This window comes from Tenrec ecaudatus, chromosome 2 (assembly GCF_050624435.1).
Source record: "Tenrec ecaudatus isolate mTenEca1 chromosome 2, mTenEca1.hap1, whole genome shotgun sequence".
NCBI classification, from domain to species: Eukaryota; Metazoa; Chordata; class Mammalia; order Afrosoricida; family Tenrecidae; genus Tenrec; species Tenrec ecaudatus.
In genome coordinates, this window is record NC_134531.1 from 198,849,552 (window position 1) to 198,921,640 (window position 72,089).

The 72,089-nt window shown below is 37.0% G+C and overlaps 3 protein-coding genes across 3 annotated transcripts; 2 read left to right on the forward strand and 1 right to left on the reverse strand.

Moving 5' to 3' along the window:
• Positions 1 to 702: 702 nt before the first annotated feature.
• LOC142440358 (olfactory receptor 14C36-like) lies at positions 703 to 1,638 on the forward strand. Its single transcript, XM_075542818.1, has one exon. The coding sequence runs from the start codon at positions 703 to 705 to the stop codon at positions 1,636 to 1,638; it is 936 nt and encodes a 311-aa protein (XP_075398933.1).
• Positions 1,639 to 8,738: 7,100 nt separating this feature from the next.
• Positions 8,739 to 9,563, forward strand: LOC142440359 (olfactory receptor 14C36-like). Its single transcript, XM_075542819.1, has one exon. It carries the CDS (start codon positions 8,739 to 8,741, stop codon positions 9,561 to 9,563), a length of 825 nt encoding a protein of 274 aa, XP_075398934.1.
• An 18,508-nt stretch (positions 9,564 to 28,071) lies between these two features.
• Positions 28,072 to 29,007, reverse strand: LOC142440360 (olfactory receptor 14C36-like). Its single transcript, XM_075542820.1, has one exon. The coding sequence runs from the start codon at positions 29,005 to 29,007 to the stop codon at positions 28,072 to 28,074; it is 936 nt and encodes a 311-aa protein (XP_075398935.1).
• Between the last annotated feature and the right edge of the window lie 43,082 nt (positions 29,008 to 72,089).

Here is a 72,089-nt window from a genome sequence, read left to right on the forward strand (position 1 = left end):
AATAAGAATGAAAATTACCCTTTAATATGTAATAAAATATTTTACAAACGTGTAGATAAAGAAAATGAGATGTCTAAATAAAGCCATACTTTCTTAGCATATAACATGAACACACATATAATCAACTGAAGTAGTTTATCAGAAAGAATAATACTTCAGGGGATTTTTCAAATTGAAAAACAAATCTGGGTAATGGAGGTGGAAATGAAAATAAAAATAATAATTTTTCCACAATATGCATAAAATGAAATAAAAAGACTCATAAAAAATTGAGATATGCTGATAAGACTGTCATCTACACTCTCTCTCTGAGTTATATTTTGGTGACCATCTAATTATATACTAAATGTGTCCTAATAATAATGTTTATAAATAGAAATTACATATAATAATGCAAAAGATCTGCTGGACAAACTTTACATCTTTGACTTTCAATATAAAATATACATAAGTGATAGAATAGAAAATCAACTTGAGACAACTTATTTTGCTGCTATCAGAAATTATTTACACCTGGAGAAATACTATACAAGAGAGGGCTAATATGTTGTACTTAGAAATGTCAGATAAGGAAATATAATGGTTAAATGGAGATCTATGAATATAGTCACAATATTTTTTCTCCTTTGATCCTTGTTCTTTTTTTATTTTTTAGGAAATTTCTTAATGTGTCTCTCAAAATTTTAAAGACATTATACTGAAATGCCTAACTCTACCACAGTGACTGAATTTCTGCTTACAGGATTTTCTGATGTGTGGGAGTTCAGAGTCTTGCACACAATGTTATTTTTACTAATGTACTTGGCTACTCTCACAGGGAATCTTCTCATTGTCACAGTAATCACTGTTGATCAAAGACTTCATACACCCATGTATTTCTTTATCCTGAATCTGTCTGTCTGGGACATGTGTTACATTTCTGTGACTGTACCCAAGGCGTGTGTGGTCTTCCTGCTAAACAACAGGGTGATTTCCTTGGTTGGATGTGCAGCTCAAATTTTCCTCGTGTTTTTATGTGCTTCTGCAGAGTTGCTGCTGCTCACCTTCATGGCCCGTGACCGCTACGTGGCCATCTGCCAGCCCCTCCACTACCATGTGATCATGACCCCTCGTGTCTGTGTCCAAATGACGCTGGCCTCTGTGCTCTGTAGTCTGGTCTATGCTGGTGTGCATACTGGGAATACATTCCATTTGTCCTTCTGTCGTTCTAATGTGGTTCCTCAGTTTTTCTGTGATATCCCCTCCCTGCTGAAACTCTCTTGCTCTGACACCTTAACCAATGACATTGTGATTTTTGCCTCTGCAATGATAGTAGGTGGTGGCTCCTTTTCCTTCATCACCAAGTCTTATATTCACATATTTTCTACTGTGCTCAAGTTTCCAACCAGAGGAGAACAAAGAAAGGCCTTTTCCACCTGTATCCCGCACATCCTCATTGTCATAATCTTCCTTGGCTCTGGTGCTGCTGTGCATGTGAAACCAACCTCCAACTCCCCTCAGGTACAGGACATGGTCATTTCTGTGTTCTACTGTATACTTCCTCCTTTCTTGAATCCTGTCATCTACACACTTAGAAACAAGCAGATAAGGGAGGCTATAAGGCGAGTTATAAGAAGAACATTCACTTTTTTCAGGTAAACTATCAGTATCTCAACACATTCCTACTAGGATTGCAGGAGCTGACAATTGTTCAAATTCTTATAATTATGTGCTCACAATGAAATAATAGAGCACACTTGATTTTGGTTTTTGCTATAAAAATGCATATTTCCTGACACATATGACCTCACTGCTACATACTTGTACCTTTTGCTAAGTGTCTATATCCCTATAGTCTCTTTTAAATATAGAGTTCAAGGGAGCCCTGGTTGCTGGGTGTTCACCTGCTAGATCAATAACCAAAAGGTCTGTGTTCTAAATTTTGAGTTACTCAATGAAGGGAATAACTTGGTGATCTGCTCCTGTGAACATCACGGACTTAGACTGCCCCTCTGGGGCCACTGAGACAGCATTAACTTCACGGCCACGGACATCTGCAGAATTTGAAAACAGATAGGCCATATTACCTTTGCCTAACTTCATTATAACATAAGACCTACAATGTAGCATTTGCTATGGGTTACAAGTGCCAAGAGTCCGTTTTGATTTGGACTTCTTGTGAAAATGTGGAAGGTGCCTCAGCATGTTTTCATAGCTGCAAAATTTTCATGTGTGTAAAATTCATTGGAGCAGAAGGCTAGATTTTCCTCCTGTGGAGTTGCTGAGTGGATTCTAACAGCCACTATTGCTTATTTGTTTATTAGCAGTTAAATATCTAGTAATTTGAACCAAAACAACTCCTAAACTTATAATTAAAGTAATACTAAAAACGAACAAAAAGACATCTAAAATCAGACCATATGATAAGAGTTTACAAAGCAGGCATGCTGTTGTAAGAAAAATTAATAGTGAATTTCAATCCGTTCCATAAGTTTCAAAAGATAAATTTAAATTAAATACAATTTTATTAAAAACACGATTGTTATGTGAGGTCAAATATTCTGTTACTCATGTTGTTATTGTCTGGTGCCATCAAATCAACTCCAGCCCATACTAACCCTGTGCACAATGGAATGAAAGACTGCACAGTCCTGTGCTATCTTGACAATAATTCCCATGTGTGATCCCATTGACACAGCCATTGTGTTAATCCCTTGCATTGAGAGCCTTCCTCTTTTCAGCTGCCATTTCACTTCACCAAACATGATGATCTTTGCCAGGGACTGAACTCTCCTGACAAAGTATCCATAGTATGTAAATTGAGGTTCTGCCATCCTTGCTTCTAAGGGACCCTGTGCCTTACTTTTTCCAATAAAGATAGGTTTGTCTTCTAGGAGTCTAAGGAAGATAATAGAAGAATTGCAACATTAGAAATCGTACACCATCTTCAGAATTGTTACTATGTTTCAGCCTATTGTTGCATTCATTGTGTCAATCACCTTCTTAGACTCTTACTCCTTGTACTTTCTTCTGACAATCTACATGATACTCAATAGTCCGCCTAAACCATAATTCAAATGCACTAATTCCTTATTCAAATTCCTTAAGCCTTGTACAGATTATATATACATACTGAAACGTAATACAACCAATATGTAAATGTAGCATTTAACCACTTCCATGTTTAGAAAATGTATAGTTTAATATATCTTAGAAATTATTTAAAATTCCTCTGCCAAAAAATCAAAATTAAGGTACACTTGTATGCATGTGTGTGTGTTTATTTATTCCTCTTTCTAACAATGATTCTGTTGTATATTCTTGAAATGTTACAATGGGAAAATAACAAAAATATATACCTTATATAGATATAAATATAAAGTTTGTTCATGTAAGAAGACCCATGGTTCTTACAACATCATTTAAAATTTGTTAAGGATGTTATCTGGTGAATGGAAATATTGTTTACCATATTGCATCAATCATTTGTAAATCATATCTATATTAAAACTTATTTTTATGGTTGGCACACAATGGATTTTCTTTTTGCAATTTGAAATTAACTGAATTGGGAGCCAACAGAGACTAGTGGGAAGTGTGGTGAATATGTAGAAGACACAGAACATGTTCATGACCCGTGGCATGGGAGGAGAGATGAAGAAGGAAAAAAAGGACCAGGAACAAAGCTGGTGTGCTGAGATACAAAAGGGAAAAGAAAGGAGTGACCACTGTACACTATTGCCTCACCCTCAGGAGAAGCTTAAGACTCTGCACACTCCTAGTTAGCCTGACTCCCGAAGAGTCTGTTTCTGGCCCTACGGTGGTTGCACATATCTCCTCTTTTGTCAGACACACAAACTGAGAAGATGCTCAGGACCTCACTGGAAACTATTACACTTACGAATGTAATGTACGATCTTTGCCTTTCCTATTCCTGTCCATTCTCAAATCTTGTTAGGGGTAGAATCAGATTCTCTTCTTCCTCCTCCTTCTCCCTGGGTTTAAAGAAAGACACAGAGAAAGAAAGCAACTGCCCAAAGAGGCACAGCGGTCAATAGAAGGGGAGGAACTAGAAATGGAATGAGCATAATTATTTTTTAAATGGGGCTCTCAAATTTCTAGGAGGCCACACAGGGATTGTAGCACAAAGAGGGTGGAAGTGAGTGCAATGTATATCCTCTGCCACCCCTGTCCACCTTACTTGAGAGGATAATACAACTCAAGGGACAAGTATGTTGGTCCATGTCTAATAGGAATATAAAAGGAACAGGAGAACAAATCATTAAAACCTAGTTAATATGACCACCAAGTACATATGGAGGGGGAAGAGGCCAAAGTTAGCAGAGTATTCCTCCAGACAAAGACCAAAGTTGGAAGGTGGGATTTACCAGATTTTAACTCCCACTATACAGCTACAGTGTTCAAAATGTGGTCCTGGAAAGACAGATACTAACACTGATAGAAAAACACACACATAAAAATCCATAAATAAAATCATCAGCATATAGACAACTGATCTTCCACAAGGGCACCAAAACCATCGTGTGGGAGGTGGATGCCTCCTTAACAAGCGTTGCTGAAAACAAAGGATAGTGACATAGAGACAAAGGAAATGCAACCCTGACCGCACCCCATGCACAAGACCAAACTTATGGTGGCTCACCACCTAGAAATAAAACCCCCAAATATCAGGATCATCAACAGAAACATCAGGACAAACCTAAGAACCTTGGTGCAGGGAATATATAAGCTAACTGCAATAGGGAAGGGTACACACACACACACAATTGAACCTGAAATCGATAAGGGGGATATATTAAGGATAAAACACCTGTGTGCATCAAAAAACTTCAGCAAGAGAGTAAAAAGGGAACACACAGACTGGGAGAGGAATTTTTAGCATTTACACAACAGACAAAGTGATTAGTACTAAAACCTACAATACCTTCTCAGCATGCAAAAGGATGAAAACCATTAACATCCTGAGGAAATGGGCACAAGGCCTGAACAAAAATTATACTAGGGAGGAGACCCAAATGGCTAATAAGCATATAAGAAAATGCTCCCTATTATGAACCATTAGACAAATGCAAATTAAAACTGTAAGATACCCCCTACAAGCCTGGAGAATAGCCCAGATCACAAAATTAGAGAGCAACAACTGTGGGATGGGATGTGGGGAGATAGGAACTCTCCTGCACTGCTGGTAGTTCAGTAACTATGTACAACTCTGTGGAAAGTAGTCTAGTGATAATGAAAGCAAATGGAAATTGAGTTTCCTCACAATCCAGCAACGCCTCTACTTGACATCTATCTAGTAGCTGTAAGAAATAGTCCAAGGCCAGTTGTCTGCTCTCCAAAGTGTATTGTGGAGCAGTGTGCAATCACAAAGAATTGGAGGCAGTGTAAATTCCCAGTGATGGAGGAGGGGATTAGAAAACGCAGGCACATACACACCGTGGATTAGTACATCAAGTGAAAAGCACTGATGATCCATGGAGCACATGATCTCTTCAGAAGAGCTGGAGAAATGTATGCTGAGAGAAGTTAGCCAATCACAAAGGGAGAAATACAGCCTGCGTCCATGGAGGGAAGTATAATCGGCACAGTAGGTATAAAAGAAAAGGCACCCATCTCACACTATATGGGCTGAAGAGCAGGCAATAGGGCAGGGGACAGACCAACCCCAAGAATGCACATGCCATTCCAACAAAAAGAAGGGGAAATGAGCTGGGGAATGGGGGGGAAGGGGGGAGATAAAGGCATTGAGGGAGCAGGGCACTAATCCACCCAGGGGGACGTTATTGTTAATTTTTGCACAGAAATAGAGGTGGGAGTGCAGACCCCACCACGGCATGGCAAACCTTGAGGGCAACATATCCAAATGGAGCAACAGCAACCGATGAATAGAGATGTCTACAGGGCCCCAATCAAAAGCAAACTGAACCTCTCCCTAGAAGCATGTGCTACAGAGGACGACTCTAAACCTACAGGATGGGAGAGGAGCTGGCCTGCCATGCCCACTTAGAAGCAAACCAAGAAGGAGAAAGAGAAAGTGAGGGCCTAGGCCCCACACTGGCACACCAAGCCCTGAGGACAGAGTCCCTGCACGGAGCTGCTAAGGCACAAAGAGCACTGTCGAGTTGACAGCAGCTGGACACATTACTTCCCCTCACTGGAGCGTACAGCAACAGAGTACAATACTGGGGACACAGGCAGGGAGTGAGTCTGATCTGACCAGCTCCTCTCCAGCCCCCAAGACTCCACCCACAGGCCCCCTCCAGGGGGCAAGCCAAGAAGGAACATAGCAGATCAGCAATGGGAGCAAAGCAAAGACACAAAGTCCCTGAGGAGCCCCCAAAATAGACTTCAGGCTAGAAAGATCAGTCTCAGAACCCCACAAGACCAATGAGGAGAGAATCCTGAAGGTCAGACGGACAGATTTGGAATAATTAATGCCATTTTTGGTAGTTTTATTTTTTCCTTTTTAATCAGTTTTTGTTTTCTTGTTTTATATCTCCCTTATTATTGCTTTGTCTACCTATATAAGATAGGCATGGGAAGCAAGCCTGAGGAGACTGCAGCTGGGCCAACTGTTCTACAGGGACTTGTGGGGAAGAGGAGGCAAGGGAAGGGAGAGGTGAGGAACCAACGCCATAGACAGGGGACAATTAGGAAATTAAAATCGACAACAAGGAGAATGTAGAGACCCTGATGGTGTTGGAGCAACAGCAATTTTGATGAGAGGAAGTACTAAGAACTAGAAGAAAGGTGAGCATGATGGTGGGGCAGGAGGAAGATAAAAGGAAACAGGAAATATTTAGGAAGCAAAGCACTATATAGAGTTGTAAACATAGGTGTGTACATATGTAAATATATTAATTCATAGAAATGGAGGTGTTGGCCTATGCACATATATTTAAATGGCAGTACATTGAGGATGTGGATGGGTTTGGGGGGCCTCTGCTCAAGCCCTCCCTTAATTCAAGAACAATTTATCCTACCAACCCTGATTTCTGTGATGCTCACCCTTCCTACAGGATTGCTTAAGATAAAATGGGTATATAAGAAAAAGTGATGAAGAAATGAGATGGTGCCCCTCTATCAAAAGATATAACCTCTGGGGTCTTAAAGGCTTGAAGTTAACAAGCAGCCATCTATCAGAGACAACATGCCCAAATGGAAGAAGCACACCAGCCTGTGCGATCAATAGGTGTCCAGGATCAAATAACCAGATCACCCACCAGAACACCCCAAACAAAACAAAACAACCATATTATTAAGAATGAGCAGGGCTGGAGCAGAGACCCCAAACCCATCTGTAGAAATAGGACATCCCCTCCCAGAAGGAACACAAGAAAAGGATCAGTCCACCAGGGTGCAGTAAATCACCAGTGAAATACACAATATTCCTCTGGTTCTCTGACACTTCCTCACCCCATTATCATGACCTTGATCTGCCCTTCAGTTCTGGCTAGAGGATAACACAAATCAAAAATATGCACACTGATACAGATGATAGCACACTACACAGAATCCTGGTCAGATAACCCCTCAGAAACAAAAATGTGAGTAACTATACCAGGAAGGGTCACAGGAAGGGGAGGGAGAGGGCAGGAAGGGGGGAACCCATGGCAATGATTGAGACATAAACCCCCACCTACCAGGGGGATGCGCAAGAGAAATGTGGTGAAGGAGAAAATCATTGGTATAAGATATGAAAATAATAATAATTTATAATCTCTCAATGAGTCACAGAATGGGAAGCAAGGAAGGTGGGGAAAAAAAGAGGATCTGATGCCAAGGGCTCAAATAAAAAGTAAATGTTTAGAAAATGATAAGAGCCACCAAAAAATTTCACTTTTAAAAACTGTAGTTTGATGACTTTTGACAAATTACTTGTGTGATTTAACTACATTCACCATTTAGATACACAGCAGTGTATTAACCCCTCCCCATACCAAATTCTCTTGGACTGCACATTAGCTACCAGTTTTTCTTTGACTCTAACCTCTAGTCATCTTTAACATACTCTCTATACAATATGTCATCTTTTGAGATTAGCTTCTTTTACTTAATAAAATATGTTTGGGAAGAAAATCATACATCTTGATTTGTTTGTGTCTTTCCTACTGCTTCTTTGTTTACTCATTTGTTTGTTTGAGATGAAAACAACCATCTATGACATACTAAAAGAATAAGGAAAATAGATTTCAAGCACTCTAGAGAGAAATAGGGCATGATTAAAAACTTACTCATAACAAAAGTGGACAAAATACATTAACACAAAATTTGGACAGTTGCCAAAATATAGAACAGAGATTAAAATACATAGAGTAAATTTAAAATTTAGAAAAGTTTTAGATTTATTTGAAAACCGAGCAAATAGTAGTGAGAGTTTCCCTTTCAACCATTTCCACATTAACAGCTTTCTCTATTATTATTAGCAACTTTCCATTAGGGTGGTACATTTGTTATAATTGATGAACCATTACTGACAAAATAGACCAAAGTAGAAGCTTTTATAGATTGTGCGTTGTTATGAGTGCTCTGTTAAAAGATGTGACCAGCTTCAGTCTACACAGCACTCTTTTGTGGTGTTTTAAAAGTGTTTAAAATTCTACAAACCAAACCAGACTGCTTACTTGATCAATTATCTACTAAGCATACTAACTTCTCGGTTAATAAAGCATATGAAAACTGACTGCTTTAAACCTGTGTGATTTTCTGTTGTGTGGGAGTTTGGAGTCGTGCACACAATGTTATTTTTACTAATGTACTTGGCTACTCTCACAGGAAATCTTCTCATTATCACAGTAATCACTGTTGACCAAAGACTTCATAACCCCATGTATTTCTTTTTCCTGAATCTGTCTGTCTGGGACATGTGTTACATTTCTGTGACTGTACCCAGGGCATGTGTCATCTTCTTGCTAAACAATAGGGTGATTTCCGTGGTTGGATGTCCAGCTCAGATTTTCCTCGTGCAGTTATGTGCTTATGCAGAGTTGCTGCTGCTCACCTTCATGGCCCGTGACCGCTATGTGGCCATCTGCCAGCCCCTCCACTACCATGTGATCATGACCCCTCGTGTCTGTGTCCAAATGACTCTGGCCTCTGTGCTCAGTGGTCTGGTCTATGCAGGTTTGCACACTGGGAACACATTTCATTTGTCCTTCTGTCATTCTAATGTGGTTCCTCAGTTTTTCTGTGATATCCACTCCCTGCTGAAAATCTCCTGCTCTGACACCTCAACCAATGAGATTGTCATTTTTGCCTCTACAATGATAGTGGGTGGTGGCTGCTTTTCCTTCATCACTATGTTTTATATTCACATATTTTCTACTGTGCTCAAGTTTCCAACCAGAGCAGAACGAAGAAAGGCCTTTTCCACCTGTATCCCGCACATCCTCATTGTCATAATCTTCCTCGGCTCTGGTGCTGCTGTCCATGTGAAGCCAACCTCCAACTCCCCTCAGGTACAGGACATGGCCATTTCTGTGTTCTATTGTATAGTTCCTCCTTTCTTGAATCCGGTCATCCACACTTTTAGAAACAATCAGATAAAGGAGGCTGTAACATGAGTTATGAGAAGAACACTCACTTTTTTCAGGAAAACTATCATTGTTTCAACACATTCCTACTAGGATTGTAGGAGCTGACAAGGGTTCAAAGTTGATGTTTTCTTCACTCCTGAACTTTGGTTTGATAATAATTAACAAATCTTGTAAATTATCTGGTTGCTTATATTTTTCCTGCTGGATCAATAACCAAAATGTCTGTATTCTAAATTTTGAATTACCCCATAAAAGGAATAACTTGGTGATCCAATCCTGTGTACATCATGGACTTGGACTGCTCCTCTACGGTGCTGTAAGAAAAATTAATTGTGAATTTCACCCCAATCCATAAGTTTCAAAAGATAAATTTAAATTATAAACAATTTTATTATAAACATGGTTGTTATGTGAGGTCAAATATTCTCTTACTCATGTCGTTATTGTCTGGTGCCATCAAATCAGCTCCAGCCCATACTAACCTTGTGCACAATGGAATGAAAGACTGCACAGTCCTGTGCTATCTTGACAATAATTCCCATGTGTGATCCCATTGACACAGCCACTATGTTGATCCATTGCATTGAGAGCCTTCCTCTTTTCAGCCGCCCTTCCACTTTACCAAACATGATGATCCTCTCCAGGGACTGATCTCTCCTGACAAAATATCCAAAGTATGTAAATTGAGGTTCTGCTACCCTTGTTTTTTGGGACCCTCTGCCTTACTTTTTCCAATAAAGATAGGTTTGTCTTCTAGGAGTCTAAGAAAGAGAGTAGAAGAATTGCAACATTAGAAATCCTACACCATCTTCAGAATTGTTACTATGTTTCAGCCTATTGTTACATTCATTGTGTCAATCACCTTCTTAGACTCTTACTCCTTGTACTTTCTTCTGACAATCTCCATGATACTCAATAGTCCGCCTAAACCATAATTCAAATGCACTAATTCCTTATTCAAATTCCTTAAGCCTTGTACAGATTATATATACATAGTGAAATGTAATACAACCAATATGTAAATGTAGCATTTAACCACTTCCATGTTTAGAAAAAAGAAATTAATTAAAATTCCTCTGCCAAAAAAACAAAATTAAGGTATACTTGTATGCATGTGTGTGTGTGTTTTTATTCCTCTTTCTAACAATGATTCTGTTGTATATTCTTGAAATGTTACAATAGTAAAGTAACAAAATAACATACCGTATATAGATATATATGTAAAGTTTGTTCATATAAGAAGACCCATGGTTCTTACAAGACCCATTAAAATTTGTTAATGATGTTATCTAGTGAATGGAAACATTGTTTACCATAATGCATCAATCATTTGTAAATCATATCTATATTAAATTTCATTTTTATGATTGGCACAGAACTGATTTTCTTTTTGCAATTTGAAATTAACTGAATTGGGAGCCAACAAAGAGACTAGTGGGAAGTGTGGGAATATGTAGAAGACACAGAACATGTTCATTGACGTGACCAGTGGCATGGGAGGAGAGATGAAGAAGGAAAAAAAGGACCAGGAACAAAGCTGGTGTGCTGAGATAGAAAAGGGAAAAGAAAGGGGTGACCACTGTACTCTATTACCTCACCCTCATGAGAAGCTTTAGACTCTGCACACTCCTAGTTAGCCTGCCTCCTGAAGAGTCTGCTTCTGGCCCTATGGTGGTTGCACATATCTCCTCTCCTGTGAGACACACAAACTGAGAAGATGCTCAGGACTTCACTGGAAACCATGACACGTATGAACATAATGTACAATCTTTGCATTTCCTATTCCTGCCCTTTCTCAAATCTTGGTAGGGGTAGAATCAGTTTCTCTTCTTCCTCCTCCTTCTTCCTGGATTTAAAGAAAGACATAGAGAAAGAAAGCAACTGCCCAAAGAGGCACAGCGGTCAATAGAAGGGAAGGAACTAGAAATGGAATGAGCATAGTTATTTTTAAAGGGGGCTCTCATATTCCTAGGAGGCCACACAGGGATTATAGAGAGCACTGGGGTGAAGAGAGTGCAATGTATATCCTCTGCCACCCCTGTCCACCTTATTTGAGAGGGTAATACAACTCAAGGGACAAGTATGTTGGTCCATGTCTAATAGGAATATAAAAGGAACAGTAGAACAAATCATTAAAACCTAGGTAATATGACCACCAAGTACATATGGAGGGGGAAGAGGCCAAAATTAGCAGAGTATTCCTCCAGACAAAGACAAAAGTAAGAAAGTGGGATTTACCAGACTTTTCCCCCCAGTATACAGCTATAGAGGTCAAAACGTGGTACTGGAAAGACAGATACTAACACTGATAGAAAAAAAACACAGAAAGTCTAGAAATAAAATCATCAGCATATAGACAACTGATCTTCCACAAGGGCCCTAAAACCATCAGGTGGGAGGTAGATGCCTCCTTAACAAGCAGTGCTGCAAACAAAGGCTAGTCACATAGAGACAAGTGAAACAAGACCCTGACCTACCCCATGCACAAGATGAACGTGGATTACAGAAGTGAACTAAAACCCCCAAATATCAGGATAATCAAGAAGGAATTAGGACATACCGTAAAACCTTGGCACAGGGAATGCATAAGTTAACTGCAGTAGGGAAGGCTACACACACAAATGAACCTGAAATCGATAAGTGGCATATATTAAGTATAAACCACCTGTGTGCTTCAAAAGACTTCACCAAAAGAATAAAAAGAGAACACAGAGTTAAAGTGTTTCTGTATAAAACAGTCAACTGTACAAAAAGTAAATGAAATCATCTACTTAAGTAATAACAATGAGGAAGGTGAGAAAAAATTAGCCAATAAGAGCAAATACTCACAAGATGTTATTTTATGTGTTGGAGAAATAATCCAGGATTCCAGGTAATGCTGCAGTCTTTTAAGTGAAGACAAAAATGAGTAAGCATATTTCTCCAAATGACTGGGAACCTGACAGGAATCTTTCTGTTTTATAATCAGTGCGTTTGTTTTTCAGATGCATCGAAGACCGTGCGGAGGCTGATGGCACTAGAGAAACCCCTGGGAGTGCATCCCTTGGCATTCAAAGATAGCCAGTTCCCAGGGAGGGATTTCAGAAGGTAATTGGCTTTTCATGGACAGGGAACAGGAATCTAAGTATGAACCCAACCATTATGTATCAAGACATATTAAGATATCTGACTTTTAATAATGATGAAGATTGTGATAATGACTTAAACATGCACAAAAATCTCAGTTCTTCTAATAGTTCGTTTATTCTTAGAGTGAATTTTCGCGGAGTGTAAGTACAGTCTGGGAAGGAAGCGTCTAGGATCCTATTGCTGATTTGATTACACAGTTGTTTCTAATGAGCATTCTGGCATTTCTTCTTCCAATACATATCGGTTTGTCCCTTTACTGTCCTCCTTTCACATGCAGCCGAGTCACTGGAATATACCACGGCTTGGGGCGGGTGCACCGAATGCTGAAAAGATCATCCCTGTTTTCAACACTCGACTAAGGTCTGGTGCAGCGGCTTTAGGCAACGGAAATCCACTTTAGATCTGATTGCTGCTTCCACGTGCATTGATTGTGGATCCAGGTAAGACAATTTTTTTGCCAACTTCAACATTTTCTACATTTATCATGATGATGTTCTTACTGTTGCAGCTGTTAGAGCTTTGTTCATGTTACATAATGAATTTTCATCCATAATGGGAGAAATTAATTGCAAAAATACAAGTTATGGTATAGGTACTTGCACTTAAAATATATAAATACTTCAAAAATTCACAATACAACAAAGTAATCAGTTTAAAATGAGCAATATCTATGGACAGACACTTAAGAAGATATACAAAGGGCATAAAAGTGCATAAAAACATTCTCAATAGCTAATGTTATTAGGATATTGGAACTGAAGACAACATTGAGACAATCTACATAACTAATACAATGAGTAAATGATTATCACTGATAACACCATGATGTCAAGGATACAGAGCACCTGAAGCTGTCATTCTTTTTTGGAGGAAATGAATTATTCATTCATTGGTTTTGTAAAATGTTTGATAGTATAAAGCTAAATATACTTTATCATACATTCTAGAATGCAATCATATCCAGGTATTTAATCAATCATTTTAAGAGCAAGTTACAGCATAAAACATTTCAACAAATATTTATTTAAACTTTATTCATTTTTCATCATCATCATGTACATTTTTCCTTCATAGCTTTATTCAGGTTTGCTCCAAATTAGAAGTAATCATGATATTTTTCAAACGATCAACAGATGAACAAAATTAGGTTTATGTATGGTATACAATTTTATTTCAGAATCATGAAGACTTAATTATGAATTCACAAACAAAAGCACAATAACCTGAATTGCCTATTGCTAAGTGAAAGAAACCAATTTGAAAGGCTACATGTTGTATGATCCTGACTGCAGGACAATCTGGTTAAAAGAAAGAGTAGAAAGAATGAAAATGCAGTGATGTCCCAGGATTTCAGAAGGAGAAGAAAAGGGGTGAATAGTTACTGTAGGAAATGTTTTAGTGCAATGAAAATATTCTTTTTTTGTAATCTGGCTATTGAAATGGTAGATACATGATAGTATGCACTTTCAAAAGCCCTCGATTTAACAATAATTGAACCATGATTTCTGAGTGACTTTAGTTAATAAAAATCTGTCAATAATGGTTCACCAATTATAACACATGTACCACAGTAAAGGCAAGTTGTTAATAACAGAGGAAGCTGTTCATGGGGAAAGGGTTGAAAGGGAAACTCACAATTTACTCAGTTTTTAATAAATCTAAAATCTTCCTAAAATTTAAAGTCACTCTACATAGTTTTGATCTGTATTATATATTTTGGAAAATGCCAAAATTTTGTGGTAATATATATTGTCAGGTTTTGTATTGAGTGGGCTTTTAATCACACCATAATATTTCGATCTAGAGTGCTTATATCTAATTAGATTGTTGTAGGCATGTTTTTATTTTCCATATACATCTTTAAATTATCAATGAATTTGTATTGTTTTTATGGTATTGCTTTTACAAAGCTGATCACCCCCAATATCTATCTCATGATGTGACCACACTGTATTTATGTAATTAAGAATTAATAAGCTAAAATCAAACAAACTAAAAAACACACATATATGGAGGGCTTGATAGAATATTGTTGTAAATTCTATGTTTTGATATTGACTCTTTAAATATGTATATACTATGCTTTAAAAAAAACTCAAAATAATAATAATACCTGCAAACATTTTCCTAATCACTCAGAGTCATATAGTGGTTTTAATGGCTTATAGAAAAGATGAGACAAAGCAAAATTGAAATCTACTTGGAGCCTTTAGTAGCAAATAATTTCATCTCAATTAAACAAACAATAGTCAAATAAGTCAGTAATGAAGTAACAAATGCAAGACCATACAGATCAACATGTGTGATTGTCTTGTTACATGTTATTAAGTGAAAGAAGCTAATCTCAAAGATAACATATTGTATAAGTAGTATGTTAAAGAAAACTAGAGATTGTAATTAAGGAAGAGAATGGCAACAAATGTGCATTACAAGAAAATTTGGGGGGTATAACACTATTGTTTATCTACATTGTGAATGTGGTTAAATCATGCCAGTAGCTTGTAAAACTCATAGAGCTATAAAATTTTGAAGGTGAATTTTTATGTAAATATATTTTAAAAGCAATACATAAAATATCCAGATATATTTCTTTAACAATATCAATTAGTAACATGCTTTGGAATTTCAGTTATTGGAGACTTGTATCTGAGAACAAAATGTTAGAAGGTAAGTTATAGCCATTAGTTCGAATACTAATGCACTCAGAATATTTTGATAGCCAGGCACCATGAGCTATCTTCACCACATTTGTTTATGCACCCACTTTGTCTTCAGTGATCTTGTCAGGAAGCTGAGCATCATGGAATGCCTGGTTTTTAGAACAAAATGATCCTCGTGTTGAAGGAGTATTTGAGTAGAGGCCCAAAGTCTGATTGCTATCTTAATACTTAACATATAAATATATGTATGTAAATCTATTTCTCTCTCGTTCTATATAAATATATCAACTTTCCATCAATGGATGAATGGATTAAAAACTGGTACATACATACAATGCAGTACTATGCATCCCTAAAAAGCAGTGATGAATACATTAAGCACATCACAGCATGGGAAGAATTGGAGGAAATTATGCTAATTGAAATAAGCCAAGCACAAAAGGAAAAGTACAACATGAAGCCACTGAGGTAAGCTTGAAAATGTAAAAGGGACAGAGGGGAAAAGCTACGGCATACATACATGCCTAGGGTGAGGTTCAGGTACTATGGCAGGGCCAGACCCAAACCAGAGATACCCAGGGCAGGGAAATATCAAGAGGGGAAAAGAAAGACACAACAACATGGGTAACGGGGAACTGGGCACTAACCCACCCAAGGGAGACTGTTGTTTATGTCGTCACAGGAGAGAGAGAGAGGGACCAGTCTTTGAACAGTGGGCCAAGATGTGAATGCAACGTACCTGCATGAAGCAGGGAACCAATAGAGAGGTCCCCCTGCCGCCCCCAATCCCAACCTTGTGGACACCCTTGCTCACCCCTGTAGAATTCAATTCAGAGGACAGCACTGAAGCTACAGCTCAGGAAGAGGGTCATGTCTGATCAGAGCACACAGGAGGAAAATCAAGTGGGAAGGTGAGACAATGGAACACATCCTTGCATACCAAGCCCCAGGATGACATTCCTGCTCAGAGCAGACAATGCACAGAGGAGACCAAAGGGCTGCCCAACCAAAACACACAGACATGAATTCCTCAATGACTCATGAGCACTACAAGGGACAACACTGGAGGCACAGTGCAGGGATTTTGCCCAATTTGACCCCACCACGCTGGGGCAAAACACTCAGGTGCATTCAAAACAGCAAAAAGGGAAGCAAAGTAATGAAGTCACTGGAAATACCAAAAGTAGATTTTGGGGCTAGAGCATGGCACCAGATCGTACTTGACAGGAAAAGACTCCTAACGGTCGACAAACAGACCTGGAACTACTTGTTGGCTTTAATTTAGTCGTTGGTTTTTTTTGTTGTTATTGTGGGTTTGTTTTGTTCTGTTATTTTTTACCCTTTGTCTTGCTTTTATGCTTATTGTTGTCTCTGCATGTCTGTCACGATAGGAGGCAGGATACATAGGCCGAGGAGAAAAAAACAGGATGGGCCATTCCAGGGGGACTTGGGAGAGGTGGAGACAGGCAAAAGAAAGTGGGTGTTAACAAACCAGGGACAAGGGAACAACAATGATCTAAAGTTGATGGCAAGGAGGAAATAGGATGCCTGGTAGGGCTTGATCAAGGGCAATGTAACTGAGAGGAAATACTGAAACTCAGATGAAGGTCGAATATGATAGTTGAACAAGAGGAATGTAAAAGAAAATAGGAGAGAAGTAGGAGAAAAAGCCATTCATAGCGGGATAGAAATTAAGTCATCTTAAAGAGCTTCTGACTAGTACTGTATATCCACTATGCAGCTCATCTCTGACTGCCGCTTCAAGGACACATGCTGCAAGTCTCTGAATAATCACCATTCTTATCCCCAAAGCCAATCAGAAGAAAGCTGCAAACGCAGACCTGAAAAGCAGCCGGCTACTTGCTAACTACAGTAAACGGTATTACTGCCTTTGCCCTTTGCCACTTGTCATCCACATTCATGCAGAATTAGGAAGTTTTCCATGAGTAGGCATATTATTTACCCATAGGTTATGTTTGAGAAGCTTCCAGTGCCTGTTACCACGTAGACAGTGTCTAATGAATAACTTGCTGCCGATGAGCAGAAGGCAGCTTAGTTCAGATGTCAGTGCCATGGTACATAGAAGATGCAAAGATCCTGCTAGGACAGAAGTGGATGCATAGAGACAATTCCTGAGGCAACAGTTTATAGGGTAAAGAATGGGGAGTGATGGAGTAGGTGAGGGGATTTGGGGAGCAAATGATAGATGTGGGACGGGACAGAGTATTTTTATATTCATTTTAAGAAAAACGAAGTGATTCATAGCAATTTAACACTATGCTAATTTTTTTGCTACCCTTCTTTATTTATAGGGGCCCGGTGTGCGCTAGGCATGCACAGGGCTGCTAACCACAAGGCAGCACTTAGAAGCCACCAGCCACTCCTCTGGAGAAAGCTGAGCCCTTCTACTCCCTTAAAGATGCACAGCCTGGAACCCCGCAGAGCAGTTCTACTCTGTTTTATAGGGTTGTTATAAGTCAGAATGGACTTTCTAACAGTGATTTCTGTTTTAATTTTTATTTATAAAGTTAGATCAATTGGCACAACACAGCTCATCAGCAGTGTCCTACATCCTGATTTCAAAAACGGTGATTAAACGGTACCTGCTTTGGTTTCAAATGTCACAACCACAGAGTGAGGGTTTTTAGATAATTCTTAACAAAGTGTAAAAGGATCTCAAGTCTGTAATCATCGAGCCGACTTATGTCACCAAATAACTTGCTCACATAAGACAAAATTCAATGTAATGCCAAATGACAGATGCCTCATAATCTATTGCTTACACAATGATCAAAAATAGTCATATTTTATGTTTAAAAGAGGAAAACATTATTTTGTTAATGTAAATTTTAGATATTATTTATTATAAAATCAACAATTTTTCCTATCAGCAGGAATTTATGATTGAGTATATATATTGAAATATTCATATATTATGTCTACACATATATATAATTTATTTTCTATATATTATGTAAGTATGCTGTGTATACATACAAGCACACAGCTCTTATGTTGTCTTGGTTGGCAGTACACTACCAGCTGATTATTCATTTAACAAATGTTTGGTATTTGCATCTATACAAAAGGGTAAAATTCCCCTCCACAATATACTTACCTCATTTAATGATAAATACAATTTTTATTTTTAATTAATTAAAATGTAGATTATACAAAATAAAGTATATTGTAAAATTATACTGCTTTTGTGTGTATGCATGTAGATTCACGTATGATTCAAGGAACAAAATGGATTACATTGTGAATTCCTTTAAGTCAGGATGAAATTTGTTTTGTGATTTCACATACGTGAATGTAGAGGAAACTTCATCTGGTGCCAACCGGGACAGAAAGCTTTCTAGAGTGAATTTCTGGTCTCCTAAACTTTGTGAATGTTTCTGAGCAAATCATAATTTTGCATGTAACATAAATATTCTGATTCCATTAACCATTTAATTCCTTCAATATACCATTGTTTATCCTTATTTCTCTTTGTATTTCCAATTTCTCTTTGTATTTCCAATTTCCATTTGTTTGTTCTTCCTTCCTAATCTTCTGAATTTTGAATTTGAGTAAATTTTGATCTCAAATGGTTGCTTATTCTAGCATGATGGTCAGGTTCCTTTCAGACCTGGAAGTACCTCGTGGAGATCCTACCAGTCTCCATCTGACCAGTAAGCCTGGCCTCTTAGGATTCTAAGTTCTAGTTCACATTTTTTCCGACTTTATCCCAGACTTTCTAATTTGATATGTGTCAGAGAAGTTGGTCATGAGAGCCAGGTGCTATCTAATTTTTCTAATCTTAGGTTGTGGAAATGGATGTTTCAATAGACAATTAGTTCATTGGACTAATCATTTTCATGGTTCTTTTAGTTTTCAACATTCCTCACACTGGATATGAAGACAGTAGTAATTGCCTTATATGACTGCTCATGACCTTTTAAGACTCCAATAATCACGGTTTTTGAAATCAGGATGTAGGACACTGCTTATGAACTGTGTTGTGCCAATTGATCTTGGTGTCCCTCAAAACTATGGTCCTTATTCCCCATGACCAGCGACTCATTGCTGTTATGTTTGAAGAAGTTTTCACAAATCTTCCCCTTTTTGCCCCAACACATCCATGCATATATTGGCCACAATATAAACCTATATGAACTCATGCATATATTTCCATTCTATGTCACATCTTCAAAAAAATTGGAATCTAAATACCATATGATCTAAGTTAAAAAAACATTATATTGTCTCATGTGAATTTTTTTGTAGTCTTTCATCTCCTTTATATATAAGGTCATGTGAATTATTACCTCACAGGAAGGTGACCTTGCCACTACATCTATTCTATGTTAATATGTAATGTGTGGGGATAGGCATAAATGCAATTTTAGTAGCAACTTTTCTGGTGCCATCTCCCATCTAAGCGGGAAAACAGTAAATCTGAGAGGGTGAGTCCTCTGAGGGAAGGAGACCCTCCGTAGAACAATAGTGTTAAAATGTAATGATTTTTCAACAATTCTCAGTAGATACTTTCATGCAAGTGACATATTTCTGGAATTACTAACATTTTCAGAATACATTACATAAACCATTTATGTTGTGATGAATTTCATTTTTAATGTACTATATTAGGCCTATAGTAAAATGCATGTTCCAATTTCAAACCATTCTTAACTTATTTCAACTACTGCAATTTTGTTTGTCTGCCCTGTTAACAAAAGAGTAAATGCTGGGAGGACTAAATTATGTATGCCAAGAAATTTAGTACACAGGTAGCTGACTAAACACCTGGAAGAAATCCACAATTGTGCTGATTCCTGTTAAAGGTCATTCAACAGAATATGGAAATAATTAAACATTATCAATTATAATGGACACATAATTTTTAAAAGGTAACTTGAAAATGGTTGCAGCAATACATTGACAATAACTCCAAGAAATTTAAGCTGTATTTGATTTGGGCTGAATTTAGAGATTATCACAAAGATGCATCCTTCTTGTTTATTGTGGATACATACATTATACTGTGGACCAAAGCAAATCATGTATAATTGGAGTCAAGGGTAATCATTGCTGAAACAGAGAATACCAGAAGATGTTTAGCTGTGCTTTATTGACATTGCAAAGACATTTGACTGTGTGCATCATAACAAAGTATGCATACCTGTAGGAAGCATGGGAATTCCAGAGCACTGCATTGTGCTCTTGCAAACCTTTGTTCATGAAGTCTTCCGTTTGTGCTCTTCATTCGTAAAGGCTTATGTTCTCTTCTTTGTTAACCAGCTATATATGTTTCTATATATCACAGGTTGTTAATAAAGCTCCCTGCAATGTCATTTTCTCATGCACATAGTACAACTTCTTAAATTATATGTTCAGCATGCAGTTTAAATACTATGGGGAGAGAATACAATGCTGGCAAACAACTTCCATGATTTGAAACCATGCAGAATTATTCTTTCCCTGCCTCTTTGTGGAACTCTTTCCACCTTTTGTCGCTGTGCTTTGTATCCAAGTTGGAGAATTAGTGATTTTCTCATTGTATATGTTTTGCAATGTCAGGGTTTCATAGAGTTTTTATAAGGTGAAAAGCATGATTTTATTGAAAAATAGTTGAATTTTCCTTTTGTGGAAGTGGATCACCTTTCACAGGTTTCTTTGTCATATTGTTTATTGAATAAATTTGTACAAATAAAAATAATGATAATTATTACCTTTCTTGCTGTATGTACTTTCCCTACAAAATAATTGCATTGTGTTACGATTCATAATTTTCTATGATATTTTTACACATTATTAATTTATCCCATAGAGACAAAAAGAAAAATGCTGATGATCAAAAGCCTAATTTATTAGCTCATTACATTAAGCAAGAGCATTCCATTACCACAACCTCAGAAGAAGTAATTTTGGGAAAATATTTTTAAGGTTTTCACACTGTAATAAGAGTATATTTTAATGTAGGGAACTACTTCACATTTGGAAAAATTCATAAATGTATATATGTGAGCTTTTAAGATGAATAACATGAGGTGAATCTTGATAAGATATCATTTACTAAATTGAACAAAATGTGGATCACATATATTGCATTACATATATTTCATGATGCAAACAATTAATTTACTTTCTGGGTTACAATTTTGATCATCTGAGGTAGAAGAACTGGAGTGCTGTGCACAATGAAGTTCATTTTGATGTAGACATTTTCATTCCTCAGGCAGTAAAGGACCCAGTTTAGACCCAAATGTTGCCTGCTACTATAATATCCTCACCCTGAATGGCATGAACAAATCCATCATTATGGGTGGTGTATCAATCTATCTCATTGGGGTTCTCCATTCTCCTCAGGGAGCTTCTACATCACCAATATGAAGTTCTCCTCTAATGAGTGATTCATTTCTTTGATGATGTGTCCAAAATAATATCAAATAATATTTGATTGGTAAATATGACATTTTCATTAACTAATATTCATAAGTTGATCATTATGCTTTTATTCATATATGATTTAATTATAGAAGCCCCACTGAAACCTGTCCATCATAAGGTTCGGCTAATATTGACATTTGAAAACCAGTGGCAAAATTCCAGTAACACACAAGCCAGAACTATTTTGTTGTTGTTGTTAGGTTTATTGTTTTTTAAATGCGTTTAGCATCCAACCACATAAACAAAACTTGCTGTCAATGAGTCAATTACTCACAGTCATCCTATTTTGTTGTTGTTCAGGGTCATTGAGTCAGTTCTCATCTGTGGAGACACCATGCAGAACAGAATGAAACCCTGCCTCGTCCCTTGCCATTCTCACGATGGTTCACACACTTGAGCCTCTAGTAGTCCTTTGTCAATCCATCATGTTGATGGAAATCCTATTTTTTTAATATGTCTCTACTTTGCTATGAATGAAGTCTTTCTCCAGGAACTGATCTCTTTGACAAGATGTTCAAATTTGTGATACCAAGTATTACAAATGATGTAATGTACTATGAATATACCATCCAAAGAGACCAGTCCCTGGAAAAGAACACCAGGCTTGGTAAAGTAGAGGGGCAGTGAGAGAGAGGAAGCCCCTAGGCCAGATGGAGTGACACAGTGGCTGCAACAATGAGCTCCGACCTAAGACCAGTTGTGAGGATGGCACGGGCTCAGGACCGGGTGCCGTTGTCTTGTTGGATGTAGAGTTGCTTTGAGTTAAAACCGACTTCATGGCACCCATACCAAGAGCCATTAATGTAAGACTCTTCCTTATGCTGTCTTCATAATGGCATGATAATTATTTTTAAATTTTTGGTGGAGTACATCCTACAACTAAATCTGTTCCACTTTTATTTCTTTCCTTTGGCAACATGATACAAACATGACTTTGAATTTTGAGTCTAAGAATTACTTTGTATGTCTTCACATCTGATACATCGGTTCTACCGACAGTCAAAGGTCTATGCTCCTGGAAGCCATTGGGTGTAAATGGTGTCATGTCTGCACTGAACATACTCTGTACAGCTACAGCTCTTCTCATTTCTATTTATTTTATCCACAAATGGGACGACATTTTGTACAACCTTAATTTCGAAATCAATGCTCCAATGAAGGTTCCATTTGTGGATCAGCATAACAGAGGGTGATTTTTGCTGCATCTACTACTGCAGTTCCTGCGGCTGCCAGCATTTCAGCTCAGACGGATGCAGCACGTTACATAACAGACACAAATGCTGCCTTGTACAGTGCCATTTCCATGATCACTGGTCTACTGAACCTTAGCTTTAAACTTATTTTAATGTCATTATATTATGTAATATTGTTGTTTTCCTGTTACTAGGTACATAATCTATAAGATAATAAATATAAATAATTTTTGTTGATTATATTTAAAGAAATTTCCGTATATAAAGAGCTGCATTTTTTGGTAAATACTATATAATACGAACATTTCCTAATGCTATTTTAGTTTTAAAGTATTATGTTTTGTCAGTTAATATTCGACAAGCTGCTTTGATATCAATAATATCAAAAGGAAGTGATGATTTTAAATAGTGAAAATAATGCCTCAAGAGGACTTTGGGCCACTTGCTTTTTGAGAATATGAAGGGAACTTTTGGAAGAAGCTAAACTGGAACCTTTGTGGTGCCCATTTCCGCTAGGGACCTAAACTTAATCTCCTTCCCCTGTATCCTCAGCCAGATCATCTCAAAGTAAGCCTCTACATCACACATATGAAGCCCATTCAAACAGGAGAGTGGTGAGTCTGCGTTAATCAGAAAGGATTGACTCCAGGGACAAAGGGTAAGACAAGAGGAGAAGGTGCCATGTCACAGGGGTGACAAGGTGCAGAGCTCAGCTTATCTTTCAGTCCAGGTGAAGGTGCATAACCACGACTCTCACCATGTCTGTGAGCTGTGCAACAAAGGTCCAGGTGAGACCTGTTCTCTGGAGGCAGCCCCTCCATAGCTGTGCAGGTACCCACAGGAGCCTCAGGGTGTGTTTGAGCTGGAAAGGACTGCCCTCCCTGCCCTGTTAAGGTCCAAATTGGTAGGGGATGCGAGTGGAGGAATATCCCCTAGTAACCTCTGCTTTAGTGCCACCTCTTCATTTGAATTTCTCTCTCCTTCTCCACTAACTAAGGAGCTTCCAGAAGTAAAGGCGATAGAAAATATGTCTTCTTAGGGGAATTAACTAGGTTTTAATAATTGTTCTCCTGTTTCTTCCTTTATTCCTATTGATCTTGAACCAAAAATTTGTCCCCTGTGTTGTATTGAAGTCTCAAGGACAGCGGGCAAAGGTGGCAGAGAACAGGAGTTGCAATTCCCCTCTCCACCTCTGCTCTCTATAATCCCTGCTCTCACCTCCCAGGAACATGAGAGGCTTTGTTTCCTGTACTTCTTCTTGTGCTTTCTCTAGTTCATTCCTTTTGTATTGTCAGGTGCCCTTCCTTGAGTATGAGAGAGGAGGAAGAAGAGAGGAATCAAAGATTCTGCTTCTACCAAGAATTATGAAAGAGGAGGAATAGGGTGGGCAAAGATTGTGCATTCATAAGTGTAATTGTTTGATGTTATGTCCTGATCATCTCTTCTATTGGAGAATCTGTCAGTGGAAGAAAAAGATATAGAGAGTAAATGATCGAGTCCCTAGGGTCAGAAGCAGATTTTCAGGGATTCGGGGTAAGTAGGAGTATCCAGAGTCTAAAAGTGTTTCCTGAAGGTGGGACAATACAACATAGTGGTGCCCCTTTCTCCCTTCTACACCAGCACCGCTGCTCCATTCCTGATCCTTTGCCCCAACCCCAATCTCTCCTCCCACGTCAGATCCTGTGCCACTGGTCATGACAACTAACATATTCCTGTGTCTTCTACATATTCCCCACATTTCTGAGTACTCTCATTGGCTCCTTTTACAATTATTTCAATTTAAAAAATGAAAATTGTCAAAATTAAAATCAAAGCATAATATAGATATGATTTGAAAATTATTGATCAAATGTGGTCAACAATTTTCCCATTCACCATATAATGTCAGTAACAAACCTCAGAGGTTAATCATATAAGAATAATGGATCCTTCATAGGGCCAACACCACTAGGAGACGCGATGTTCCCTCATGAACCTAAGCAGTACGCGGGACAGCACTGGAGTCACAGTGCGGGAACTGTGCCAATCTGACGTCCCCACACTGGGATGAAACAAGAAGGGAGCAAGACAGAGCAAGAAGGGGAACAAAGCAACGAAGTGCCTGAGGAATCCTGAAAACAGATGGGGCAGGGCTTGGCACTTCATCAGACTCAATCGGAAAACATTCATAAGGATCAACATGTAGACATGCAATTATGTATAGCCTCCCCCCTCCCATGTCTATCATACAAAATATGCAGGACAACAATCTGGAGGACAAAACAGTGGGAGAGAAATTTCCAGTGGAACATAGGCGAGGGGATATGCGGGGTAGGGGCTGGGGGTAATGGGGAAAGCCAACAAGCCCTGGGATAAAGGAACAAGTGATCTGAAATTGATGGAGAGGAGGGTGTAGAATGCCTGGTGGGGTTTGTTCAAGTGCAAAATAGCCAAGAGGAATTACTCAAAGCCAAATGAAGGTTGAACATGACAGTAGGACAGGAGGGAAGTAAAAAAAAACAAAGGAAAGAACTAGGAGGCAAAAGTAATTTATAGAGGTATACAGAGAGGCATGCATTTATGTAAATATATTAATATATAACAATAGGGATATAAGTCTTTGTACGTATATTTATATGTTAAGTATTAAGGTACCTGATGGGTATTTGGACCTCTACTGATGTCCTCCTCAATATAAGAATACTTTGCTCACCTTCCCAAAATGATCACTGAAGACAGAGTGGTTGCATAAGCAAATGTGGTGAAGAAAGCTGATGGTGCCAGCTATTCAAAGATATAGCATTTGTGGTTGTAAAGCTTAAAGTTAAACACATGGCCATCTAGCAGGGAAGCAACAAAACCCACGTAGATGAAGCACACCAGGCTGTATGATCACGAGGTGTCAACAGAATCAGGTATGAGGCAACAGAAGACCCAAAACAAACAATCATACTGATGGAAATGAGGAGGGTTAGAGTGGAGACCCAAAGCCCATCTGTAGACAATTGGACATCCCTTCACAAAAGGGCCACAAGGAAAGAACAAATCAGTCAGGGTGTAGCATAGCAATAATAAAACACACAATATTCCTCTACTTCTTTAGTGCTCCCATCCAGCCATCCCTCTCAGGACCTTAGTTCTACCTTACAAATCTGACTAGACTAGAACATGTACACTGGTACAGATAAGAGCTCTTGACACATAGAATCTAAGACATATTCCCTACTCGGGAACAGTAAGGGAAGTAGCGATACCATAAGGGTAGGTAGAAGATGAAGGGAGTAGGGGGAGAAAATTGATCACAATGATCAATGTAAAACTGCCCATTACCCTTGGAATGAGAACATAAACATCTGTGAAAGGAGACAGTGGATAGTGTAAGATATGACAATAATATAAATCTATAATCTATCAAGGGTTCATGAGGGGGAGGGCAGGAGAGGGAAGGAAAAAAGAGGAGCAGATACCAAGGGCTCAAGCAGAAAGAAAATAGTTGTTAAATGATGATGGCAACATTTGTAGAAATGTGCTTATACAATTGATGTATGGATTGTTATAAGAGTTGTAAGAACCCCCAATAAACTTATTTATTTTTTTCAAAAGAATAATTTATCTTCTTACATGAGCAAACGATATATCTAACTGTATAAGATACATTTTGTCATTATTTTACCTTTGTAACATTTCAGAATATGCAACAGAATCATTATTATAAAGGAGGTATTAAAGAAACACACACAAGAAAAAAGAGGCAAGTGTACTTTAATTTTATTTTCTTGGCAGAGAAAGTTTAGTTCACTACTAAAAATAATAATAATCCACTAGTTGTAACAATTTTCAGTGTGTGTATGGAATCCACAAAAGGCATAAGGAAGACCAAATAAGATTTATTACATTTTAGTTATGGCATTTTCAAAGAATATTGAATATAAAGTAGATAACCAGAAGAAAAATGCAAGGAAGACTCTAAAAAGGATGGATTGACACAATGACTGCAACAATAAGCTCAAACATAGTAATTATTATGAACACGGGAGTGGACTGACAGTGTTTCCTTCTGATATATATAAGGTTTCCATGAGTAAGGGCAGACCTGTTTGTTCCTGAGCAGTTCACAGTAGTGTCAACATCCTTCTCCAGCACCACAACGCAAATGCATAGATTCTTCTATGATCTTCCTCGCACTGCTAAAACACAAACTGATGCGTATTGGAAGAAGTAACGCAGCATGCCACTTAGAGGCAAGGATGGCAAGACTTCAGCTTACATACTTTGGGCATATTTTCAGGAGAGCTCAACCCCTGGAGAAGGTCATCATGTTGTTTAGGTGGAAGGGAGGCCAAAAGAGGAAGACCGTCAATGAGATGGATTGACACACTGGCTGCATCAATGGGATCCGGCCTAGGAATTATTGTCAGGATAGCACAGCACTGTGTAGGGGTTCATTCTGTTGTGCACAGGTCGCTATGCCAGTTTGGACCTACCCAGCAGCTATATAGGATAAAGATCTGGCATTCTGCTCCATTAATGTTTACAGACGGGAGAATTTAACAGCTATGAAATCATGCTGAGGCAGTTCAACATTTTCACAAGAGCTTGGAATCAAAATCGACTCCATGGCACCTGTAAACAGTAGCAAATGCTAGACTGTAGGTCTTATTGTACAATTGTACATTGATAGCAGGCAAAACTAATGTGCTTTATCTGAATTCTGTAGAATTCTTGGCCATCATGTTAATTCTGTCTCCAAGTCCCTAGAGAGGATGTCCAAGGCTGTGATGTGTGTGGAAGCAGATTGACAAGTATTTCCCCTTTTATGGAGTGATTGACACAGACCTTCTGGGTATCAGTCTAGCAGCTACACTTTCAGCAACCAAAGCTCCCTTGAGGCGGGAATATATAGAAATATATTCACAAAAAGATAAAAGTTTATAGCAGGGAAGTCATAGGCATCAAGAAATGTGTATTTTTTGTAGGGAAACAAAATCAAGTGTGTGCTATTATTTGATTGCTAGACATAATATTCTGTATGTTAGTTATAATCCAATCCAGTTCCACATAGTTAGTAAATGACCAGAACATTAACTTTGAAACATTTTTAACTCTTACAACCAAAGCACAAATGTGTTGAAATAATAATACTTACCTGAAGGAAGTGAGTGTTCTTTTCATAACTCGCCTTATAGCCTCCTTTATCTGTTTGTTTCTAAGACTATAGATAATAGGATTCAATAAAGGAGGAATTATACAATAGAACACAGAAATGATCATATCCTGTATCAGAGGGGAGTCGGAGGTTGGCTTTAGATACACAGCAGCACCAGAGCCAAGGAAAATTATGAAAATGAGGATGTGGGGGACACACGTGGAAAAGGCCTTTCTTCGTTCTCTTCTGGTCGGAAACTTGAGCACAGTAGAAAATATGTGAATATAAGACATGGTGATGAAGGAAAAGGAGCAACCAGCTATTATCATTGAAGAGGCAAAAACCACAATTTCATTGACTAAGATGTTAGAGCAGGAGAGTTTCAGCAGAGAGGGGATATCACAGAAAAACTGATGAACCACATTAGAATGACAGAAGGACAAACGGAATGTGCTCACAGTGTGCACACCTGCGTAGACCAGACCACTGAGCACACAGGCCAGGGTCATTTGGACACAGACATGAGGGGTCATGATCACATGGTAGTGGAGGGGCTGGCAGATGGCCACATAGCGGTCACGGGCCATGAAGGTGAGCAGCAGCAACTCTGCAGAAGCACATAAAAATACAAGGAAAATTTGAGCTGCACATCCAACCACGGAAATCACCCTGTTGTTTAGCAGGAAGACGACACAAGCCTTGGGTACAGTCACGGAAATGTAACACATGTCCCAGACAGAGAGATTCAGGATAAAGTAATACATGGGAGTATGAAGTCTTTGGTCAACAGTGATTACTGTGACAATGAGAAGATTTCCTGTGAGAGTCGCCAAGTACATTAGTAAAAATAACATTGTGTGCAAGACTCTCAACTCCCACACTTCAGAAAATCCTGTAAGCAGAAATTCATTCACTAAGGTAGAGTTAGACATTTTGGAATAATTTCTTTAGGACTTGGTGAGACACATGTAAAAGTACCTTTAAAAAAAAGAAGAATCAACAGAGGAATGAAAGATAGTAAATATATGCATTGATCCCCATTTACCCAATATATTTCCTGTATCTGGAATTTCTTAGTATAAAATACCATAATATTTACGCATGTTCCTTAATATTTTTCCTGGTGTAAATTATTTCTGAGTGGCATCAAAATCAGTTGTGTTCATGTTGGTTTTCATTTTTATCATTGATGCTTATGGAATATTGGGAGCCGAAATCAAAAGTTTGCCTTGCAGATTTATTGCATTGATATAGGTAATGTCTGTTTATATATTTTATTATTTGAACACATTTATTATATAATTAGTTGGTGACCAAATTATAATCTATACAAAGATAGTAGGCTACAGTTTATTAGACTACCTCAATGTTTTATGAGTTGTTTGAGCTCATTTTCTACCTACTGAGAAAAAATACTATTTTATCTCCATTTCCACCACTATTTTTTAAAATTTTATTTGGAAAATTCCCTGAAGTATTATTCTCTCTGATAATAAGTTTCTTTAATCAATATATATATTTGTTAATATTAATAGCTAAGAAATTTTGGTTTTATTTAGACATCTGATTTGAAATATTTTATTACATTTTAAAGGGCAATTTTAATTCTTTTTTAAACTAGATACCATAATTAGTCAAGTGAATTATTATTACATTGGGATTTATTTATTTAGGCTATTATACATAGTTTAAATTATTGACACATTCCAAAATATAATTGAGATTGTAATTATGTGATTTAGAAAATGTTATGCACATGTTGAAATGAAGTAACTGTCCTATGAAACAAATGAGTATATTAATCTATGAAGATGTATGTGTAAGAGCATGTGTATGTGATAGGTGTGTCAGCTCAAAGGATAGGTTGTATTAGTTGGTGCTTTCTCTCTACCAGGATTTTGGATTGTAGCATCTTTTCAGTTTCCCACCAGGACAACTTAGTTCCCAGGTGATTTTAATCTGTTTTTCATCCATTGCGCTGTCCAAGGACTGCAGGGGCCGCAAAAGCCTGTTTCGGGTCCACTTTTATATCACAGTGATCCAGACCTGGAAGGTCGTTCCAGTGACTGCCTACCAATTTCTGACTTAGAACACATTCTCTTAGGGATGTTATTGAAAAAGACTTGTACTTATGTTTTAGATTTTATTTCCATTTTACAATTTAAATTTTATAACTCTAGGCATGTTTTGGCCTTAGATATGTCTTGCCATTTTTTAGAACTTAAATATATTAGAAGTAACCACCTGAAAATGTGCTTGGTGTACTTTAATTAAATGTTTTCTCAATTCATACATGCATATAATTCACCACAATTAATCTCCCCTAGTTCTCTAAATTGCAAATAATACATATATTTCTCTTTTATTGAAATGTAAGAAAATAAATATTTTTGTGCTAATATTTGTTTCATTGCACTTAAAGCTGACTGAGATGAATTTGGTTTAATTCTCTATTTTGTTTGTCAAAAAAATCCCTGCCAACAGTGACCCTCTTGGTGGGCATAGAAGTGCTCCTTTCCGTTTGGGACTGTTCATCTTTTAGGGAGTGGATGGCTCATCTTTCTCCCTTGAAGCATCTGTTGGTTTTGAATTTCCCTTTTTGTGCTTAGCACCCCAGTGGGCAGCTCCGATACCACCAGTATTCCCTGTATTTTTCATAGATCAGTGATTTTACTCCTAAATACTGAACATAGTTGAAAAGTTAAATGATTCCCTTTTAATATTCACTAAATTGCTTTTCTTCTTACTGTTGTTTTATCTAATTCTGCTCTTTGAGAGTTTATTGGTAGCATTGTAAAATCTATTTGGTTGAACATGACTACTGAATAATCAAAGGTAGCTAATTTATTTCAGTTATAGTTTCTTGATGATTGAAATATTAACAATAATTGCTTGATATTACTCCCATTAAAGTCAATGACAGAATTAAACTACCATATTATAGAAATGTAAAAAATATTTAATATTTTGAACATATAGTGAAAAACTGTTGACCTTTTGGCCCACAATGCAATGTGAAGCTGTACCCATTGTTGTTGTTAAGTACCATCTAGTTGGCTGTGATCCATAGAGACCCAAAGCACAACAGAATGAAATGTTGCCTGGTTCTGTGTCTTCCTCACATCCTAGCTTGTGCCCATTGTTGCAGCTACAGTGAACCAACCATGTCCACTGTACTGATTAAATTAGAATAAGTAAACGAAAAGTAAATATAAAGCACCCTCCTTTTTTAAAGTACAATTATTTTTTAAAATGAACATGACAATATAATATAACCTGAAATGGTGTGAGAAGAGTTTGAAAACAAAATATTTCTTTAGATGAATATTTGCAAGTGGATGTGGTATATGAGGCATTGGGGAATTTGTCATAGAAGATTAGAGAATTCCATGATTCTCTCATCCCTCAAAATGTAAAATCAAATTGTTTTTTTATTTCTGTCAAAAATTGATAGGAGACACTTGTTAGCCCCCAAATGGCAAAATATATATTTTTTATGGATAGATTTTTCATTTACCCACATATCCAGGATCTATTTATAAATTTCTCAAATTTCCAAATTATTTTGAAATGAATATATGCAGATAATATTCTGAAAATCGTCTTTAGAGGAGCTCCGAAAATGTACTTATTTCCAAATGCATATATATCCCATAACATGCATTCAGAAAGTACTAGAATTATAGTTTAAGTAACATGATATGTATGTATAAAATTTATATGTATATCATGTAATCAATGAGTCATTATACAAAGAAAATATAAAATTGAATGCCTAGCAAATTACAATGTTTTTAAATCCTTAGTTAAATATTAATAAAAACAAATATTTTTGGTTAAACAAATAGAATATAAATTTATTTCTAATAGAAATTGTGTATTAATATCATTTTAATATGAATATTAAATTTCACCGAACATAATTCAAATTATAGTTTTAATATAAATTTAGACTAACAAACTAAAAGCTGAGGTTGTGGGCTGTGCGCAGACGATTTCTGCACCTGAACACAGTTTTTAACATCAGCAAGGGACAAGGCTGGTTTCTGCTCACAACAAGATTTTCAGAATAAATATAAATTTTACTATAATATTGAGGTTGGGTATTTCAATAGAATGAATAGAAATTTAGATCATATGTGTGTTTATTTTCCCAATCTATCTTTTCAATTTAATTTCATTTAGTGTTTCTGTGTAAATCAATGAACAGTACAAGAAGTGAAATCAACTATCCAAGTTGTAACAAAAACAATGAGATGAAAAATTAAATTAATAACCAGAAATACTCACAAGATGTTAATTTATATCTTGGATAGATAATTGAGGATTTCTAGTAAGGTTGCAATGTTTGAAGTGAAGACAGATGAGTAGGCACATTTCTCACAATTACTGAGACACTTAAAAGAACTGTTCTGTTTTATAACAAGTTTTAGAGGATGCTGATGGCACTAGAGAACCACCGGGGAGTGCATCCCTTGGCATTCAAAAATAGCCAGTTCCCAGGGAGGGGAGGAATTCCAAGAAGATAATTGGCTTTACCTGAGCAGCAAATAGGATCTTGAGTATGAATCCAACTTTCATATATCAAAATATATTAGCATATTTGACCTTTTTTAAGAATGGTGAAGATTGCGATAATGATTTAAACACACACAAAAATCTCAGTTCTTCTAATGTTTCAGTTATTCCTTGAGTGAATTTTTGTGGATTATAAAGACATGATCAAAGAAGTAAAACTCGGAGGTTCTATTGCTGATATGAGCACATAGGTGATCTTGTGAGGTTTTGATGCGTTGTGACCTTAGACACAACAGAAACACTGTCTGGTCCTCACCCACCCTCACTGTTGTTCTTAAGCTTCAGCCCATTGTTGCAGCCTCAGTGTCAATACATGTCCTTGAGGACCTCCCTCTTGTTTGCTGCCACTCTACTTTACCTACCAGGATATGTTTCACTAGGGACTGGTCTCATGAAAATATGTCCAAAGTATGTAAAGATGAAGTTTTTTTCATTCCTGCCTCTATGGGGCACTCTGGCATTATGTCTTCCAATATTGATTGGTTTGTCCTTTTAGGAGTCCATTGAACTTCTGATATTACTGTCCAGCACCACAACTTAAATGCATGTGTGTCTTTTTTATTCACAGTCTGCTTAATTCACTGTCCACCTTTCTCGTGCACATAGGCACTGGTAACTACCAGGCTTGAGTCAAGTGCACACTAGTTCTTCAAGGAAGATCCTTGTTTTCAATGCTCTTCAGATGTCTTGTGCAGCAGATTCAGTCAATGCAACACATCTTTGATATCTTGTTTGCTGCTCCCATGGGAATTGATTGTGGATCAAAGCAATAAAAAATTCCTTGACAACTTGAACTTTTCTCCATTTATCATTTTTATGTTATCTATTGGTCGTGTTGTGAGAAATTTGGTCTTATTAACATTGAATTGATATCCATCCTGTGAAAAATTAATTGCAAATACCAGTGATAGTACAAATACTTGCATCTAAAATGCATAAAAACTTAAAAATATTCATAATATAAAAAGTAGCTCAATTTTTAAAATGAGCAAATTATCTGAGTAGACGTCTATGAAGGTATACAGAAGACATATAAGTGGATAAAAACATTATCAATATCTTATTAGGAAACTGCAAATGAAGTTAATATTCAGATAACATATATAGCTTTATTTAGTAATAATAAATAATGAAGTATGAATCCACAAGTAAAAGCAAGATAACCTGAATTTCATATTGCAGAGTGAAAGAAACCAGCTCTTAAGCATGCTGTCTGACCCTGACTCCATGAGAATTTGTTAAAGAGAAAAGCTGTAGAAGGAAAGGAGAAATCAGCGATTGCCCACGGGTCACAGAGAAGGCGAAGGGCTGAAGAGGGAGAGCCGGGAATTTCTAGTGCAATTACACTATTCTCTTTTGTAATGTGGATATTGTGATAGTGGATACAGGACTTCAGGTATTTTCAAAACCTCTCTTTTACAAGCATTGTACCATGATTTCAGAGTGACTTTAGTTTAAAAAAAAGCTGTCAATAATGGTTCATCAATTGTAACAAATGTACCACACAAATGGCAAGTTGTTAATAATAGTGGAAGGTGCTAATGGGAAAAGTATTGAAAGGGAAACTCCGTATTTGGCTCAATTTTTAATAATGCTAAAAGTCTTCTAAAACTTAAATCTCTAATGCATACTTGATATATGCCAACATTTTGTGTAATTCATTTTGTCAAGTTTTACATTAAGTGGGTTTCTAATCGTGCCACAATATTTGCATCTACATTGCTTAAAATCTAATTTTCTTATTCTTTTAGTTTGTTACAGATTATTGTAGACTATTACTTAGTTTTACATATATGTCTTTAAGTTATCAATGGAGCTGTATTATTTTCACAGTATTTTTTTACAAAGCTGATTTCTGCCTCAGTTGTATCTCATGAAGTGACTACCTGTATTAAGAGAATCACCATGTAAAATTATTTATAAGAAGAAATTGTGTCAGTGTTGGTAGACTAGAGAAACAAATTCATAGACACTCATATGTTTGTAATAAGAGGTTTATATACAGGAGTAATTGAATATTGAGATAACATCCCAGTCCAGTCAATATCATCCATAATTCCGATATTAGCCTATATATCTTATACCAAGTTGTAAATTCCTTTTCAGGTTCACTCAACACATCAATGGTGCTGAATGCAGGAAGATCACAGGCCAGTGGGTGAAAAGTATTGTGGATCCAGAGGCAGTGGAAGAATCACAGCCCTGGCAGGGCTCTCCATGTGGCTCTTCCAACTGAGGGCACTAGGGTAGCTCCAGGTGTCTTGTCAGCTGCAATGTCTCTCAGGGAGAGAGCCTGTGTCCTGCCTCCAGTGAGCTGCTTATCTCCTTAGAGCACTGCTTCTCAACCTGTGGGTCACAATCCCTTTGGGGATTGAAGGACCATTTCACAGGGATCACTCAAGACCATTGGAAAAAACGTATTTTCTATGGTCTTAGGAAGCAAGACAACATTCCTCTATCTGTCTCTAGGGGGGTCTGCCTACATGCAGATATGTTAATCTAATGAGAAAGAAGCTATCTCAACCTTCCCATTGTTGTTTGCTTTTTATGCAAACTGTAACAAAATGTAGCAATGTAGTTTACTGTTGTTATATTAAGACTGTTAACCATGCTACATCATGCTTCAAGAAAAAAAAAGTCTTTATTTGTAATTATAAATAAATATTGCACAATATTTAATTGCATATTGTTTTTGTGACTAATCACTATGTTTTAATTACCAGTATATTCAATTTGTAACAATGAAATACATCCCGCATATCAGATATTTACATTACCATTCATAACAGTAGCAGAATGACAGTTATGAAATAGCAATGAAAGTACTTTTATGGTCAGGTTCACCACAACATGAAGAGCTATATTAAAGGGTTGTGGCATTCAGAAGGTTGAGAACCACTGCCTTAACACCTCCAAATGAGGTCATCAAGGGGTGACCTGATTGACGGGTTAAACTCTACCCCTTTACTCTTAAGACTCTCAACTTGACAATAGATTATGTAACTACCACAGTAACAAACCAAAAATCCAACAAGGAAAAAACTCCACCTCGAGGGTTTATCCTGCCCAAATGGATTTTTTTTCAAAGTTATATAAAGTTTTTTAACAATTCAAACTTAACATTTTACACTTTTAATACATTTGCCAAATCTGTGATTCCATTCATGGAAAAAATTTTCAAACACATATGTTTGAATGGCCAATACAACCTCTCTCATTTTTTCTTCACAAATTCTACATCATCAAATCATTGTCCTTTCATTTCCCCTTCATTTGTGGAAACAGGTGCAATGCACAGTCACAAAGAACTGGGAACAATCTAAATTCCCATCGCTAGAGGAGTGGATTAGAACACTCTGTCACATACGCACAATGCAGTAGAAGGCATCACTGAAAAGCACTGATGATCCATGGAGCTCCTGGTCTCCTGGGGAGAGCTGGAAGGAAATAGGCAAAGTGAAATTAGCCAATCACCAAAGGACAAGTTCAACCTGATTCCACAGAGGTAAGTACAATCATCACAGTAGGTATTGAAGAGAAGCCACACATCTCACGCTATATTGGTTGAGGTACAGGCAATAGGGTGGGGGACAGACCAACCCCAAGAATGCACATGTCATTTCAACAAAAAGAAGGTGAAAGGGTGGATGGGGAGGTAGGAAAGGGGAGAAAATGGGGAGATAAAGGCAGTGGGAGAGCAGAGCACTAATCTACCCAGGGGGAGGTTATTGCTTATTTGTCTACAGATGGAATTGTGAGTGCAGACCCCACGACAGCATGCCAGACTTTGAGGCAACCTAACCAGGTGAGCAACACATGAACAGAGATGCCTACAGGGCCCCAATCAAAGCCAGACTGAACCTCTCTCTAGAAGTATGTGCTACAGTGGACGACTTAAACCTACTAGCTGGTAGAGGATCTGGCCTGCCATGCCCACATGGAAGAAAACCAAGAAGGAGAAAGAGACAGTGAGGAACTAGGCCCCACACTGGCACACCAAGCCCTGAGGACAGAGTCCCTGCACGGAGCTGCTAAGGCACAAAGAGCACTGTAGAGCCGACAACAGCTGGACACAGTATGTCCCCTCGCTGGAGCATAGAGCAATAGAGGACAGTACTGGGGACACAAGGCAAGGAGGGGGTCTGGTTTGACCAGCTCCATCCAGCGCCCCAGACCCCAACCAACCCACTCCATTGTGGCAAGCTAAGGAGGAACATAGCAAATCAACAACCGGAGCAAAGGAAGCCCCAAAGCTCCTGAGAAGCCCCCAAATAGGCCTCAGGTTAGGAAGAACAGTTCTCTGAAGCCCCAAGATCCGTGAGGAGCAAATCATGAAGGTCAGACAGACAGATCTTGAATTATTTATGCCAGTTTTATTTTCTCTTATTATTCTATCTTTTGTTTTTGATTTTGTTGTTGTTTTGTCTCCGTTATTGTTGATTTGCCTACCTATATAAGATAGGCATGGCAAGCTGAGGAGAAAGCAATGGGACCAACAGTTCTGTAGAGACTTGTAGGGAAGAGGAGGCAAGGGAAAGGAGGGGTGATTGACCAACACTATAGATAGGTGAGTCCTTAGGAAATTAAAATAAACAACAAGGAGAATGTAGAGATCCTGGTGGTGTTGGAGCAACAGCAATCTAGTTGAGAGGAATGACTAAGAGCAAGAAGAAAGGTGAGCACTTGGTGGGGCAGATAAAAAGAAACAGGAAATATCCAGGAAGCATAGCTCTACATACAGTTATAAAGAAAGGTGTGTACATATGTAAATATAATGGAGGTGTTGTCCTGTGCATATATATTTAAATGACAATATATTGAGAATGTGGATGGATTTTGTACCTCTGCTCAAGCACTCCCTCAATGAAAGAACACTGTGGTCTACCAACCTGGCATTCTGTGATGCTCACCCTCCCTACATGATTGCTAAACACAAACTGGATGTATAAGCAAAAGTGGTGAAGAAATGTGTGGGGCCCGGCTATCAAAAGATATAACATCTGGGGTCTTAAAGTCTTAAAATAAAACAAGCAGCCATCTAGCAGAGAAGCAACAAGCCCACATTGAAGAAGCACACCAGCCTGTGTGATCACGGCATTTACAGGAAAGGATAACAAACATTAGAACACACAATACAAAACAAAAAAAAACAGATTGTTGAGAATGAGCAGGGTCAGAGCAGAGACCCCAAACCCATCTGTAGAAATAGGATATCCCCAAACAGAACAGTCACAAGGACGGAATGAGTCAACCAGGGCATATTAAATCACCAATGAAACGCACAATATTCCTCTAGTTCTTTGATGCTTCCTCACCCCCAATTATCATGACCCTAGTCCTGATAATTCAGTTCTAGCTAGAGGATACCCCAAATCACAAATAGATGCATTGACACAGTTCACAACATGGAATCCTGGTCAGATAAACCCCTCAGGATCAGAGGTGGGAGCAGCTGTACAAGGAGGGGTAGTTGTAAGGGGAGGGAGAAAGGGAGGAAGGAAGGGGGGGCCCATAACACTGTTCAATGCATCACACTCCCTCTACCCAGGGGGATGCACAACACAAACATGGGTGAATGGAGACAACCATTGCTATAAGATATGGAAATAATACTAATTTTTCATTTATCAAGGGCTCACAGGGTGGGAGGGAAGGAGCGGTGGGGTGGGGAAATAGGATCTGATACCAAAAGTTCAAAAGAAAGTGAGTGTTCAGAAAATGATGACGGCAACATGTGTACAAATATGCTTGATACAATGGCTGTATGGATTGTTTTAATTGCTGTAAGAGTCCCCAATAAGATGAAAGGGAAAAAAAACTAGTTAAAAAATAAGAAAACACATTTGCTTCCTCCTTTACTTCTGGATACCCCATAGTTAGTGGGGGAAGTAGAGAGAAATTGATAGGAAGAGGAAGCACTAGGCAGAGATTTTCCTCCACGATCTTCCCCAACCAACTTGGATCTTAACAGGACTTGGAAGGCAGTGCCTTCTAGCTCAAATGCACCCTAAGGTTCCTGAGAGGGTGATAGAGTGAGTAGGAGCCCCCACTGCTGCTGCTTGCCCCACTAGCCAGGTCTCAGCAGGCCTGCTGGTTCAGGGCTCACAGCCATGGAGAGAGCTAAGCTATGCACTTTCAGGTAGGTGGAAATGCAGGCTGAAATATACACTGAGCTCTGCATTTTTTTTAAACAATTTATTGGGCCTCATACAATTCTTATCACAGTTCATACATATACATACATCAATTGTATAAAGCACATCTGTACAGTCTTTGCCCTAATCATTTTTTTCTCCTCTTTTCTTTTTTTACATTTTATTAGGGACTCATACAACTCTTATCACCATCCATACATATACATACATCAATTGTATAAAGCACATCCATACATTCCCTGCCCCAATCATTCTCATGGCATTTGCTCTCCACTTAAGCCCCTTGCATCAGGTCCTCTTTTTTTTCCCCCTCCCTCCTCTTTCCCCCCTCCCTCATGTGCCCTTGGTAATTTATACATCGTTATTTTGTCATATCTTGCCCTATCCGGAGTCTCCCTCTGCATTTTGCCACACCTGTGACATGGCAACTTCGACTCTTGTCTTACTGCTTGTGGCCGGAGTCAATCTTTGAGTGTACTTTTCTGATGTGATTTTTAAATGATCTAGCCTGAGGGTACAAATGATGGAGATTAAGGGTGAGGCCATTGGGGAAGTGGGCATCGCAAACTATATAATTTTGTACAATGGCCTCTGACAAACGTTACCTGCATTTTCTCCAAAAGCCTGGACTTGGAGTTCTATTGAGACATTATTTTCACTTTTTAAAAATCAGTACTCCCTTATTTACTCCTTTTGAGATGATTAATATCATGAGAAGGTGATATAATATTAATCTGATAAACCATAATATTTTAAAACTACAATGGTATTTGAAAATGCATGTACCATATCAATTGCAATAAAATGCAGTCCTTTATGTATGAAAACTTATTTAAATATAATGAAAATAAAATTATTATATTTCTTTATTTAGGTCTATATTGTATATCTAGTAATATGCAAGCAATAATATTACGTAATATAACGACATCAAAATAAATGTAAATAGAAGCTTCAGTGACCCAAAGATCATGAAGATGAGACAGAACAAGGCACTATTTGTTTCCTGTATGTAAAGCATTGCCATGAATCAGAGCTGATATGATGGAAGCTACGGTAAAGACAGCAGCAGCTCCAAAAATATTATATACATTAATGGGAACACGCTCACACAATATTTATTTGGAAATCAATTCTTTAATGCAGGTAGCCATGCTGCCATTACATATCAAGTTCTAATTTAGAAATGTTCATTCAGTTGAGACGGCATTACCATTGTCTGCAAATAATAATATAGCATCACAGTACATATGAATAACTAATTTTGATAAGAGGAAAATTTAGTTAAATACTATCATAATGAAGCTGTTTAGATTATGGCTCAACAACTTCTGAAACAAAGACATAAGAAGTGCACATGGGATAATTTGGAATCATATAATGATGATGGCTGAACAACATGATTGATAAAATTCATGTCATTGAATTTTACATGTGATGAAGGATGAACGGGAAGTATTTTAACAGATATATTTATAGCAATAAAAAGTAAAGATACACAGACAGTGTGAGAAATACAGTTTACCAATTTGACCTAATAGGAGTGTATTAAAAAAAGACTGTATTCTGAGAAATAAGTAAAAACATGAAAAAATTCAAAAGACTGTAAGCATATAGAATATTTACTTTGACCTCAGAATCAATGTAGACAGGGGAATATAAAAGTCTCTATATCTTCATCTCCTTGTTTTTGTCAAAGTTTTAAAACTATTGTGCTTTCCCAATGAGATAAAACAAAGCTCCAAGAAAGATCATATGGAATGATGCAGAGAAGAAGTATCCTCCTTCTGCAAAACATAACGAACAGAAGTGCAGCTGTACAGAGAACGTTCCGTGCATACATGACACCGTTTAAGCCTAAAGGCGTCAAAGAGCATACCGTAGCTCTTTGGCTTTCTGGAAAACTGATGTACCAGATGTAGAGCCACACTCAAAAGTTCAAAGTCATATTTGTATATGTGTTTTCCAAGGAAAGACATGAAAGTGAAAAAAATTGCTTTGTAGGATATGCTATCTCAAAAATTCTTGTATAAACTTAGAATTGCAATGGATAGACAAATTATCAATATAATTTACTTTCTTCATCTCTTAACAATCTTTTTCTGCTTATTAATCTAATAATTTCATGACTCCAGGGTGCTGTTACATTCATATTAGTATATCATGTTTACTTGTATTTTTATTTAATATCATTTGTGGCTTTGTAATTAGCATGCCATTTCAAAGATAGCACATAGAAAGGTCTGACAGTGTTGGTTGTTATTAGGTGGTGCATTAAGTTGTTTCCAACTCCTAGCAACGCTGCAGACAATAAGAAAAACCAGGCCCGGTCCCATGTCAGCCTTCCAATGGCTTTTCGGTTTGAGCTCATTGTTGTAGCCATTGTGACATCCAATCAGACTTAGGGTCTCCCTTTATTCACTGCCCCTCTACTTCACCAAGCCTGATGTCCGTTCCCAGCGACGGGTCTCTCCTGATGGCATGTCCATAGCACGTTACATTAATTGCAATGTTTTGTATCACTCAATTTGGACACATTATCAGAGGTCCCTGTAGAAAGACATCATTCTTGGTAAAGTAGAGGGATAGTGAAAAGGAGGAAAGCCCTCAACAAGATGGCCTGAAGCAGTGGCTGCAACAACAGGTTTGAGCATCGGAACAATTGTGAGGATGGCAATGGACTAGTTCATTCTGTCGTGCACAGGGTCGCTGTGGATCAAAACTGACTCAGTGGCACCTGACAACAACAACACAGGAATGTAAGCAATTGACTCCATGACAGTGAGTTTTGTTTATTTGACTGGATACTTATTGCATTTTTTTTAATCCCTAAGAACAACAACACAAAAATGAATTTACGGTCTATCTCTAAATATCCATGTAGTTCGGGCTTGTATGTTACTGGAATTTTCCCCATGGTTTTCAAATGTCAGTGCTAGCAAAATCACCCATGGTGGACAGATTTCAGTGGAGCATCTGTATGAAAACCATCTATGAAGAAGGCATAGTGATCAACTTATGAAAATTAGTTAATAAAAAGCTTATATATAACATTCGAATATTGTTTGACATATAGATTTTGGGCATGTCATCAAAAGGGATCAATCACTCATTGGAGGAGAACTGGATATTGGTGATGTAGAGGCTCATTTATGAGAATGGAGCCCCCAGTGAGATGGATTGGTACATGACCCAAACGATGGACTTGTACATGTCAGCAAATGTGAGGATAATATAATAGCAGACAACCTTTGTGTCTAACCTGGGTGCTTTACGGCCTATATTTAATTCAAAGACGGTGGAATGAAACTGTCTACATTAAAATTAACATTATTGGGAGCAGTATTCCAGCTATTCTACCTCAGGACATCAAAATTGTAACCCAATCAATAAATTCCTTGTGTGGTTCAGGAGATGTATCTAATGCAATATATCTGATCAACATTTTGTACAATTTGGTAAGTGTTGTATTATCAAAATTTAGCTAATGACCCTCATTTTAAAAGCTCATATAAAGAAACTAGGGGACCAGTTGTTCGAATATTGTCCCTCTTCGTAGCATCTGTCACTGACCTGAAGTTTTCTTACATTTCTTTGATGATCTTGTTTGACTGTCTTTACAGTTTGTTGGAGTGTGCCTGAATGTCCTTGAGGTCGCTGGTTCATGTGTATGGATTTTTACAAGAGCTGTAAAAGCCCCCAATAAAGTGATCTATGTTCTATATCCATATATATATTAGTGATTGTCTGTGTTCTATATGTGTATGTAACATATATGTAGTGCATTATGTCCCATAATCTTATGTAAACTTTGTCCAAACTAAAGTAGTTCCTTAAACTGAGAACCTTGTTTTTTATCTCAGTTCCAAAACCTTAAAAATATTTCCCAACATTGTTTCCTATGAGTGTCTGTAATGTAATGTTTTCTCGTGGTGTTATGAGTTCATTAATTAAGTTTTAGTTCATCAGCACAAATAGGCTAAATTAATAAGGTATAACAAACATCATAGAAAATATTAACCCCATACTATGTAATAAAATACTAATTATTTTATAGTGAAAATAGAAATTTTCATATAGTAGAAAAGTTAATATTTATCATTAACTTTATCTGTACAACTTTATGGTTTAAATACCATGACAAAAATCTGTTTACCTACCTTAAGGAAAATTCAACTATTTTCCAATAATATGATCATTTCTGCCTAATAAGTATTCTGTGAAATCCTGAACCTGCAAGATATACACGAAAACAGAAAATCACTAATATTGAAACTTTTATACAAGGGAGTAAAGGTACAAAGGATGGAAATAGTTCCATGAGGGGGCAGATTGGATAATTTTGCATTGTTTCAAATCATTAAAGATTATCAGCATTGTACTCCTTCATCATATTTACTCAATCCATATGTTGAACAAATAATTTGAGAAGCTATAAACTGTGTATGAGAAAAAGGTATCAAAATTGGAAGAAGATTGATTAAAGACCTGTAATATGAAAAAAATACTAGCTTGAAAACATAGAAGAGATTTTAAGCATTTAATAATGAAGAGCACAAATTTCAAACTTCCTGCACAAAGTTTCCAATGAGCATAATGAAATGTCTGGAATTTCCATTCTCCAAAAGTTATTCATATTTTCTTTATGATCTACATAGTCAAATGTCTTTGCATAGGCAATAAATTACAATTAAACATCTTTCTGTTATTCTCTGCTTTCAGCCAAAATTCATCTGATATCAGCAAGGTTTATTAAACCCTTGACTGTGGGATTATGAAGAGACTTTTCCCCAGCTTTGTCTCCACAAAGATATGACAAACAAGAGAGGCTATTTTCCAGCACTTGCTGTGAGGTCACATGCTTAGAGACATCCTCCCTGAAGGCAGCCAGTTTCCAGACCACTGTCTGGTCCCACCTCAAGAGGGACTCACTCCCTATTGTTAAGGACAATGGATTGCTTCTCACTGAAGGCTCTCAGACATCTTTCTGGTCCCTGTAGGTAGAGTTCACACCCTATTGTTAATGGTTTCAATAGAGAGCCAGGGAGCAGATCAAACTGTCTCAATGACATCCAAAATTAAGCTTCCTTCTGAATCTAGGATCCACCCATCTTGTCACAAGTGTATCCCCTATACTTCCCTTTCCTATTGCGTGTCTTCTGCCAGAGAATACCCCTCACATTACTATCGTACCAACAGCACAACCCTTTCCTGTGACGTACACCCCCCCAAAGATATATGAACTTTGGTTAGCAATAAAGAAGCTCTCTCTCCCATCCTCTCCCCCTTCTCATTCGCTCCTGCAATTGCCACCTTCCACATGGACCACCAAGTGAGCATACTGCCATGAAATGTGTCTGACTCCATTGTTTCAATTTCTATTATATCTATTTTATTTTCTATAACTCTACTATAATCTTTACTTATTATGACTACACAATTGCACCTAAGGGACCTGTGATGATTTGTTAGGAGCGGGCTCCCCTGATACTTGACTACAATTAATTATTCAGTAACTATTATTTTTTCAATATTAGCCATAATTTCCTATGATCCACACAGTAAAATGCATATGCATAGTCAATATCTTTGGGAAAGTCTATATCTTTGGGATATTCTTTGAGTTCATCTAAGACATATCTGACAACAGCAATGATAATTTCATCCTTGTCTTCTTCTGAATATAGCTTATAATTTTGCACTTTATTGTCATTATAGTGCTGTAACACTTTCAAATTACCTAAAAATGTTCTGTGTATTTAATGTTACTGAAAGTGTTCAATTATTTTCACATTCTGTTGAAATACCTTTATTTGAATTCAGCATGGTTGTGGTTTTATTCCAGTTTTTTTGTCAGATATATATATCCCAATATTCTTCACACACACACAACTGAGTACTTCCCGGATTTACTATATTTTTAACAGGGTAGAGAAACTAAATTGCCCAAGTTGAACTAAGATAGGAATGATTTGAATTTGGAACATGTATTTTACTACATGGCCCAATATAGTACATCACAACATGATGACTTGTATAATGCATTCTGAAAATTTTAGTAATTCCAGAAAAGATTCCATTTGCATAACAAATATCAACAGAAAATTGTTGGAAAAATCAACACATTTCAACATTAGTGACCTATGCATAGTCTCCTTCCTTGCCTGAAAGGAGTCACCTTCTAAGGCTGTACAGTTTTCAACTTTATATGGGAGATGGCACCAGAAAAAAATTGTTACTAGAATTGTATTTATTTCTCTCACCTCATACTACATATAATCACAGAATAGATATTGTGGCATGGTCTCCTTCTTCTGAGTTAATAAATCAGAAGATCTTATATAAAGAGCAAATGAAAGACTAGGGAAAAATCACTTGAGAATGGTGATATAATAATTTAAAACCTGTGTCATAAGGTATTTCTAATCACAATTTTTTGAGGCTATGACATTGAAGTAATTGTACAATGAAACCAACATCTTCTTATTAAATAAATTGAAAACTCATTCCAAGCCATTTTTACAAAATTGATGGGTTTTTATCAAAGCGTAGTGTGGGAGAAGGGATGGAGAGCATGACGCCTTCATAGCACCTCGAGGTCCTCTATGACTAATGCCAGTTTAAATCTATGCCTTATGAACTATTCTCGTGTGTGTGTTTACATTACAATCAAAGTAATGGTGCATGAATAATTTGTTATTCAACAGTTTCTGGAAATTTTTTCTATTGCTTGCCTTTGCCATCAGTAGGCTATATACTTCATTGATGTACAAGTCATTTTATGGGTGGATAAGTAAATGCATCCCCATAAGAAAATTAACTGTAATACAATTATATATAGATTTCTATTATATTTTACTATATGTAAGAAAACAATGTATTATATATAATGTTTTATAAATGTAACACATATATATTCTTTTCCACTTTATCTGTAATGCCAGGATGTTAACATAGTATATTATGAAAGAACATATCACATGGTTCATTTTCTAGATTCCGTATCAGCATCTGCATATACCTACTGAATGCTATCAAATTTTATTCCGAGTCACAGCAACTATATAGAAGTAAAACTGCTCCCTATGGCTTATGAGGTTATAAATATTGTTTAAACAGATCCTCTTTATCCAAGAGGGTGGCTGGTGGGATTGAACCATCATACTTTTAGTAAGCAGCCCACTGGTAAGCCCACTACTCTGCCATGGCTCCTGTCTACCCATAAATCATCAAAAATACCTGACAAGTTTCATGAATGTATGCATCAAATGATTCATTATAAATATGAATGAATTGCATCCTTCAGAACTTTGTAGAAAAGGCAAAGAATCATTGTTCTTACCTTTCAGGAAGACCGTCTTTGAGTATTCTGGTTGCAATGCAGCCAAATCTTATGCAGGACATTTCCTGGCTCAAGGGAAATAGTTCATCTTTTACAACATCTTTCACATCAGTTTGAGCGCTATATATTGTCATATTTTAGCAGATATTTGCATTAAAATCTGTCAAATTATAGATTTACATTTGACTCTTCTTTTAAAAATTATAGTTTAGGAGTGTTCAGTGGAAGGACTATAAATATTGATGGAACCACACATGTACTCTGTCAGTGATCTGTGAGGTTTGTTTATATTGCTACAATATGAGTGTCATTTTGAGTCCTCTCTATGTAAATTTTTACAAATATAAAATTCATAATGTAAATATTATTTGAAATAATATTTAGAGGTGAAGAAACTGAGATGAAAATATGCATGAAAGACACACCATAGCTAACTAGCAAGTAATGGCAGAGGTAAGACTCACAGAATATCTTTACTGAGGTGCTGAAGTTTCAGTTCCCTAAATTGTACACGGAGCTTCAAAGTAAAAACTTAAAGTTGATTGGTAAGCATAAAGTAAGCACTGTTTTCTACTGTGTTTTTGAGTTGTAAAATCCTTCTGTATTTCTGTAATAAGGTATAGTCAAATGAGCAAAAGTAGAAGTAAAATATGGATATAAACAAGAGAAATATAAAGTATTTAAAATCTAAACTCTTAGAATATGAATTGTATACCTATAATTAAGATTTTTTGTTTTTAATCATTTTCTTAGGGGCTCATACAACTCTTATCACAATCTATACATACGTCCAGTGTGTAAAGCACATTTGTTTATTCATTGCCCTCATTATTCTCAAAGCATTTGCTCTCCACCTAAACCTCTGGCATCATCTCCCCATTTTTCCCCTTCCCCCCTTCTCCCCTCCTTCCTCATGAACCCTAGATAATTTATAAATTATTATTTTCTCATTTCTTGCCCTGTCCGAAATCTCCCTTCACCCACTTTTCTGTTGTCCATCCCCCAGGGAGGAGGTCACATGCGGATCCTTTTACTTCGTTCCTCCTTTCTAACCCACCTTCCCTTTGCCCTCCCAGTGTCCCCACTCACACCACTGGTCCTGAAGGGATCATCCACCCTGGATTCCCTGTGTTTCCAGTTCCTATCTGTACCAATGCACATCTTCTGGTCTAACCAGACTTGCAAGGTAGAATTGGGATCATGGTAATTGGGGGCAGGGGAGGGGCATGAGGACGCATTTAGAGGAAAGTTGTATATTTCGTCGTTGTTACATTGCACCCTGACTGGCTGATCTTCTCCCAGAGACCCTTCTGTAAGGGGATGACTAGGAGCCTACAAATGGCCTTTGGGTCTCCACTCTGCACTCCCACCCTCATTCACTATGATAAGCCAGGGTGTGGTGCCCCAACAAACTGGACTGGAAAACACTCTCTAAGGCCAACAAACAGTCCTTGATCTATCTACAAGCTTTTCCTCCTTGTTGTGTTTTGCTTCGTTGTTTGTCATTGGTTTCTTGTTGTTTTTATGTTTATTATTGCTTGGTTTTGCTCTGGCTTGATTTTGTGCACGCTGTTATCTCTGCAGTTCTGTCTAAATAAAATAAGCTGGATGAACAATCTGGAGGAGAAAACAATGAGACCGACAGTTCCAGGGGGGCATGGGAGATGGAGAGGTGGGGGGAAAGGTAGTCGTGCTAACAAGCCCAGGGACAAGGGAACAACGAGTGATCCAAATCGGTGGTGAGGAAGATGTGAGATGCCTGATAGGGCATGATCAAGGGAATGTAGCCAAGAGGAATTGTGAAGACCCAGGTGGGGACTGAGCATGATAGTGGGACAGGAAGAAAGTTAAAGGAAATAGAGGAAAGAGCTGCGAGGCAAAGGGCATTTATAGAGGTCTAGATAAAGGCATGTATATATGCAAATATCAGGCATATTTATATATGAGGATAGGAAAATATACCTATGTGCATATATTTATAGGTTTAGTATTAAGGTAGCAGAGAACATTGGGCCTTCGCTCAAGTACTCCCTCAATGCAAGAACACTTTCTTCTATTAAATTGGCATTCTATGATGTTCCCCTTCCCGACACAACCGCAGAACACAAAGCTGGTGAATAAGCAAATATGGTGAAGAAAGCTGATGGTGCCCGGATATCAAAAGATATCATGTCTGGGGTCTTAAGGCTTTAAGGTAAAGAAGCAACCATCTATAAAGCCCACATAGAAGAAGCACACCAGCCTATGTTATCAAGAAGTGCTGAAGGAATCAGTTATCAGGCATCAAAGAACAAAAAAAATTCATATCATTGTGTGCTCGCCTCCATTATAAGATCGCTGTAGACAAATGAGTGCATAAACGAATGTGGCAAAGAAAGCTCATGATGGCCAAGTATCAAAAGATATAGCGTCTGGTGTCTTAAAGGCTTGAAGGTAAACAAGCGGCCATCTAGCTTAGAAGTAACAAAGTCCACATGGGTGAAGCACACCAGCCTGTGTGATCACGAGGTGTCCAAAGGATCAGGTCTCAGACATCGTCAGAACAAGATTTTTATAAATAAGAAGATGCCCTTCCTTACTAAGACAATGATTCCAAGACAGTGTTAATAAGCAGGATGATGTTAAAACAACACAAAATGCAATAAGGATCAAAGAACAAAACAAAACTCATGATCCATTTGAATGCATCCTGAAATAAAGAACAAAGGGGGAAGGACACATTTATCTTGCAAGTAAGACACCAGTCTGAAAAGTACACCAGTCATCCCTCCATGCCCTTAGCATATATATCAAAGTGCACATGAAGAAGTGGCTAGAGTCGGATCAATATGTAACTCTTCTTGGATTATAGTACTAATGATAAGAATTGGTTTCTAGGTAAATTCATAAGACTCAGTTGGATAGAGTCAGGATTATAAAGTAAAATAGAAAATGATATTGAACAACTCTATGATCAACATAGTATTTTAGTTAAGAAATCAATGATCTGTTGTGTCAGCTCTTGATCATCATGTTTTATTTCAATAAGTAGACTTTTTTGGTTTCAAATCAGTAGAGAGCCCTGGTGGTGTAGTGCGGTTTGAGTTAGGTTGCTAACTACAAAGACCTCATTTGAAATAACCAGCCCCTCTGTGGGAAAAAAGATGAGGCTTTCTCTTCCCATAAAGATTTATAGGCCTGGATATCCAAAGAAGTTGCAGTCAAACATTATCTATGATACTGTGCTTATGAATGCACTGCAGAAAATCTCACAATGTGAACAATATGATAGTGGTAATACTTCAAAATCTTGGCTATTGAAATCTACATCTAATTCACTAGTTTTGTAACCTAAATTATGATTGTTTAAGAAACTAGTATCTGTTCATTGATTCCAAAGCTCTGGTCTTACCAGAAAAATATTAAAGGCAGTTGTTGGTGTTTACCACTATTTATTTACTTGAAATTTTCTTTAAAAATTTAATAATTAAAAATGAGAACCACATTTATAGATATTGTTTAACATAAAGTTAACTAACTTAAAGTTCTGAATTAGAAAATAAGAATGGCTGTGCTGAAAATAACAACAACCAAAGCTCATTTGAGGGCCAGTCCCAATTCCAAATATGTGGAACCCACCACCACTCCAGAAGAATGCATTTCAGAGGACAGCACTGAAGCTACACCTGGGGGAAATGGGCACCTCTGACTAGAGCACACAGGAAATCCAATGAGGGATGGTGAGTGAAGGGAACACATCCTGTCCCACTAAGCCCCGAGGATGATATTCATGCTCAGAGCAGACAGTGCATAGAGAGGACCATAGGGACGGCCCCACCACAAGACTAGCTCTCCCTCATTGACCCATAACACTAAGGGGTCAACACTGGAGACATAGTGTGAGAATTGTGCCCAATCTGACCTCATCATACTTGGGTGAAACACCAAGGGCATGCAACAGAGCAGCAAGGGGAGAAAAAATGATGAAATCCCTGGATAATAGCAAAAACAGACTATGGAGAAAGAGTGTGGGACCCCATCAGACTTGACTAGAAAACACTCCTAAAGTTTAAAAACCAGACCTGGAACTAGTTGTAGGCTTTTCCTTTTTGTCATTGCCTTTCCTTTTGTTATTATTGTTTTGTTGGTTTTGTCTTCCTCTGTTTTTTTGGTTTTTTTTTTAGCTTTGCCTGGTTTTTGTGCTTATTAATGTCTCTGCAAGTCTATCTAGATAAGACACGTGGGATAAACAATTCAGATATGAAAACAACAAAACCGATGCTTCCAGGGGATACAGGAGAGAGGCAGGTGGGAGAAGGAAAAGGTGGCCTCAACCAACCCAGGGAAAAGAGAACAACAAGTGAACTAAAATTATTGAGATAAGGGAATAGGGTGCCTAATGGAGCTTAATCAGGGTAATGCAACAGCAAAGAATTACTAAACCTGAATGAAGGCCAAACGTGACGGTGGCACAAGAGGAAGGTAAAAGGAAATAGAGGAAAGAACCAGGAGGCAAAGGATATTTATAGAGACCTGAATACAAGCATATGCATATGTAAATATACTTATATATAATGAGGGATAAATAGATCTATGTACTTACCATATATACATGAGTATAAGTCAAAGATAAAGGCTTGAAGATAAACAATGGAAGAAGTAAACCCGTCTGTGTGATCATGAAGTGTCAATGGGATAAAGTATCAGGCATCTAAGATCTAGAACAAAATCATACCAATGTGAATGGGTGGGGGCGGTGTGGTGGGGTGAGGAGTGGAGACCCAAAGTCCATCTGTAGACAATTGTACATCCCCTCACAAAAGGGTCACAGAGAAGGGAAGAGCCAGTCAGGGTGCAGCACAGCACCGATGAAACACACAACTTTCCTCTAGTTCTTTAATGCTTCCTCCACTCCTCCCCACTATCATGACCTCAATTTTACTTTATAAATCAGAATATACCAGAACAATCACACTGCTACAGATAAGAGCCGAGTGGGAAACACAGGGAATCTAGGATAGAGAAACCCCTCAGGGCCAAAAATGAGAATATAGATTCCAGGAGGATAAGGGGAAGGTGGGGGACAAAGGGGGAATTTATCACAAAGATCAATATATAACCCCCTCCCAGGGGATGAATAAAGAAAGTGGGTAAAGGGTGACAGAGGAAGATGTAAGATATGAAAATAATAATCTATAACGTATAAAGGGTTCATGAGGGAGTGAGTGCAGGGGTAGGGGGGAATAGGGACTGATAACAAGGTCTCATATAGAAAGAACATGCTTTGAAAATGATGATGGCAAGATATGTACAAATGTGCTTGACACAATGGATGGATGTGTGGATTGTGATAAGAGATGTAACAGTCCCAATAAAAATATTTAATAATAGCAATAATAAAGTGTCATTGGAGTTATATAGAAATAAATGATGGTTCTATAACATCTGTGTTAAGAAAAAAGTCAATAGCTATGGAAAAAAGAAAAAAATATATATATTTGCCAAGATAAAGCCAGTTTTTACTTTTGCTAAAAAATTATTTTGTTAAATAATCTCCACATAGAAGCTTTTATCTCCTTATCGGGAGAAATTCAAGGAGAAAACAATGGGACCAATGGTCTGGAGGGAATTTGGGGAGAAAGAAGTGGTGGAAGGTAGTGGTGAGGAAACAATCCCATAGGCAGGCATCAACTAGGGAATAAAAATCAGCAATGAGGAGTACGTAGAGATCCTGGAGGTATTGGAACAACAGCAATCTAGCTGAGAGAACTTAATATGAGGCAGAAGAAAGACATTGTGATGGTTGGGCAGGAGGAAGGTGAAAGGAAACAGGAAAGATCTAGGAAACAAAGGTATAGATAGAGGTATAAGCATAGGTGTGTACATATATACATTAATTCATAAATATAGAGATATTGGCATATAAATACATATTGCAGTATTGTACAGACTTTGCGTCTCTTCTCAAGCCTTGCCTAAATGCACTTTGTTCTGTGATGGTCACCCTCCCTCTAAGATTTCTGAAGGGTGCATAAGCAAATGTGGTAAAGAGTGCTTATGGTGCCCAACTATCAAAGGATAGTGTCTGGGATCTTTAAGACAAGTTAAAAGAGTGGCCATCATCAGAGAAGCAACAAGCACACATGGATGAAGCACACTAACCTGTGCCATCATGAGGTGTCAACAGGATCAAGTCACAGGCATCAAAAAACTCAAAACAAAAACAAGCAAACAAACAAAATCAGATGGTTGAGAATGAGGGGGATAAAAGCAGAGACCCAAACCAATCTGTAGACAATTAGACAACCCCTCCATAAAGGATCACAAAAAAGAGATGAGTAAACCAGAGCTCAGTATAGATCTGATGAAACACATAATATTTTTCTGTTTCTTTGTGGTTTCCTCAGCCCCTACTGTCATGGCTTCCATCCTGCCTTTCACTATGGGCTAGACCACGGCATATACATGAATGAAATATGAACTCAGGACACATGAAATCCAGATAAGATAAAATCCTCAGGAACATAAATGCTAATATTGGCACCAAAAGGGTAGGGCAAAGGAGGGGAGAAGAGTGGTGGAAAGGGGAACTAATCACAATGATTGGCATACACCCCACCCCTGGGGTGGCGCGAACAGCAGAAACCATAGGGAAAGGGAGACAGTGGTCTGTGTGAGATATGAAAATAACAATAATATATAGTTTACAAAGTGGACACAAGGGTGGGTGGGTTAAGGGAGGAGCTGACATCAAGGTTTCAGGTAGAAAGTAAATGTTTAGAAAATGATGGCAAATTATGTACAAATATGCTTGATATAATTGATGTATGGATGGTTGTAAGAGCTGTAAGAGCTCCCAATAAAATGATCTTTAAAAAAAAAGAATGGGGGGAGGATATATGTTGATCTTTGTAATCGGTTCCCTCTTTCCACTCCATCCTTCCTCCACCCTCCGGTATTGCCACTCATTCCACTGGTCCGGAAGGGATCATCTGCCCTGGATTCCCTGTGTTTCCAGTTCCTATATGCAACAGTTTACATCCTCTGGTCTAGCCAGATTTGTAAGGTAGAAGTGAGATCATGATAATGCGGAGGCGGTGGCGGGGGGGGCGGGGTTCTTGCAGGGCAGGAATCATTTAGCAACTAGAGCAAAGTTGTATGTGTCATCGTTGTTATACTGCACGCTGACTGGCTCATCTCCTCACTGCGACCCTTCAAGGGGATGGCCAGTTGCTTACAGATGGGCCTTAGGTCCCCAATATGGTGTTGTAATTGTTGTTCATTGGGCTGCTAAGTGCAAGGTTAGTAGATCAAACCATGATCTACTAACAAAAGAAAGAGGCTTTCTACTCCCTGAAAGAGGTAGAGACTTGGGAAGTCATAAGGACCCTTGTAACCTGTCCTGTATGGTTTCTATGTGTCTGCATCGACTCGATGTGAGCGAGAATGACCCCTTGTTGTGACTGAACAACTACTTCTCTTCCAAGTTCCAGCTGAGCATGATGACGTATTCTGGGATTCTCTGTTTTGATTCACATAAAGACAAATATCTTTCGGACAAGTAAAGACAAGTAACATCTCTGTTTCATTTTTTTCCTCCTGCTTTCAGCCAATGGTTGTCATTGTCCCACATCCTTTTCTGAAACCAGCCTGCATTTTAATGATACTATTTTAAAGTCTGAGTATTCTGTTAGTTCACTGTTCTTAGGGATGTGTACAAATATGGATCTCTTCAAGTAAGTTGGCATAGATAATTGAGTTCTAGTGTTTCATCAGCTTGTTAAAACCTTTTAATGACATTTCTTCAATTCCTGGAGCTTTGTTTTCGTCTAGCAGTTGCAGTACAGCTTAGACACCTTCCTTCAGTACCATGGGTTCATGATCCTACATGATCGCTGCGGATGTTGACTAGTCCTTCTGTTCTTGGTAATGTGACACTGAATATTCTTTCCAAATTCTTTTAATGCTTTCTACAACTCTCAGTATTTTCTCCAGAGAATCTTTCAATATCTCAATTTGCAAATTTTTCTTGAGTTATTTCATTTCACTTTATGCTGAGCATGTTCCTGACTTTTTGTTTTTTTTAAGTTTTGGTCAATGCACATTTCTTTATGACATTTTAATATGTCTTCCCGAGTTGTACGTGTGGATTTTCTGCTCAGCTCTTTTACTTCATGATTTCATCCCCTTTTTATAACTACCCTATGATTATGAGCAAAGTTCAGAATCTTTTTGGTTGTTGTTGCTTATTTTGTTTTGTTTCCATTCTGCTCGTGTCTGCATTTTGACAAGCATACAGACTTGTTATATTCACAGTAATTTTCATTGCGTAAAAATGTAATCCTGCATTTTCTTTTTCTTTTTGGCTCTTAAACTTTCTTTGCATGTTGAATATGACCTGATCCACCATTCATCTGGGACTCTGTTGTACTGTGGTAACTAGCATGCTGCTGTGTTGCTGACAGCTGTGCCATGCATGCATCCTCCTGATCACTAGGACATGTCAAAATGACACCAGGATAAGCGGGGAGGAGTTTTCCATTAATTTAATTAAATTGGATTCATAATCAACTCCCATGAAAATAATAATCAAGCAATCAAATTTTCTTTTTTAAACATTTTATTAGGAACTCATACAACTCTTATCACTGTCCATACATATATCAAATGTGTAAAGCACTCTGTACATTCTTTGCCCACATCAATTTCAAAGCATCTGCTCTCCACGAAAACCCTTTGCATCAGGTCCTCTCTTTTTCCCCCTCCCTCCTCACTACCCCTTCCTTCATGAGTCCTTGATAATTTATAAATTATTATTTTGTCATATCTTGCCTGTCCCACGTCTCCCTTCACACCATTTTCTGTTGTCCATCCCCCAGAGAGGAGGTCACATGTAAATTCTTGCAATCGGTTCCCTCTTTCCAATCAGTTGCAATCGGTTCCACTGACCCTCTACCCTCCCAGTATCGCCCCTCATAGCCCTGGTCTTGAAGGTATCATCCACCCTGGATTCCCTGTGCCTCTAGCTCCTATCTGCACCAGTATACATCCTCTGCTCTGTCCAGACTTGTAAGGTAGAATTCGGATCATGATAGTTGGTGCGGAGGAAGCATTTAGGAACTGGAAATTCTCTTTCCATTTGAAACCTTGGCATCAGCTAATTTTCCCACTCCTCCACCCTCCCGCCCTCATGAACACATGGTCATTTATAATTTATTTTTCATATCTAACGGTGACCAATGTCTCTCTTCACCCATTTTTCTGATATCTGTTCCCTTGAGAGGGGATTATATATTGATCATTGTGATCGATTTCCCCCTTGACACACCTTCTTCTTCCCCTCCTGCTTTTTCTATTCTTATTATTGCTCCTGAGGGATTTATTCTGCCCTGGATTCCCTGTGTTTCAGCTCTTAGCTGTACGAGTGTACATGTTCTGATCTAGCCAAATTTGTAAGGTAGAATTGGGGTCATGACAGTAGTGGGGGGAGGAAGCATTAAAAACTTGAGGAAAGTCGTATGTCTCGTCAGAGCTACATGCACCCTGACTGGTCCATCTCTTCCTTCTGAACCTTCTGCGAAGGGATGTCCAACTGTCTACAGATGGGCTTTGGGTCTCCATTCGTGCTCCCCCTCATTCATATTGATGTGATTTTTTTTGTTCTTGGTCATTGTTGTCTGATAGCTGATCTCACTGACACCCCCTGATCACACAGGCTACTGTGCTTCGTCCATGTGGGCTTTGTTGCTTCTCAACTAGATAGCTGCTTATTTATTTTCAAGTCTTAGAGACTCCAAAATCTTATATGTTTGCTGGCTGAGTACCATCTGCTTTCTTCACCACATTTACTCATGCACCTATTTTATCTTCAGCGATCATATTGGGGAGGTGAGCATCACAGAATGTGGGGTTATTGAACAAAATGTTCTTGCGTTGAGGAAGTCCTTGAGTAGAGGGCCAATGTCTTTTGTAACCTTAATCTTTAACATACAAATATATACACACATAGATCTATTTCCATATCATCATATATAAATATATTTACATAAATTCATGGTATTGTAAATCCCTGTATATGCATGAAGAAGTTGGACAGTGAGTAATGAAGAACACATAACAACTGATCCCTTTGAATTATGGTGTTGCAAAAGCATACTACATGTGATGTGCAATGGATTGCCAGAATAATGACAAAACCTGACTTGGGAGAAGAATTGTCAGATCGCTCCTTAGAAGTAAAGATGGAAAGACTTCATCTTATGCATTTTGTACTTGTGGCCGAGGGTAAGCAGTCCTTGTAGGTGGATAACATGATTGTTAAAGTGCAAGGTAACAAAAAGAACTCATTTAAGGAGATGGGTTGACACTATGAGTCCTACCATGGGTGTCACATAGCAAGGGTTATGAGAATGTCATAGAATGGAGACGTGTTCTTTCATTCTGTGGTACCGAGGTTCCTATGAGTAGGAACTCTCTGAATATCTTTCACCATTTAAAAAATAACTGCCTACTAATGTGTATGGGTTTGTTTGTTTTTTGCAGTAAGGTAGTTTCATTCATTCCTCCCTTTATTTATTTAGATATTAACTTAGCAGCTATGATGAATGTTACATTTATGATATCCTAATTTGAATTCATATCAACATCCTGAGTAGCATATACAAATGTTCACTTTTTTACCACTTTCTTTTTATGGTTATTACTACTGACTAGTATATTTTATGTGTTCTTTAACATGTTTTCCCTTATTATAATACATGCTTTATTAATAACACGAAAAACCACATTTTAGAATCATCAAGTCCATGCAATTGTTTTTAATGAAGATAAATTTATGTATGGTTTAGAATTACTTTCTTGCATTTTGTCTCTTCTATATGAAGAAATGCCTTCAGTTGTTGTGTGCTCGTGTGTGTGTGTGTGTATGTGTGTGTGTGATCATGTGTGTGTGTGTGTGTGTGTGTGTGTGTGATCAGTCCGGTAGATATGAAATCTCAAAGCTTCTGCTTCTCCAAGAATGTGTTAGCTTCCACATTATTCCTGAAGGACAGTTTGATAACTGGGTATAGTTTCTTTTTGACACCCCCCACTACCAATCCAATTTAAATATATCATTCCATTGGTTTCTAGAACAATCACATTTAATCGTTTGGGTAGGGATGCCTCATATGTAACTGTTTGCTTCTGTTTTAACCTTGTGAGGCCTCTTTCTTTTCTCTTTATATCTCAGGTGTCATTCAGGCAAAGCACAGACAGATTTTCCTCTATTTAAAAATATGAAGAACTGGTAGTCTGTAGACATAATTCTAAGAAATCGTGGAGTTGTTATAAGCTCCAGACATCTTGGACTGGTTGGAAGCATAGTCTCTATAAGAGACATGTGTCCTAGCTTAACTGCAGGGTCCTTCTGTAGCAAATCCTCTAAGGCCAAGAGAGGAGAGATTTCAGTAGTGACATGCAGCAAACCAAGAGTCAGCAGTTACTAGATGTGGAGAAGCTGGCACGCCCAGTACAGAAACTAAAGGAAATCTTCTCAGCTGCTATTGTGATGACTTGCTGGTGCGTTCCAAAAAAGATGCCCATTTCTAGGCCAGTTGCAAGCAAAGAAGAAGGGAGGCAGACACAACTGAGCCCGAGGAGATGTGACTTGTTGCATACGAGGGCCTGTGCTAGTAGGTACACGGAAGGGCAGTGTTCTGGGGGTGGGAGTGGGATCCACTATAGGAGGTCTTCGACTACAATTCACAGCAGCTTTCTAGCCCATGCTGTGTGGGAGAAGCGGTCACATTCCCTATGACCTGATAGGCAGGCTGATTCAATGATATGAGAGCTGAAGACTGGAGTGTGTCCCTTTATACAATCAGCGCACCTGGTGGGGTGGAGGCACATTGCTTTACTGACCCCTCCCCCCAGATGAAAGCCACCTGTGGCTTGCATGGCTCAGTGGAGGGACCGCAAGGAGGGGAAAAGTGTTTCCTATCCTAGTCAACTCAGCATTTTCTTAATGGCTTTTTCCAGTCTGAAGTTTTCTGCCTTTTGATCGCTTACTCAGAATCCCTCAAGGTCTAGTACCATTTGGGGCTATATTTCTTGGTGTAATTGTGGGGGTTGTTTTGAATTATGATACGCTTAAGTTACCATCTTCACCCAATTTTCCTTTAATTCACAATATAAAATTCGATACCATTTTACAAAGAATTGTCTGGTTAATAAAATTTATCTTGTGAGGAGATTTCTCTCCTAAAGATGCTTCTCGTTTCTTAGGGACATAAAAAAAAAAGAATAAGTATTATTGGAAGTAGTCCTCATTTATACTGCCTAAATCCATCTGTATCTTGTTTATTGTATAATTATTATCACTTTTGTGGTTCCCTGTCACACTTATTTAATATTTTTATCCATACTTTAATTTGTTTTGTCATATTTCCTCCTGCATGTTATGAAAATAATCTAATTCTGCTCATAAAACTTTTACAATACAGTTTCTCTTTTCATTACTTGTTATTCTGAACTTGTCTTCAACTAGTTTTTTTTTTTCCCCAGATCATCTCAACTAGTTTTTATGCAGTATATATGGGAGTTCTACTTTCTACAGTACCATAAACTTGAAAATTCCTTTTCTTTAATATTTAAAAATAGTTTTACAGATTGTAAGATTTTCACTAAAACCTTGATACATATTACTCGTTTTTGCTATCATTCAATATTCTTAAAGAAAAATCAGAGTTCAACCTGATCATTTGTTTCTACACAGGGAACTTGATTTTTTACCCAGATTTTATGCTTTCTCAATTCAAGAAATAGCTCCATAATTTTTCATGGATATTTATAGATATATATGCTATTATTGAGATTTATTTTACGGTACATGATATATTGTCTCATGGAATCCTGAACAGCTTCCTATAAAGTATGTCACATTTCAATGGCCTATCTCATTTCTATTTCACATTTTATATTATATTGTTGAATGAGAAGTTCTGCTTGTATACAAAATGTTGGGATATCTATATATGTATTCTTTTTTATTGTTTTTCAGTCATAGATTATTTTTCTCTCTGTGAATCTTAGGTAAAGAAAAGCAAGAGTGACTTTTCACAAAACTACCTGGAGCACATTGTACACTGAACCTAAGTCCAAAGAAGCGGTTCTCAACCTATGGGTCATGACCACTTTGGGGGTCATACGGCCCTTTCACAGTCACCCAATTCATAACAGCAGCAAAATTACATTTACAAAGTAGCAACGAGAATAATTTTATGGTTAGGGTCACCACAACATGTGCAAATGTATTAAAGGGTCATGGCATTCAGAAGGTTGAGAACCACTGGTCTATGTGAATAAAACGTGTTTCCTATAAGCAGTGTATTGATGGGTGGGAAAATTGCATTGAGACACCATATTTGATCCTCTCTAGTTACAACAGGTAAGAGAAGCCATCTCCACACTAACCCAAGGTCTCCACCCCTCATCCTTCTTTTGCTCTATTCTGACACCGTTTATGGCTCTACTTCTTTGTTGAGTTTGATAACGGGTTGCAAGGGCCCATAGAACTCACACAAAAATTCACAATTCCTGGGATTTATTAAGAAGGTTAGCAGGTTACCATAAGTCAAGATCAATAAACTGTAAGGATACAATATTAGAATGATAGCAACATGTCTTCTCAGTTAGCATCCAAGTATTTTTCTGATCCTCAGCCTCTCAACGTTGGTCCTTTGATTTCTGCCTCCATGGACCAGAAAGCCTATTCAGTGTTCTGCCCAACAATCCCATAGCCTCGGTGCTGTTCTCTGCTCTGGCCATGTTCATCTTGACTCAACGTATGGTCTTGATTTTTGAAAAACATTGCTGAATTTCTGGGTACACTCTTAATGCATGAATTTCTCTTATAATTACCTGGCTTTGAACAGTCAAAATTGTATTTCTTCTACATATCTGGAGAGTAAATGTACAGAGAACCCAGGAGAGATTTACCAGTTTTATAATTATTTTGTTTAAACTTAAGCTCTTAAGGTAAGCATTATTTATTTTTCTGTAATATCATGCAAATAGATTTTTTTTGAACCCAGGTTTCATTCTCATAGTCAAATAAAAATAGAAAGACATGTATAAATAGAAAACTCCCAACGATACTCACTCAGGCTAATCTACCTCCATTCAGGTATATATAAAGTAATCTATCATAGTCAGTTCAATTTCCCCCTACTTAGGAACTAATAAACTATAATTAACTGTTTGCCACTTTTTGAAGGGTACATTCCTGGTACATATGTTTCTTAAGAAACACTGATAGTAATATTAATAAAAATATAATTTATTCTCTATTCCATTCCATTACACTATGTGTTTATTATTATCAGTACCAGTCTGGTTTGATTACTCTAGCTTTACAATATATTTTTGTATTTTTGTGAATCCCTATACTTTATTCTTCTTATATATGTGCGTATATGCATATGTACATGTATATAGATGAAGATAAGATAAAGATGTGTTAAGTAATTAATTCTATAATATATTGAGATGACTGACAATTACAAATTTGTCAGTCACAATACAGCCAGGCAAGAAATGCCATTAGTCTTGTATTTAAATTGACAGCCTGGGTGACTGGCCGGAAATCCCAGCATCAAGTCCATTTATAAGCTTGCAGCAGAGTCTATCCCCTTCAATAACTTCAGTGCTTGAACCTATGGCTTTAACTGGATGAGGCTTAGCTACATTTTAGACATGGTTGTTGCCACCAACTCATAGTGACCTTATGTACAACAGAGCAAAACACAGCCTGGCAGCATACTCTCAATTGTTCCTGTGCTTGAGGCTTTTGTTTATTTCTGAAAAGATATGTTGTTATTTCGATCAACTGATCTGAACATTATTCAATATAAAATATCTCATATCAATGTCTACACTAGTGTTTGAAATAGCATCTGGGTATGAGAGACTAGTCAAGTTGACCCTTAAATTTAACCAACACAACCCAGTATAACATTTTGGTTGATTCTATAAAATCAAGTCTTTTTTGAGAAAAGTAGTTTTAAAAAAAGACACATATCAGCATTATTATAACAGACAATTATGCAAACATATTATAGAGAAAACTGTATATTATAAAGATTGCATATGCCCCATTAACTATGTATCCAATTGCTAATAGAGACTTAGTTTTGCATCTCTAATGGGTTTATATAAGACTTACATATCCTCATATATAAGAAATATATGAAATTCTAATTAGATGTGTTTTTATTTATTTTGTTTTCTTAATAGTTTAAAAGGATGATTCAGAAGTAATATAAGATGAAAAAAAGGAAGAATCCTGAATTTTGTCTGTTTGGTATGGAGACAATAGAAAAAGTAGCAAAGAATCTTAATAGTTATTTTTCTAAACAAACTCACGATTTACATTTTGCAAACAACTTATTATTTAAGATTGATCTTTTAGTAATGATAACAATAATAATAAGCAGGAATTCTGCTTCCATGTTGGGCTTCTATCAGCAAGATCAACAGTTCGAAATCACCTGTCCTTTGGCTGGGCTTTCTATTCCAGTAAACCATTACAGTCTGACACACTCAGAGAGATTGTTTTGCTCTGTCCTATTAGATTGATAAGAGTCATCATGATCGATGGCAGTGAATAGAGAATGATTAGGAGCCCTGGTTTTTTTAATAGATTAAGAGTTGGACTGTAGTTCGAAACCACCACCCACTACATGGCAGCAAGACGAGGCCTTCTGATCTGTAAAGACGGGACTTCATGGGGGTGCTGGAAAGTCAGAGGGCCAGTTCTACTCTGTCTCAGGACTGCTTTGAGCAGTGAAATGCTCATAGCTATTGAAATGCTAATTTCAATAGTAGTGACAGGTTTTTTAGGTAATAATAATAATAAAAGCAAAGGGTCTTATTTCTTTCTTTCTAAAATAATACCTTTTTTTAAATTTAGAAAATAATCAATTTTAAATATTGGGGGCAAGGTTTCACATGTTGCCTTATATAATTTTCATAAATAATTTAAATGCACAATCGAATGAGTGATTCATCATCTTTATTAAATACACAAAGTGAATATATAGCATATTAATTATGTAATTGTTTTGATTATTCAGAAGAGAAATAGTTATTTTAAATAAGGTAGACTTAAACAACCCTGTTTCAGAAATCAATTAAATGATATTTTAGGTAAGGGAAACCCAATATTAAAGCATGCATGAAGTTTTTCTTTGTCAATAGAGAATATAGCGAATGGAATGAGGTGTGTTTTCCAAACTGAAAATACGCAAGAAAGAGAATTTTAAAGTCTTTTTCAATTCATCTCATTAAGTAGGAGGTTTTGACACAGTTACCATTTTCTAAAACATGACAGATATTTTTTCTCATAAGTCATCCCTTTTACAGCTTTATTTATCTCTTTATATCTACGGTTATTGACAATAGCATACAGGATAGGAGGAATGATAAAACAGAACACAGAAACCATCATGTCCTACATCGTAATTGAGTTGGAGGTTGGTTTCCTATGCACAATAGCAAGTCAGAGGACAAAGGCTATGACTGCGAATACGATGAACACCATTGGAGTAGACCTTTTGCTCTCTCTCTTCTGATTAGAAACTTCAGTCAGTAGAAAATATGGGTTTTAGCAATGATGACAAGAGGACGTAATCACCAATAAAGCAGCAAAATTTTCAATATCATTTCTAAGTGTGATGGAGAATTAAAGCTCTAGTTGGGAAACATATGGCAGAACCAATGGATCTCATTGGATTTACAACTGGGAGGAGAGAGAAATGCATTTCTATGAATCACTACTAGATATATATCTTGCATATTTGAGTTTTCTAGTATATTGAAATGATTGGTTCAGATTAATATTAAAATGAAATAGAAAATCCATTTGTGTATATTTAGCATTGAAAAAATCATGCATGCCATAAATAATCTTAATTTAAAAATTTCTAGACAACTAATCATCTATATTTTGCAAATATTTTTAAATGCATCCTTCCATATTTTAAAAAACAGATTAATGCATTATTGCATTATCTAACTTCACATTAGATGCTTCTTTTTATTTAGAAAAGTTAATAATTTAGTGATATTTTTCTGACCAGGTATTATATGTTACTCTATGTTAGTTTATGAATATTTTAATGTAAGAATGACTAAATAAACATCCCTCTATTATTGTTGAACATCAATTAAACTAATCTGTAGTTTATTTGTTCGAGGGATCTCTAGATAATTATTTCCAAAAATCCATGTATTTGACGGTGCTTTCCAGGAACACGGGAGGGCACTTGCGTTTTTTGACAGAGGAAACTTAAAATTAAACATAGATGTTTTATTTCTATGAGGACACATTATGTAGTCATGTTCATTAATAAAGAAAGAAAGGTTTTCCATTTGGACATAGGCAAGGATCATAATTTGTTTTTCTTACCTGTGTCATCACTTTACGGATATCTTGAGATAATAATCTATTATTTTTCCAAATACAGCATTCATCTAAGAATTCTCCTTAATGCCTTCTTTATTTGCTTATTTCTAAGACTATATATAACAGGATTAAGGAAAGGAGGGACTACACAGTAGAATACAGAAATGATCATGTCTTGAAATATAGGTGACTTCGAGGCTGGATTCATATACACAGTAGCACCTGTAGTTGAAAATATTGTCACCACAAGAATGTGAGGGACACAGGTGGAAAAGGCCTTTAATCTCTGTCCCCTGCTTGGAAGCTTAAACACTGTAGCAAATATGTGACAATAAGACATTATGATTAAGAAAAAGCAGCCACCTGCAACAACTACTGCAGAGACAAATATTTCAACCACATTGCTGAAGGTGTCAGAACAAGAAAGCTTCAAAAGGGAAGGGATATCACAGAAGAACAGAAAAACCACATTAGAATGACAGAAGGTCAACTGAAATGTGTTGATCGTGTGGAATCCTGAGTATATAACACCACTGGCTACGGAAACCACTGTCATCTGAACACATATCCTATGGTTCATGATCACAGAGTAGTGGAGGGGGTGGCAGATAGCTACATACCGATCATAGGCCATAATGGTGAGAAAAAGCATTTCTGAAAAAGCAAATAAAACCACACAAAAAATCTGAGTTGCACAACCAAACAAGGATATCACCCTGTTGTCAATCAGGAAGACTATAAATGCCTTCGGTACAGTAACTGAAATGTAACACATGTCCAGAATAGACAGATTCCTAAGGAAGAAATACATGGGGGTATGGAGACTCTGATCCAGGGTGGTTACTGTGACAATGACAAGATTCCCCAGCAGAGTTGCCGAGTACATCAATAAAAATAGCAAGGCGTGCAAGACTCGGAGTTCCCAAACATCAGAGAATCGTGTAAGCATGAATTCAGTTATTCTGGTGTAATTGGCCATCTTTGTGTTCTTTGCTATGGACAAGAGAGAAAAAGACAAATGATTCTATGGTCTCACACCAATCTAATTTAAATGTTTCTAGTTGGTATTGGCAAGTAGGATATAATACTATGTTCCTTCCAATTGTCTTCTTTTTCTTATTACTGGTATTTTAAATGTCCAAGGTAATGAAATAAAATGTAGGCTATATACTCACTGTACAGATTTCTATCACCTACTGCTTGTAAAATTAGTATTTTGGAGTTAAAATTGGCAACAAAATTGATGGCCTTAATCTAGATTATTTGGTAATATTAATGCAAATCCATTCAGAGTGGTGGGAATGGAAAGAGGATTTTGTTATTCAGGGGTGACCTATGGCAGTTCTAGCTCAAAGCAACACAATGCACAACAGAATCCAACACTGCCCAGCCTTGTGCCTTTCATAATATTGTTCTTATGATTGATCCTATCTATGAAACTCTTATTCCAATTCATCTTTTTTATTAAAAGATTACTTTATTGGGCACTCTTACATCTCTTGTTACAATCCATACATTGATTTCATCAGGCATGTTTGTACATATGTTGCATTCATTCATTTCTAGACATTTATATTTTATTGGTATCCCTCTTTATTATTGTTTGATACTTTGCCTAGCATGATGTCCTTCTCCAGAGACTAATCTCTTTTGACAGTACTTCCAAATAACATAGCAGCCATCAATAAGCGCTTTGATTACTTTGTAAATGTAAAAAGTAATTATTGATACACTGAATAAAATTTATGTAGATTTTTATTTTTAGGGGCTCTACTTTTTTACATTTATATTTTATGAGTTGCTCAAAATTATATATAATTAGATTCTAATCTCTACACACGGGGAGAGCAGTTGTTTATTTATTTCCAATTTCCTCACCAAGTTGTTTGGTCACAATCTTATTTGAAAACTCACCTTGAAGTGTCCCTTGATTTGATCACCACCTTCAATTAACTGCACTTACAGATTTCTCCCACACAATTATTTGCATGTTCACTTTTTAGGTTGACCTTTGATATGTCTATTTTTCTCAATTTATTTCAAAAACAAGAAAGATATTTACTTGTGTTTTATTCACTGATCAAAGGCATTTGATTATGTGGACCATAATAAAAGTTGCATTGCTTTCAGGAGAATGGAAATTCCTGAACACATAATTGTCCTGTGTGGAATCCATGTATGGAGCAACAAGCAGTTGTGTAAACAGAAAAAAAGGAATAGTGTAAGGTTTAAGATTAAGAATATTATGCTGCCAGGTTTTATCCTCCCAAAATGTTAATTTAATCTGTATGCTGAACAAATAAACAGGTAAACTGGATGATATGAAAAAAACACAGCATCATTTTTGGAAAAAGTCTTGAACAGCCCTCTCTATACAGAGGATACAATATTTCTGGATGAAAATGAGGAGGACTTCAACTACTTGCTGCTGAAGACAATGGATTGGAGCCTTCAATAAGAATTGCAACTTAATGTAAAGGAAAGGAACATCTTCACAACAGGACCAAGCAGTACCATCGTAATAAATGGAGAGGAGAGGGAAGTTTTCAAGGGTTGCTTGGATCCACAAGCAAAGCTTTTCAAAGCAGTAACCATGAGATCACATAGTGCAGCACACTGAGTCAATCTGCTGCCCACGTCATCGTTAAAGCGCTGGAACGCAAGGTGTTACTGAGAAGTCTAAGGCATTTCAATTGCCTCACGTGCATGTGAAAGTTGGCCAGGGAACAAGGAAGACCATAGTTGAATGGATACATTTGGATGAAGGTGCAGACAGATAATCTGGAAAGTACCTAAAATACCAAACATCTGTCCCAAAAGAAGGACAGACAGAATGCTCCACAGACTCGAGGATGGCAAGGCTTGATGTCAGGACCTTTGGACAAATTATCAGTGCCTGGTAAAGCACTTCAAAAGAATGGGGGCAGAGAGAAGGAGGAAGCCCTGCCAGAAGATGGATTGACCCACTGGTTGCAACAATGAGCTCGAACACAAGAGCAATTCTGAGGGTGGCACAGAGGTGGGCAGTGTTTCATTCTGTTGACGTAGCGTCTCTCTGAGTCAGCAGTGACTGTAGGGCACATAGCCCCAACAGCAATCTTTATGAATAACCCTGTTAGCTAATGTTTGGAGTTATGTTGTTACTTGATAGAATGTTATAGGATTTTAGAAACTTCTTTGGATATCCAAGCCTATAAATCTTTATGGGAACAGAAAGCTTCATCTTTTTAGCCACAGAGGAGCTGTTTACTTCAAACTGAGAACTTTGTACATAGCAGCCTAAATCATAATGTACTATACTACCAATAGAAAACAATGACTACGTTGTACTTACCAATCAATTTTTTTTTCAGTATTTCTGAAACCAGAAGTGTCTAATTATTGAATTAAATATTGATGATCCATAGCTAATACAACATATCATTGATTTCTTAACTAAAAATATTGTATTGATCATAAGAATTTTTCAACATTATTTTATATTTTACTTTATATTCCTAACTCTATCCTACATGGTCTTATGACTTTACCAAAAAACAAATTCTTAGGATTTGTATTTTAATTCAAGAAGAGTAACATATTGATCCTATTCTAACCCTTTCTTTATGTGAACTTTCATTTATATGCAGAGGGCATGAAGCGATGTCTGATGTACCTTTCAGACTGGTCTTACTTGTAAGATAAATGTGTCCTTTGCCCTTTTGTTCTTTATTCCCGGATGTGTTCAAATGGCTTACAGGATTTGTTTTGTTGTTTGATTCTTATTGCGTTTGGTGTTGTTTTAACACTAACTTGATTATTAATACTATCTTGGAATCATTGCCTTAGTAAAGAATCACATCTACATTATTTATAAAAATCTTATTTTTATAAATTCATATTCTAAGAGTTTAGATTTTAAAATACTTCATATGTCTCTTGTTAACATCCATATTTTTACTTCTGCTCCTGCGCATTCAACTACACAGAATTAAAGAAATACAGAAGGTTTTTATAACTCAAAAACAAAGTAGAAAACAATGATTACTTTATGCTTACCAATCAATATAATTGTTTACTTTGAAACTCCATGTACAACATAGGGAATTGAAACTTTTGCACCTCAGTAAAAATGTGTTTTGATTCTTACCTCTGCCATTACTTGCTATGTAGCTATGGAGTGTCTTTCAAGCATACTTTCATCTCAGTTTTTTATCTCTAAAATTTCAAAATAATATTTGCATTATGAATTTTGTATTTGTAAAAATTTCCATTAGAGAGGCACTCAAAATGATACTCATATTGTAGCAATATAAACAAATATCACAGATCACTGACAGAGTACATGTGTGGTTCCATCAATATTTACAGTCCTTCCACTGCACACTCTTGAACTACAATTTTACAATGAAGAGTAAAATGTAAATCTACAATTTGACAGCTTGTAATGTAAACATATGCTGAAATATGACAATATATAGCTCTCAAACTGAGTTGAAAGATGTTGTAAAGTAGAAACTATTTACCTTGAGCTAGGAGATATCTTGCATAAGATTTCACTGCAGGTCACTAGAATATTCAAATACGTTCTTCCTGAAAGTGTAAGAGAAAATGAGTTTTTGCCTTTTCTAGAAAGTTTTGAAGGATGTAATTTTCATTCTGAAAAATTGGAAGGTATAATTTTCATTACTATTTAGATAATGAATTGTTTATTTTATACATTCATGAACTATATATTTATATAGAAACTTGTCAGATATTTTGGATGATTTATGTACAGACAACAGCTATCACAGAGTAGTGGGATTAATATTGGGCTGCTCACTAAAGGGGTGATGGTTCAAATCCACCAGCCACTCTCTTGGACAAAGAGACAGTCTGCTTTTACAGTGAGTTACAGCCTCATAAGCCACAGGCAGCAATTCTACTCCTATACGGTGGCTGTGACGCAGAATCAATTTGATAGCATTAGATAATTATATGCAGATATGGATATGGAATCTAAGAAATGAATCATATGATAGGTTCTTTCATAATATACTATGAGAACATCCTAGAATTACAGCATAAATGGAAGAGAATGTATATGTGACATATTTACATAACATTATATATAATACATTGTTTTATTACATATAGTAAAATGTAATAGAAGTTTATATATAATTATAAGACAGTTAATTTTCTTATGGGGATGCATTTACTTATACATCCATGAAATGGCTTGTACTTTAAAAAAAGAAAGTAATGACTTATACATCAATGACATATATATCTTACTGTTTACAAAGGGAAGAAATAGACAAATTTCTAGGAACTAGAGAATAACAAATTATTCATGCACCACTACTTTGATTGTAATGTAAACACAACCCACCAGAATAGTTCTTAAAGCATAGATTTAAACTGGCATTAGTCATAGAGAACCTCGAGGTGCTATGATGACATCATCCACACCACCCCCTGTCCCACACTGCACTTCGATGAAGACCCATCAGTTTTGTAAAACTTGCTTGGAATGAGTTTTCAGTTTAATTAATAAAAAGAGGTTGGTCTCATTGTGCAATTACTTCCCTTATCTATACTTTCTATTCTAATGTTTTTAATCACATTCATCAAAAGACAAGTGATTTAGGCAATGGTGAAATAGAATAATAAATTGAGAGAGATGAAGAAGGAGCAAAACAAACTAATACCAAAGACTCACAAATGAATATAATCTTTGCTTTGGTCTAATTTCATGCCGATATTTCTGGTAATATTTGCATGATATTTGGGGTGAAGACAAAAATTAGTTGTCATATTGACATGCGATGAATGAGATCTTGACTGAGTTCTGTTTTATAATAAAACCACCATACTCAGTTTAACCCAAAAGTAAGGGGATGCTGGTGATATTGCAGAAAATCCTGGCAAATACTCCTTGGAGGACTAAATAGTTAGTAGCCAGTTCCCAGGAGTAATTTTAAGGAGATAATTGGCTCTAGATGATGTGGAAACAGAACCAACCAATGCCTGTTAATGAACACAACTTTTGTAGATCAATAAATGTGTGCTTAATAAAAAGTAATTATTTTCTTCAACAAAGACATAATAAATTTAAAAGATAGTTGACAGATTTGGAGAAAGTTGTTGAAAATTATATAGATACTAAGTAATTGTATAATATATGAAATAATCTTCAGTTTACCAACAAAAAACAATCCAAGCAAAAATGGGAAATTGCATGGAATGTATATTACAGCAAACAAGTAATCCAGATTTTTTTGAAAATGAGTCATTGTTATGAGTCACAGTAGATTGTTATCAAGCCAATTAGAAGCCCTATGATGAACCCATTGAGCCACCAGAGTATCTTAATTCAAACAAATCTCACTGCTATCCAGTTGATTCCTCTCCCTAATGACTCTATAGGGCAGAGTTGAGTTGCTCTTCTGGGTTTCTGAGGCTATAAATCCTTAGGGGAGCAGAAAGTCATATATTCTGCTTCAAAATGCTGGTGAGTAAAACTAATGACCTTGTGGTTATCAAGCCATCACAAAATCCACTTTCCCAGATGCAAATCAGAATGAACACAAGCTACCACCGCACTCCACGACTGGCAATGATCTAAAAACTGAAAATAACAGATTCTGATGAGGTTGTGGAGAAAAGGGAACACTAATTTATTGTTGGTGGAATGTAAAATGTTATAGTAGCTATGAAACAGCTTAGCAATATCTCAAAAAAAATTGACGATTATCTACCACTCAACCTGTACATCTCAATCTCAGATGTGCACTCAGAAGTGAAAGCATGAATACAATCAAAATTCAACACTCATGGTCATTGCAAACATTTCATTATCATTCATATATTTCATTATGATATATATCATATATATATTTCATGGTAGATACAACAAAGTTACCAATCAATGGATGAATTGACAAGTAGAATATGCATATAATGGAACATTACTCAGTTTTATAAATAAAAGACATCTTGATTGTTTTGGGTTGAATGGGTCAACCAAGAATATGTGTCAGTTTAGCTAAGTCATTCTTCTCATTAGCAATATTGTAGTTATATAACTTGGTTGTTGTGTAATAATATAATCATCTCTTGTGATGGTTATGCATTGTCATGTTGACCAAAGTCCAGCATAATGAAACCACCAAATGCTCCATGGGAGAGAGGGGAAGTTTTCGACTCTCAGAAACAGTTTATTCTAGGAAACCTACAGAGACTGCCATTGATGGCAGTGGGTGAGTATGTAAAGATCTGATATGATCGACCTGTCAGTTATGAGTATTGTTGTTATTTTTTTGGTGCCAGGGAGTTGGTTCTACCTCACAGTGAACCTATGATCAAGAAAATGAAAACCTCACTTAGAATCACTGTTTTTGAGTCCATTGTTGCAGCCACAGTGTCAGTCCATCTGGTTGACAGTTATCTACTTTTCTCTGACCTGCATTTTCCAAGAAAGATGTTATTTACCCGAGACTAGTCTCTCCTGACTACATGTTAAAATTATGAGACAAAGTCTTGCTATCCTCCTCTCTAATGGGCATTCATATTGTACTTCTTACAAGACATAACTGTTTGTTCTTCTGGTAGATCATAATATTTTCGATATTTTATGGCAACAGAACAATCCAAATGGGTTCACACTTCTTTAGTCTTCCCTATTCATTGTTCTACTATTACATCCATATGAGGTCATTTAAAATACAATGGCTTGTGTTAGGTACATCTTAATCTTCTAAGTGATATTCTTGCTCTTCAACACTTTAAAGAAATTTTGTGCAGTAAATTTGCGTAATGCATTTGTTGGCATGATTATGAGTCTCAGAGAATTAACTGTGGATTTAAACAAAACAAAAGTCCTTCAAAACTAGAATCTTTGAACATACTGGTTATTTGTCCAATTGTGATGTATTTCTTTCTTTCTTTTTTTACAATGAGTTATGCATTTCAAAGACTTTTTTTTATCTTCATCAGCAAGTACTGCAATTCCCTATAGGTTTTGAGTAAGCAATGTTGTGTCATCTGCAAAGTCAAAGTTGTAAATAAAGCTTTTTTATTCCAGATGCCATTTTTGTCATATAGTTCAGCTTTTGGATTATTTGATGACCATAATTATGGAATTAATTTATTGAAAAAATACAATTCGGGCCTACACTTTTCCTGATTTTAATACGTGTAATATTCTCTGGTTCTGTTCATAAGTATAACTGTTGGCATGGGAATAGTTCCCGTACCAGTACAATAAAGAGTTCTAGAATTACCAATCATCTCAGTGTATCCGTATTAATTTTTGCATGATCCACACACTAAAATGTCTTTAAATAGTCAATAAAATACAAGCAATCATTTTGTTCTAGGTGTCTCCAATTTTAATAAAGATCCATCTGATGTTAGCAAGGATAGTCAGTGTGCTGATTCCTCTTCCGAATCCAGTTTGAATTTCTGGTTCCTCCTTCTAGATGTATTGCTATGATCATGGTATTAACTTCAGCAAAATTGTCTTGAGTGTGCTATTCACAATATTTTTCA

Coding starts and splice junctions, on each gene's coding strand:
- LOC142440358 (XM_075542818.1), top strand. CDS start 703: ATGCCTAACTCTACCACAGTGACTGAATTTCTGCTTACAGGATTTTCT.
- LOC142440359 (XM_075542819.1), top strand. CDS start 8,739: ATGTTATTTTTACTAATGTACTTGGCTACTCTCACAGGAAATCTTCTC.
- LOC142440360 (XM_075542820.1), bottom strand. CDS start 29,007: ATGTCTAACTCTACCTTAGTGAATGAATTTCTGCTTACAGGATTTTCT.